The 72,089-nt window shown below is 39.1% G+C and overlaps 1 protein-coding gene across 9 annotated transcripts; it reads right to left on the bottom strand.

Annotated features, from left to right (window-relative positions):
* Nucleotides 1-29,307: 29,307 nt before the first annotated feature.
* Nucleotides 29,308-64,486, bottom strand: ZMAT3 (zinc finger matrin-type 3). Of its 9 annotated transcripts, none has more exons than XM_065942330.1 (8): nt 62,762-62,826; nt 61,928-62,009; nt 61,305-61,390; nt 59,943-60,269; nt 40,368-40,487; nt 37,186-37,352; nt 36,966-37,066; nt 29,308-34,924 (listed from the first exon to the last, which is right to left on the bottom strand). In XM_065942330.1, the coding sequence occupies exons 4-8, from the start codon at nt 60,210-60,212 to the stop codon at nt 34,713-34,715; spliced, it is 870 nt and encodes a 289-aa protein (XP_065798402.1). In that variant the 5' UTR covers nt 60,213-60,269; nt 61,305-61,390; nt 61,928-62,009; nt 62,762-62,826; the 3' UTR covers nt 29,308-34,712. The 9 variants fall into 9 exon arrangements, with proteins under 9 accessions (XP_065798402.1, XP_065798401.1, XP_065798409.1 ...); XM_065942329.1 differs by lacking the exon at nt 62,762-62,826 and adding an exon at nt 62,737-62,751 and having other exon boundaries at nt 61,928-62,198; XM_065942337.1 differs by having other exon boundaries at nt 29,308-34,921; nt 61,928-62,833.
* Between the last annotated feature and the right edge of the window lie 7,603 nt (nt 64,487-72,089).

Here is a 72,089-nt window from a genome sequence, read left to right as displayed (position 1 = left end):
CCACACTGCCTGTGTAACACTGCACAGAACTCTGCTCCTCTCTGGCATCAGTAAGTAAAGTGACCAGATTAGACTGAAAAGTTCTCTTACAGCTCTGACTAGAACTTAATACAAAGAATACCAAAACTTTCAAAACGCTTGTTGCCTTGTATTCTATAATGGTATGGTTTAAATTATTAGGAATTTCCTGCACTTTTCAGTTCAGTGGAGTTTGTTGGAGACAGGCTTTGTCCAGGGTATCATAAACTGAGTCTTTTAATATACACAGAATGTTCAATAAAAAATCTGTTAGTATAAAGTAAAATTAAACATGGAAACTTCCTGGGTTGTAATCTGAGAAAGAAAGTAGACGGTATGTTTAAAACTACAAATCTCCCCCAGAAAATAATACACAAATCTGCATTTTGCACACAATTTTAGAAGACTCACTGACCCTTAGAAAGTTCTGGGGAAAACTGGAACCTGAACATGAGAAGTTTGGGGGGTGTGGAGGAAGGTGACCTACCTGCAATGCAGGAGACCTGGGTTCCATCCCTGGGTTGGAAAGATGCCCTGAAGAAGGGAAAGGCTACCCACGACAGTATTCTGGCCTGGAGAATTCCATGGACTGTATAGTCCTTGGGGTTGCAAAGAGTCAGGCATAACTGAGGGACTTTCACTTTCACAAACCAATGTGGGAGAAGGGTATTTATGTGATACTTTGCTTATAATCTAAATGCATTGTAATTGCAGTTACTTCAGCGGCTCAGGCAGTAAAGAATTTGCCTGCAATGAGGGAGAGCCTGGTTCAATCCAGTTGCAATCCTGGGTCAGGAAGATCCCTCAAGAAGGGAATGGCTACCCCCTCCAATATTCTTGCCTGGAGAACTTCATGGACAGAGGAGCTTAGCGGGCTATAGTCCAGGGGGTCACAAAGAGTTAGATATGATTGAGCGACTAACACTTTCACATTTTCACTATAATATAAAAAGCTTATCATTACTAGTCTTCAGCTAGAAGGCAAATGCAGCATTTTTAGTCACATTAAAGCTTTTGAATACATTAACAGAATATTTTCATTCATCCATTCTGAAGAGGAAATGCTGTTCATTTTCATTCAAAGACAGGTTTTCTTTTCATTCTGAAGAAAAAATAAATTCGACAAAAGGCATGATGAGATGCCCTCTTCTGTTTCTAAGCAGTTAGTGCAGGGTTACTGAATCCTAGCAACGTGGAGGATTTCATATTAAACGGTGAACACAGCAGGATTTTACAATCCTAAAGTACTCTATTGACCTCCAGCCACAGGAATATCTCCTTATGCAGCAGAAGTTCCTCTTTGCCAATTAAAAAGTCCTCATTCCTCTCTGCGTGTCATAGCACACAATGCTCCTGGCTGAGAAGAAAATAAAATTAACCTTGGGCAGGCAGTCATGCGCCTGATTTCCCTGGGTGAGTGAATGAGCTCACCAAATGTATAAATAATGTGCCCAGGTCCCCTAGTTGCTCGGTTTTTTTGATATTTATTGCCTAGAGCCTTGAGCACAATGCTAAACTGTTAATGTGTTAAACATTTTCACCAGGGCTTGATTCCGGAAAAACCAATAAGATAACAGTAAACCCAGGGGGACAGCCCAAACTTCCTGTTCTCTCTTGGCAGAGCTTTACTGTGCAACTTGCAAAGTTTGACAAATCATGCAAAGAACCAAATGTAAAAAGGACAGTTCCGAGATCCACAGCGAGGTGCTTGGAGCACAGTTGTTTTAGCAACTACTTCTGGGCCGCTGCCAGTAGCATCTGGGCAGGAAGGAAATGCAAATTAAAAGGAAAAATTAGGCCATTTTAGAGCAAAGCCATTTTTCAGCAAAAGCTCAGTGCTAACACTAAAGAATAAAGAAGGTATTATGTAGTTTTAAATTGAAGTGATTGATTCTTTTCCTGGGTTCTTCTTAACTGCTTCTTTCCCTCTTCACTGGAGGCCCTGAGGGGTTTTGATAAGGGTGGTGGCTGTTCTCATCCTTGGTACTTCATACAACTTCTTTTCATCTCCTTCAACTACAGAATGGGAGTTTGTCCTTATAAAAGATGTTTAACCTTCGCTGAAATCAAAGTTATCTGCCTTTTTTGTTGTTTTTTAATCATTTTCAAAACTGAACAAATAACTGTAATCTAGAAAATTAGACTTTGGAATCAGAAGTGAATTTTAGACCTGTCTTTACTACTTACCGGCCCTTTGAGCTTGAGATTCCTCTACCGTAAGAATTTAAAAATAGATCTGTTTCCTGTTACACTATCAAGTGTCTGTTAAGAGGAAATGAGATTATATCTGGAAATGCACTCATCACTATTCTTTGCCCTTTATATTTATTACCTCATTTAACCTTCATAGCAGCTTTACAAAGTAAAGACTATTTTATCCCTATATTACAGATAAGAAAACTAACAAAGAGAAATTAAATGATTTGTCTAAGCCCTCCCAGCTACTAATATCAGAATTTCAGACCCTCAGACCCCTGATTCCAGAGCTCAGACTTCTTACAACCACGCATACTACCCTCCAGGATAGATGTCAAATGTTGTCATTCATTCATTTATTCATCAGGTATTTACTGATTGTCTACTATGTGCCGCATACTCTTTGATTATAAGTGAAAAAAAAAAAGATCAAATCAATGAGGTTTTTGTTTGTTTGTTTGTTTGTTTGTTTGTTTGCTTTAGGGCTTCCCTGATGGATCAGATGGTAAAGAGTCTGCAGGAGACCCAAGTTCAATCCCTGAGTCAGGAAGATTCCTGGAGAAGGAAATGGCAACCCATTCCAGTATTGTGGCCTGGAGAATCCCGTGGACAGAGGAGCCTTGTGGGCTATGTCCATGGGGTCGCAAAGATTTGGACACAACTGAGCAACTAACACACATTCACACACACTTGCACACACAATGAGATTTTTATTACTTTTCACCTTTCTTCACCCTACAGGAAATGAATAAAACACAGTGTAAGAAGAAAGGACCTCCTCACTGAGACCTTTATTCAAAATAACCTCATAGAACTTTAAGATGCTACAGTGCAGAGGCCAGGACCCCTCTGTGATGCAGACTCAGTGACTGCGATAAGAGGAGCTGGGGTCAGGGAGGCGCCAATGCATGGCAGACGTTGTCCCACCCACAGCAGGTGCGGGGGGGAAAAGGCCACAAAAGAACAAGCAAGCTAAATCAGAATCAGGATTTTCTGCTCACTGAACAGCAGAATCACTAAACAGCAAACCCCAAAGCTTGAAACATCTGATCTTGAGCCTACTTCACCTGGGTGCTGTAAGATCCGGGGAGAGAATTCAGGCTGTGACCACACTAGCTGGACGCAAAGGACTCTAGTGTTAGATGTAACGACCAGGCAACTTGTAATGAGTGACCTCCACCTCAGCAAGAACTCCAAAGTTTGTAGCTCTATACAGGAGACATATAGTATTTAATTTTTAAAATTAGGGAAAGGAGATTCAAATCCCAGAATTCACTGATACTTACAATCATCTAGGAAAAAAAAATTATCGTTAGGAAAAGCATAACTAATAGTTTCAACACCCATAACTCTTTCTCTTCCAACATAATTAAGAACTTCAAATAAGTTTAACTTCATTAGTCAATCACCTGCCCCTGTAGTGAGTTATTCCTATTATTTACTCTGCTTGTAATAGAGTGAAAATTTTAATGGAACAAGATTAAATAGGACTTTGATATTCTGTGCGTGCTAAGTAGCATCAGTCGTGTCAGTCTCTTTGCAACCCTATGGACGGTAGCAGCCGACCAGGCTCCTCTGTCCAAGGGATTCTCCAGGCAAGAATACTGGAGTGGGTTGCCATTTTCTTCTCCAGAGGATCTTCATGACGCAGGGATCGAACCCACATCTCTTTATGCCTCCTGCATTGGCAGGCAATAAGAAATACACGTATTTGGATTTTGTCTCTGATACTAGACTAGCACAGAGCTCCTAAAACCCTTGTATTATAATTTCCTAAATGGTTGGGATGAGAGGAGTGTCTTTTGCTATACATCATAAGTCACTTTCAGACTATTAGATAGTTTCAGGATGGGGTGGTTGCCAGAGTAACCAGTCTGGTTACTGGTTAGAAGGTTGGAACTTTCAGCTCTACCCTGACCTCCAAGACAAAGAGAGGGGCTGGAAATTGAGTTAATCACCAAATGGCCAATGATTTAATCAATCATTCCCACACAATTGAACCTCCATAGAAGCCCTAAATGACAGCATTTAGAGAGCTTTTGGTTTGGTGCATGCATTCCTGTGCCAGAAAGGTGGCATACCCTAATTCCTTGGGGACAGAAGCTCCTGCATCCTTTCCAGACTCATGCAAGGTACCTCTTCATCCAGCTGTTCATGTGCATCCTTTATAATATCCTTTTCAAAAAACCAATAATGGTAGTAAAGTAGTTTTCTTAGTCCGGTGAGCTATTATAGCAACGGATCAAACCTGAGGAGGGGTTCAGGGGAGCCTCAGATTTTTAGCCAAGTCATAGAGAAGAGTGGTTTACCTGGGGACCCACTACCCTCTTTTGAAGTGAAGGGCTGTTTTATGGGACTGAGTCCTTAACCTCAGGGGTCTCTAACTCTGGGTAGTTACCATCAAATTGAAATAAACTGTAGGACAGTCCCACTGGAGTCCACAGAGAATTGGAGAATTGCTTGATGTGGAAAACCTAGATATTTGGTATCAGAACCATTGGCAGTAAAAACATAATAGCCAAGGCATTTAGGCATTTATATAGGAAGCCACAAGTCACCTGCCAGGAAAAAGATTTCTCTACCAAGGTACATGTACACTTTCTTCACTTAGAAATGCCAATTCTTTTTTGAAAACGCTGGCTAAGTACCGGCTCTGTTCTCTCCCATAATCTGCCCTCCCAATAAATATTAAAAGTATTCACTTGGAAAGTGCAACTTCCCTCTCTCACTACACTCTTTGCCCCATCTTCTAGGACACCTGGAAAGAGGAGGATCCTCTGATGAGGAGCCCATTGTTTTCAGTCAGTTCTCTATCACACACATACACACACACACACACACACACACACACACACACACACACAGTGCGGGTGCACATACACCATCCTGAAAGAGTTGGTAATCTTCAAAGACACAAGTGGAATGGATAAGTGGAATGTGAAGTGAAGTGAAAGTACCCCGTGGATTATACAGTTCATGGAGTTCTCCAGGCCAGAATACTGGAGTAGGTAACCTTTCCCTTCTCCAGGGGATCTTCCCAAGCCAGGGATCGAACCCAGGTCTCCTGCATTGCGGGCGGATTCTTTATCATCTGAGCCACAAGGGAAGCCCATAGAATGGATAAGAGGTTCACTAAATTCACAGAAGCCAGTCAAGTAGCATAAGGGTAATCCTGAGCCCCAGAGTTCAGACATTTACTCAAAACAACACATTCAAAATCACCTCAGAAAAGTGAAAGAGTAGGCAGAAATAACTACAGCTATTTTTCAAAAGTATGATGAGAAGTGAAAGGTGTGGGTAATTATAAAATGGAGAAGAGGGAGGCTTCATGTCAGTGGTGCTCTTCTGCTGAGCGGGGCTGTCATTTAAGAAGCAGGAGAATTACCAAAAAACATCCATGACACTGTGATGCCTGGAAACTTTTCAAATTCAGCTTTGGATATCTCTTAGGGGTCCAGGAGGATCAGCATATCAAGAGGGATTTAGGTCTCATCGGAAAAAGCACCTCAAAAGAGAAAGCAGAGACTCCCCTGGTGGTCCCATGGTTGAGACTCCATGCTTCCAATGAAGGGAGTGCGAGTTCCATCCCCGGTCAGGGAACTAGGATCACACATGCCATACAGCATGGCCAACAAGTTTTTTTTAAAAAAAGAGAGCGAGAAAGCAGTTACCACACTGGTGACCAAGGGCTAACAAGGGAAGATGTGAATTCTGTAGATTTTTGGAACATACATTCTTCTGAAGGCAGAAGAACCAATTAAATAACATAGGATCACAGATTCTTGGGAAATGTTTTAGAGATGTAGACCCTGGGTCCATTCCCCATGATTCTGTAGCCTTTGACTGAAATTTTTTCTTTGTCCACTGGGATGAAAAGTGAAAGTCACTTAGTTGTACCTGACCCTTTGCAACCCCATGGACTGTGCAGTCCATAGAATTCTCCAGGCCAGAATACTGGAGTTGGTAACCTTTCCCTTCTCCAGGGGATCTTCCCAAGCTAGGGATCGAACCCAGGTCTCCCACATTGCAGGTGGATTCTTTACCAGCTGAACCACAAGGGAAGCCCTTTGAAATGAAACTTGTCTCCATATAACTCACATTTACTGGGCTTTCCAGGTGGCGCTAGTGGTAAAAAAAACAAAACAAAACAAAACAAAAAAAAAACACCTGCCTGCCAATGCAGGAGACATAAGGGAAGCAAGTTCAACTCCTGGGTTGAGAGGATCCCTTAAAACAGGGCATGGCAACTCACTCCAGTATTCTTGCCTGGAGAATCCCATGGACAGTCCATACCATCGCAAGGAGTCAGAAACGACTGAAGCAACTTAGCATGCATGCAACTCACATTTACTGGTCTTAGGAATGGTGAGACTGTCTCTGTGACAGTTCTTGAAAAATGAAGGCAGTTACCAATCCCTCCCCAAGCCTACTCTTGTCCAAACTAAATAACTACAGTTCCCTTTGAAATTCAGATTACATGGTTTCTAGGGTATCTTAAAATCCTAGGAGCTGTGCTTTGACATCAAACTTCAGCTATGACTCAGAATCACCTGGAATGCTTGTTAAGATGAGAAGAAGCCTGCAAGGCCCACCCTGATCCTATGTTCTGATGTATTCAGAATATCTAGGATGGGACCTGAATCAGAATGTTTATGTCTCCCATCCTGATGCAGGTGGCCTGAGACCCAAACTAGAGAAACTAAGGTATTATATTCTTGCCACATTAAAGTGTGATGTCACAAACTGGATGTGGCAATCCAAATTCCCACCTACTAATTCAAAGTCCTATGAAACCATTACCTTCTCTGATCTGTTAACACAAGCCTATTGCTAAAGCCCGGTCACTTTTGGATAAAATATTTTGTCAATTCTGTCCTTTGGGAATATAACTACAAGGCACATTAACTTTGATGTCTAAGTGAGTATGTTTTATATGACCCAAATCATAACTGTGAAAGTTGTATTTGGACTTTTATTATGATGGTAGCAGATATAATTCAAAAACAATCTTTTAAGTCCTGACCCTGGTCCCGCCTAACAGGGAAAATCCTGACAGGCTAGGAATACTCTTACACACTGATCTCTTTTTAGTAGAAACTCTTTTTACCATTATTGTAGTCTTTGGAGAATTATTTACTATTTTAAAACATTCATCTTATGTACCTATTCTTACTTTTGATTGGAGACCACCCTGTTAATATTCTTCATAAGTCCCCAAAGTCATAGGGTCTGTGGATAATTACAAGAACCCCTTCTGGGAAAAACAAAGGACAGAACAGACTTGATTTTCAGCTAGAGTTTAGTGACTGGAGACACAGTGTCCTACCCAGTAGAAGAGTGAAGTGGAAACTAGCAAGTCCTGGTTTCAGGTATGAGTCAAGAACAAGTCATGAAGCAATGCCCTGGCCAGACCTCTGATATGCCCAATAGGAATGAGGCCTCCTCCTGACCAAGGACAGGTCTCCAAATCAGATTCAGGTGTGACAACAAGAATAGAGACTTCTTTTGTCCCTGATCTAAACAGAGAAACTTTGAAAGAAACTAGTTTAAGAGCCAGACTGATTCAGACACTCCAAAAGAACGTTTATGAAAATAAAACACAAGATACTGATTATCAATACTTACAAATAGTTCAGAGAGGTCCCAAGTACCCATCAACCAGTTTTCACCAGTTTCAGTTCAGTAGCTCAGTCGTGTCTGACTCTTTGTGACCCCATGAACCGCAGCACACCAGGCCTCCCTGTCCATCACCAACTCCCAGAGTTCACCCAAACTCATGTCCATTGAGTCAGTGATGCTATCCAACCATCTCATCCTCTGCTGTCCCCTTCTCCTCCTACCCTCAATCTTTCCCAGCATCAGAGTCTTTTCAAATGAGTCAGCTGTTCGCATCAGGTGGCCAAAGTATTGGAGTTTTATCTTCAACATCAGTCCTTCCAATGAATATTCAGGACTGATTTCCTTTAGGATGGACTGGTTAGATCTCCCTGCAGTCCAAGGGACTCTCAGGAGTCTTCTCCAACACCACAGTTCAAAAGCATCAATTCTTCGGCACTCAGCTTTCTTTATAGTCCAACTCTCACATCCATACATGACCACTGGAAAAACCATAGTCTTGACTAGATGGACCTTTGTTGACAAAGTAATGTCTCTACTTTTTAATATGCTGTCTAGGTTGGTCATAACTTTCCTTCCAAGGAGCAAGCATCTTTTAATTTCATGGCTGCAATCACCATCTGCAGTGATTTTGGAGCCCCGAAAAATAAAGTCAGCCACGGTTTCCACTGTTCCCCCATCTATTTGCCATGAAGTGATGGGACTGGATGCCATGATCTTAGTTTTCTGAATGCTGAGCTTTAAGTCAAGTTTTTCACTCTCCTCTTTCACTTTCATCAAGAGGCTCTTTATTTCTTCTCCACTTTCTGCCATAAGGGTGGTGTCATCTGCAGATCTGAGGTTATTAATATTTCTCCTGGCAATCTTGATTCCAGCTTGTGCTTTCTCCAGCCCAGCATTTCTCATGATGAACTCTGCATATAATTTAAATAAGCAGGGTGACAATATACAGCCTTGACATACTCCTTTTCCAATTTGGAACCAGTCTGTTGTCCCATGTCCAGTTCTAACTATTGCTTCCTGACCTGCATACAGGTTTCTCAGGAGGCAGGTGAAGTGGTCTGGTATTCCCATCTCTTGAAGAATTTTCCACAGTTTATTGTGACCCACACAGTCAAAGGCTTTGGCATAGTCAATAAAGCAGAAATAGATATTTTTCTGGAACTCTCTTGCTTTTTCTATGATCCATAGGATGTTGGCAATTTGGCCTCTGGTTCCTCTGCCTTTTCTAAAACCAACTTGAACACCTGAAAATTCACAGTTCACGTATTGCTGAAGCCTGGTTTGGAGAATTTTGAGCATTACTTTGCTAGCATGTGAGGTGAGTGCAATTGTGTGATAGTTTGAGCATTCTTTGGCACTGCCTTTCTTAGGGATTGGAATGAAAATTGAACTTTTCCAGTCCTGTGGCCACTGAGGAGTTTTCCAAATTTGCTGGCATACTGACTCCAGCACTTTCACAGCATCATCTTTCAGGATTTGAAATAGCTCAACTGAAATTCCATCACCTCCACTAGCTTTGTTCATAGTGATGCTTCCTAAGGCCCATTGACTTCACATTCCAGGATGTCTGGCTCTAGGTGAGTGATCACACTATCGTGGTTATCTGTGTCATGAAGACCTTTTTTGTACAGTTCTTCTGTGTATTCTTGCCACCTCTTCTTAATATCTTCTGCTTCTGTTAGGTCCATACCATTTCTGTCCTTTATTGTGCCCTTCTGCATGAAATGTTCCCTTGGTTATCTCTAATTTTCTTGAAGAGATCTCTAGTCTTTCATATTCTATTGTTTTCCTCTATTTATTTGCACTGATCACTGAGGAAGGCTTTCTTATCTCTCCTTGCTATTCTTTGGAACTCTGCATTCATACGGGTATATCTTTCCTTTTCGCCTTTGCTTTTCCCTTCCCTTTTTTTCACAGCTATTTGTAAGGCCTCCTCAGACAGCCGTTTTGCTTTTTTGCTTTCTTCTTCTTGGGGATGATCCTGATTCCTATCTCCTGTACAACGTCATGAACCTCCATCCATAGTTCATCAGGCACTCTATCAGATCTAGTCCCTTAAATCTATTTCTCACTTCCACTGTATAGACATAAGGGATTTGATTTTGGTCATATCTGAATGGTCTAGTGATTTTCTCTACTTTCTTCAATTAAATCTGAATTTGGCAATAAGGAGTTCATGATCTGAGCCACAGTCAGCTCCCAGTCTTGTTTTTGCTGACTGTATAGAACTTCTCCATCTTTGGCTGCAAAGAATATGATCAATCTGATTTCGGTGTCGACCATCTGGTGATGTCCATGTGTAGAGTCTTCTCTTGTTTTATTGGAATAGGGTGTTTGCTATGACCAGTGCGTTCTCTTGGGAGAACTCTATTAGACTTTGCCCTGCTTCATTCTGTACTCCAAGGCCAAATTTGCCTGTTACTCCAGGTGTTTCTTGACTTCCTACTTTTGCATTCCAGTCCCCTATCATGAAAAGAACATCTGTTTCGGGCGTTAGTTCTAGAAGGTCTTGTAGGTCTTCATAGAACTGTTCAACTTCAGCTTCTTCAGTGTTACTAGCTGGGGCATAGTCTTGGATTACCGTGATATTGAATGGTTTGTCTTGAAAATGAACAGAGATCATTCTGTTGTTTTTGAGATTGCATCCAAGTACTGCATTTCAGACTCTTTTGTTCACTATGATGGCTACTCCATTTCTTCTAAGGGATTCCTGCCCACAGTAGTAGATATAATGGTCATCTGAGTTAAATTCACCTATTCCAGTCCATCTTAGTTCACTGATTCCTAGAATGTCAACATTCACTCTTGTCATCTCCTGTTTGACCACTTCCTATTTGCCTTGATTCATGGACCTAACATTCCAGGTTCCTATGCGATGTTGCTCTTTACAGCATTGAACCTTGCTTCTATCACCAGTCCCATCCACAACTGGATGTTGTTTTTGCTTTGGCTCCATCTCTCCATTCTTTCTGGAGTTATTTCTCCATTGATCTCCAGTAGCATATTGGGCACCTACCGACCTGGGGAGTTCATCTTTCAGTGTCCTATCTTTTTGCCTTTTCATACTGTTCACGGGGTTCTCAAGGCAAGAATACTGAAGTGGTTCGCCATTCCCTTCTCCCGTGGACCACATTCTGTCAGACCTCTCCACCATGACCTGTCCGTCTTGGAGCTACCCCACGTCCAAGGTCAGGGCAGTGGCCGAGAGGAGCTACCCTATGTTCAAGGTAAGGAGCAGGGGCTGCACTTTGCTGGAGCAGCCGTGAAGAGATACCCCACGTCCAAGGTCAGAGAAACCCAAGAAAGACGGTAGGTACTGAGAGGGGGCATCAGAGGGCAGACAGACTGAAACCACCCTAGCCAATCTGATCACAGGACCACAGCCTTGACTAACTCAATGAAACTAAGCCAGTTTTCTCCATTGGTAACAATTTATAGAACCACAGTATAGTATCAAAATCAAGAAATTAACATTGGTACAAACCACAGACCTTATTCAGATTTTACCTATTTTACATGTGCTCATTTGTATAAGTTTCTATGTGAGTATACAGCTCTATGTAATTTTATCACATATGTAGATTCATGTAACATCTTATTATGATACATTAGCATGATATTGTGATACTACATCATACCATAATATATTATCAAACTGTAAATCTTCTGAATATGGTGATTTTTTTAATTTGTACTTATTTTAGGAAACACTGTATCTTCATTGCTGCATGCAGAACAGCAGCTGTTGAGGCGAGCAGGGGCTACTCTCTAATTGCAGAGCACGGGTTTCTCATTTCAGTAGCTTCTCTTGTTGCAAAGCACAGGCTCTTGGGCACTCGGGTTTCAGTAGCTGCAGCGCATGAGCTCAGTAGCCATGTTGCACGGGCTTTGTTGCCCTGTGGCATGTGGGGTCTTCCAGCAAGTCCATTGGCAGGTGGACTCTTAACCACTGAGCCAGCAGGGAAGTCCCCATGATGATTTATTTTTTAAGCTTCCTTGTTGGAGGTGAAGTTATCGAATTAGTATTGTAATCAAATGCAACCTCATAATTAATCAAAGAAATCTTGTTTAAAATTTCTAAATACTCTTTTTTCCTTTTAAATCAGCACATTTTCTAACCAATAAAATTCAACCTTAAAGTACAGTACGTCTAGCATTCTCATACTCTGCTTCTAGGAGTTAAAATCAGTACAACTGTTCTGGCAACAAATGCATATCAAGGGTCTTTTAATGTTTTGTTTTGTTTTGTTTTCCTTCTGATCTAGCAAATTCCTTTCTAGAAATAATATACTAAGAAAATAATCAAAGAATTAGACAATTATCATGAAAAAGTATGTTTAGTGTTATCTACACTGATTAAAATTGAAAAGAGTCCAAATGTCCAAAAAAGGGATTAGTTGAACAAATTAAAGCCCACTGAACCAATGCTATATTATATATATGACAGTTAAAAGTGGTGCTTTTCAGGGGTTTATAGCCTAAAGAGAATCCTTATAATAAAATATGAAAGAAAGTGAAAGTGAAGTCGCTCAGTTGTGTCCGACTCTTTGCGACCCCATGGACTGTAGCCTACCAGGCTCCTCCGTCCATGGGATTTTCCAGGCAAGAGTACTGGAGTGGGTTGCCATTTCCTTCTCCAGGGGATTTTCCCAACCCAGGGATCAAACCTGGGTCTCCCTCATTGTAGGCAGATGCTTTTACTGTCTGAACCACCAGGGAAGCCCATAATAAAATATAAATAGAAGGAGTATCTATAGTTCACATTAGTTCTGTGGAGATGTATTTTTAAAGTCTTGGACTTCTGCTCCTAGGAAGAGGAGGGAGATATACTTTTCTCTATTCCTCTTGCTGAGTAATACGTTATATGTAAAACAAACATACGAATAACCAGAAAGGTGAAGAAAAGAAGGTAGAACAGCTAGGGACCTTCAGATCTAAGGAATGACATGGTCAAGAGTACCCTGGAGTTTCTGTTTGCCCCATATATCCCAGACTTACAGCTAAGGAAGCCAGCTATTCAGTAAACAAGTGAAGATTTTTTTAAAGGCTCTAACAAAAGTCTGCTGCATCTAGCCAAAGGACTAGAAGAGGGGGAGCCAAGCAAGATAGACAACTTTTAGACAAAAACAGCTAGACCCTAGCCAAACACCACAGAAAAACCTGTGGTTCCCAACTCCACCCATGCTAGCAAAGGCTGAGTGGGGAGCTAGACTTCCACCCTCACCAGGTGTCCCAACACCCCTGCCAGGGCTGTATCTGAGAAGGCTGAGTAGAGAGCCTGGACCTGAATCCCCAGCAGCCAGTAATGCGGACCCCACTCCAGAAGTGTCCGTGGAGATCACGCGGGAGCCTAGGCTTCCATCTCCACCTAGTGCACCCTGACATTCCCCTGGTGTGAGTCAGAGGAAACCTACTGATGAGTCAGGATTCCCACCACTGCCCAGCCATGATGGGGCCACTGTTCCCTCAGGGAGTCAGTTGCGGCTAACTGGAAAACTCAGCAAGGCGCTCCAAACCCTCCCAGCCAGGTGTCACTAGAGGCCAAATGGGAGTCAGAACCCCCATCCCTGAAGAGCAGTAATAAAGAGCCCCCTCTTGAATGTCAGTTGGTGCCAAGTGAGAAACCTGAACTTCCAGCGTCACTTAGCAGTCACAAGGCTCTGCCCCTCCTTTTCCTTCAGGAAGTCAGTTAATACAGGAGGTTTAATTCAGATCCAAGGTCTCATCACAGAATACAATCTAAATAATCAGATTTTGATAGAATATCATCTGTCATACTAACAGAAAAATCTCAAATGAAATAAAGACAATTAATAGATGCCATCATTGAGATGACAGAATTATCTGACAAACATTTTAAATTATCTATCACAAAATGGCTCAACACGCAATAATTTGTTGTTGTTGTCAGCTGCTTAGTCATGTCCAACTCTTTGCAACCCCATGGACTGCAGCACATCAGGTTTCCCTGTCCTTCAGCATCTCCCAGAGTTTCCTCAAACTCATGTCCAGTGAGTCAGTAATGCCATCCAACCATCTCGTCCTCTGTGGTCCCCTTCTTCTCCTGTCTTCAATCTTTCCCAGCATCAGGGTCTTTTCCAATGAGTCAACTCTTTGCATCAGGTGGCCAAAGTATTAGAGTTTCAGCTTCAGCATCAGTCCTTCCAATGAATATTTAGGACTAATTTCCTTTAGGATTGACTGGGTGGTTTGATCTTCTTGAACTCCAAGGGACCCTCAAGAGTCTTCTCCAACACCACAGTTCAAAAACATCAATTTCTTTGTCATTCAGACTTCTTTATGGTCCAACTCTCACATCCACACATGACTACTAGAAAAACCATAGATTTAACTATACAGATCTTTGTCGGCCAAGTAATATCTCTGCTTTTTAATATGCAGTCTAGGTTTGTCATAACTTTCTTCCAAGGAGTAAGCATCTTTTAATTTCATGGCTGCAGGAACCATGTGCAGTGGCTTTGGAGCCCAAGACAATAAATTCTGTCACTGTTTCCATTGTTTCCCCATCTATTTGCCATGAATTGACGGGACCAGATGCCATGATCTTAGCTTTTTGAATGTTGATTTTTAAGCCAGATTTTTCACTCTCTTCTTTCACTTTCATCAAGAGGCTGTTTAGTTCCTCTTCACTTTCTGCCACAAGGGTGGTGTCATCTGCATATCTGAGGTTATTGATATTTCTCCCTGCAATCTTGATGCCAGCTTGTGATTCATCCAGCCTGGCATTTCACATGATGTACTCTGCATAGAAGTTAAATAAGCAAGGTGACAATATACAGCCTTGATGTACTCCTTTCCCAACTTGGAACCAGTCCACTGTTCCATGTTCTGGTTTTAACTGTTGCTTCATTACCTGCATACAGATTTCTCAGGAGGCAGGTAAGGTGGTCTGGTATTCCTATCTCTTGATGAATTTTCCACGGTTTGTTGTGATCCACACAGTCAAAAACTTTATCATAGTCAGTGAAGCAGAAGTAGATGCTTTCCTGGAATTCTCTTGCTTTTTCTATGAATCAACAGATGTTGGCAATAATAACAAACTTGAAACAAATGAAAAAAATTGAGAGCCTCAACAAAGAAATAGAAGATATAAAGAGGATTGAAATGAAAATTTTAGAAATGAAAACTACAGTAACAAAAATAAAAAACTCAGTGAATGGGCTCAAGAGCAGAAAGAAACAGGGAAAAGAATCAGTGAAATAGAAGACAGAACAATAGAAACTACGCAACCTGAATAACCAGAAGGAAATAAATATGTTTAAGAAATGAACATAGCCTCAAGGATATTGTGGGATGATAACAATATAAAACAATAGATTGAACATTTATGTCATCAGAATTCTGAAAAGGGAGCAGAGACAGGGAGGGACTGAAAAATGACTTAAAGAATTAATGGTGAAAACTTCCCAAATTTGGCAGAAAACCTAAACCCACAGATTCAATTTGGGAGAAAATTCCAAATAAGATTATCCAAAGGAATTCATGTCAAAACACATTATAGCTAAACTTCCAAAAATGAAACACAAACTCCTAAAATCAGTAAGAGAGAAATTACATCATACCTATAGGAACAAACTATTCAAATGAAAGTGCATTGCTCATTAGAAACCACAGATGCCAGAAGGAAGTGGCACTTAATTTTTCAAGTGCTGAAAGAAAGAACTGTCAACTCAGAATCCTACATCTAGCAAAAATAACCTTTAGGAAGGAAGAGAAAACCAATATATTCCCAGATGAAAAAAAACTATGAGAATCTGTCACCAACATACCTACTCTAAAAGAATAACTAAAGAAACTTCTCTAAACGAAAAGGAAATGATAAAAGTAAGAACCTTGGAAATACAAGAACCAAAATATGCACAAATACAATAGACTTTCCTTTTGCTCTTCAGTATTCTAAATTATGTTAGTGAGTTGAAGCAAAAACTATTAGACTGTCTGACATGATTCTAAATGTATGTGAAGGAAACAGTTAAGACAGAGTTCATGCTAAGATACCTCAGTTATATCCAACTCTTTGCCTCTCCATGGACTGTAGCCCACCAGGCTCCTCTGTCCATGGGATTCTCCAGCAAGAATACTGGAGTGGGCTACCATGCTTTCCTCCAGGTGATCTTCCTGACTCAGGAACTGAACTCAAGTCTCCTGTGTCTCCTGCATTGCAGGTGGATCCTTTACCACGGAGCCACTGGAGTAGTAAAAACAACATTAGTGAACTGTGGTTAGACATGCATAACATTTAAAATGTTAACAAAGAGATACCACCAAAACTATAGATATATCAAAATGAAGTCTAAACAATGTTCAAGTAACCGACAGGAGGGCAGGAGAAAGAAAACAGAAACAAAAAGCAGAGAGAAAATAAAATAAAAGATAAAATGGCAGATCTAAATCCTAACATTTCAATAACTAAATGGGAATGGTTTAAATACAATCATTAAAAGGCACAGGCTGGTAGAGTGAATTAAAAATCATAACCTAACGTGCTGTCTACAAGAAACTCATATAGCAAAATGTAAACATGTTGAAAGTAAAAGGTCAGAAAGAAACATGCTATGAAAACATTAAAAACAATAGTGCCTATATGAGTATCAGATAAAGAAGTTTTTAGAGCAAAGAAAATAACTAGACAGAAAGACACATTATATAATAAGAAAAGGGTCAGTCCACCAATAGATATAGCAGTCCTAAATACAGATACTCAAAATATGTGCTGCAAAAACTGATGAAAGTGGAAGGAGAAATAGACAAATTCACAATTACAGTTGGAGACTTCAACACTCTTTTCTCAACAATTACTAGAAGAGCTAGATAGAAAATCAGCCAGGATGTAGAACTCAAAAACTCATCAACTGAACTTCCCTGGCAGTCCAGTCATTGAGAGCCCACGTGCCATAGCAGGGGACACTGGTTTGATCCCTGGTCTAGGAAGATTCCACATGCCACTGGGCAACTAAGCCTGTGTGCCTCAACTATTAAGACCTTGCTGCACAACAAGAGAAGCCAAAGCAATGAGAAGCCCACAAACCCTGCAATGAAGAGTAACCACGGCTTGCTACAACTAAAGAAAACCCTGCACATAGCAACAAGGATTCAGCACAGCCAAAAATAAAATAAACAAACAAACAAAAAACTCTGCCTAACAAAAAATAAAACTTATTGATCAACATAATCTACTCATTCATAGAATTTTCCGTGCAAGAGTAGAATACATATTTTTTTTCAAGTTTCCCCAAAATATATTCCAAAATAGACCATTTTCTGGACTATACAACAAACCTCACCAAGTTTAAAAGAATTTAAATCAGGCAGCATTCCTTGACCACAGTGGAATCAACTAGAAATAAAAAAATAGAAGTGTAGGAACATTTCCAAATACTTGGAAGCTAAGCAACACACTCCTCTTAAACAATCCATGAGTCAAAAAGGAAGTCTCAGGTGAAATTTTTTAAAATATATTAAGCTGAACAAAAGTGGAAACACAACATATTAGCACTAGAGCTGTACTGAGAGTGAAATTTATAGCACTAAATGCATACATTAGATACAAGGAAAAAATCTCAAATTGATAATCCAAGCTCCAGCCTCAGCCACCTAGGAAAAGAAAAATAAACCCAAAGTTTACTTTGGGTTCAGGAAGGAAAAAATAAAGAGAAGAGAAGAAATCAATGAAGCTGAAAACAGAAAAACGATAGAGAAAAATCAAACACAGAACTTGTTCTCTGAAAAGATCAATAAGATCATTGAGCCTCTAGCAAGATTGACAAAGATTAAAAAGAGAGAAGACACAATTACAGGTAAAATGGACCTAGAACTACAGATTCTGCAGCCAACAAAAGGATAATAAAGGGATATTATCTATTAGGAAAGATGTTGGGAAAGATTGAAGGCAAAAGGAGAAGAGGGAGACAGAGAATGAGATGGTTGGATGGCATCACCGATTCAATGGAACTTAACTTGGACAAATTCCAGGAGAGAGTGAGGGACAGGGAGGTCTGATGTGCTTGCAGTCCATGGGGTCACAGAGTCAGACACGACTTAGCGACTGAACAACAGGAAGAGTACACATAAGAAACATTGATAATTTAGACAAACTCATCCAAAGTATCGAGATTTTGCCAGGCTACTCATCTTAATAATCCCAGCAATAAGTTAATGGAAGCTTTAAAATTATATCTTCTGTTCATTTTCTTATATTTTACAACAAAAACCTTCCCTCTAAAACACTGTGGGCATCACGAACATCCCCATCAGCTTCATCTTAGGTACATGTTTAAAAATTCAGATTTCTGGACTCAAGCCCAGGTTAACCTACCCCAGACTCCTGAAGGGAGTTCACTGGACACTGACGCTTGAGAATTCCAGCCTCATCTCAAGAAGCTTTAAGGCTAAAAGAGCCTGACTGTTTTCAGAATGTTACTTTTTATTCTTCATTCTTGTTCTAACTTCCATTGCCATCCCATGAGTGAAAGGTAATTGCCACAACTAAAGAGATTTTAGCCTTGGTCCATAAGGCAAAGAGGATGAGGTAAACATGATTTTCACAAAACTAAACATGGGAAAAACCAGCCTCAGTGGAAAAAATGCAAATTCCCTTTCTGACATTTTTTCCCATTATCTTCCCCATTTGTGCATCCACACTTTTGGTTGTTTTATTTGTTTACTTCGATTTAGGCTCCTGACTAAATTTGTTAATGTAGTAAGTTGAGTGCTACATTCCTGAATCAGGCACACTCCATCACTCCATTCAGCTATATTCCTTCTCACGTTGTGATGAATTGGTTGTGTATGTCCCCACGGGGTGGTTTATGAGATAAAAGACTCCCATAGACATCAAGCATATAATATTTCCTTAATGTCAAGGACGTGAAAACTTTGAAGATGGCTATAAAAAGCAGACAATAGCACAAATAGAAGTAAAACTTTCCAGGTTCCCCCACATTCCACAAAGATGCACAGCTGTAGATAAACCCTCTTGGGCATGAGAATTTGCTGAGCTGGAGACAGCTTTTCCAATTCTCGTGGAAACTGGTGCCCCTCTGTTCTGGAAACCACCCAGACTATGCCGAACTACAAAGTACTCCCAAATCCTTCGTAGGTGTTTATAGCAATGCTGTGGAAAACAAAGATCCTTTTTCCAGAAGCATAATCCCCATGTTCTGCAGAGTCTGAGATCCATTCCTATTTCACTTTCAAAATAACTCAGCGTCTCAAGTGCTGTGTTTTTTGGAAGTGCCACAAGGAAAACCAACCATTTGGCAAAAGTAGAAGCTTAGTTGCCAAGTCTAGACAATGTGCTAACAGGCAGGCATAGTGTTATTGATATTTTAGGAGCTTTTGAAAAACAAGACCAAGACCAATTTGCTCTTCATTCTTTTTCTCACTTTCTAGTCAAAATCAAACAGGGTCACCACCTGACAATCACACTGGCTGTCTTTGTGTCCTGCTCCATCAAGAAGATTAAGGTCAACTAATATCACCCATTTCAGCTTTCTTTTCCCTAAGTATGCTTTTCCTACATTACCTTCCCTTAAGAAGCAATAGAGCTTCTATTGGTGCTAGTGGTAAGAGACCTGAGTTCGATCCCTGAGTTGGGATCCCCTGGAGAAGGGCATGGCAATCCACTCTAGTATTCTTGCCTGGTGAATCCCATGGACAAAGGAGCCTGGTGGGCTACAGTCCATAGGGTCACAAAGAGTTGGACACAACTGAAGCAACTTAGCAAGGCAAACAGCAATAAGACAGAATGGTCAAGGGCATGAACTCTGAAACCAGACTACCTGAAAACCTGACTACATACCAGCTGAGTGATCTTGGGCAGTTACTTAACCTTTCTGTGCCTCAATTTTCTAATCTGTAAAATGGGTGTCATAACAACACATACTTCACAGGATACAAGGATCCTTGCTAGGAAGAGAGGCTTATGCTTGTTAAATATTTTGGAAACAGAATGTGCCTGGAACATATTTAGTAGCATGACTCCTATCTCCAAGAATGAAGAATCAATCTTCCTTTGGCAGTAACCACCTGCATCTGCACCCCCAATGACCTTCCCATCATCTCCAACAAGAGTGGGCTCCATCAGTATCTTCTTCCTCTGTCTGCAATTTCTCCCCCTCTCCTAGCTCTCTCTCCTCAGGCTTTAAAGATGCTCGAGTATGGAGGAGTTAAGGAGGGGTCCACAGAGGCATCTAAACTGAAGTTGGCCTTGCAGGCCAAGTAGGAATTTGCTGATGGAAGGGGAAGGGCAGGGAATCGACATAGGGCTGCAGGAGTGAGGTTTCAAGCAAAGGAAACAGCGCTACAGAGGGCGTTACTGCTGCATGGGGTATCTGAGGGCTTGCTCAGGGTGGTCACGATGTAGAATACCTGGAAAGTGTTAGTCACTCAATTGAGCCCGCCCCTTATGCGACTTCATGGACTGTGACCCACCAGGTGCCTCTGTCCATGGGATTTCCCAGGCAAGAATATTGGAGCAGGTTACCATTTCCCTCTCCAACAGATCTTCCCAACCCAGGGATCAAACCCAGGTCTCCTGCATTGCAGGAAGATTCTTTACCATCTGAGGCACCAGGCAAGCCCAGAATACATGGAATGAGTCCCTAAAGTTGAGTCTCTAAGGCAGCATCACAGTTGCAAAGGCCTGAAGAACCAGGAAGGGAAGCTGAATGAATCAAGAGGGCTGGCTGGTTAAAAAAATCAGGAATGGAGGAGGTCTTAGCCTTGGTACCCACCTAAAAAGCAGAGCCTGCGACAGGGGTTTAAGCACAAGCTGGTTATCTTAAGATGTTCCCAAGGAACGAGAGTGAGCAACTGGAAAAAAGTAAAAACAAAAGTGGGAAAAGCCAATCCAAGGTGCAGGAGGATCTGATTCCTGTGGTGGAAAACTGCAGTTCTATTCCACTGGGACCTCTCCAGGAGCTGTAGAGAATTACTATATAGAATTCAAGTTGGAATTATCCCCTCCAAGACATAAAAACAGGGAGTATTTATCAACTGACTCTTGATCCTCATTACTAATGAACTGCCACATAGAGTATTAACACCTTGACACTCACAGGTTTACACCTGTAACAGAAAGGTTAGAGAATTCCTTCCTGCAGCAGCAGAGGAGTAGGGAGTCAGAAAGCAGACTTATAGAACCAGAACCCCAGAGGAGTCCAATACAGTGGGGTTGGGGGTGGGGATAGGTGGTTGTTGCAAAGTGGAGAACTCATGTACCATCCAGTGGCTCATCTGGTAAAGAATCTGCCTGCAATGTGGGAGATCTGGATTCGATCCCTGGGTTGGGAAGATCCCCTGGAGACAGGAAAGGCTACCCGCTCCAGTATTCTGGCATGGAGAATTCATGGACTATACAGTCCATGGGTCGCAAAGAGTCAGACACGACTGAGTGACTTTCACATCACATGCTCCATCCAAAAAGGATAGCCACAATTCACAAAACATCATCTGATTTCTTCAGAAATGCTGATCAATATAGCCAGAAATCCAGCTTCACGGTGGCTCAGACAGTAAAGAATCCCCTGCAATGTAGGAGACGTGGGTTCAATCCCTGCGTCAGAAAGATCCCCTGAAGAAGGTAATGGCAACCCACTCCAGTACTCTTGCCTGGAGAATTAGATGGACAGAAGAGCTTGGTGGGCTACAGTCCACGGGGTCGCAAAAGAGTTGGACATGACTAAGAGACTAAACAACAACAACAAAATGGCCAGAAATCCAAATTTTTATGTTAAATTTCTTGATCTTGGTCTCTCGAGAACTAATTCTAATTTTTCTAAAATACTGGGGGGCCAGACAAAACATATCTGCAAGACAAATTCAGTCATAGGCTGCTGGTTTGTGAGCTCTGCTTTAAGGCTTTGATTTAATTCTATGATAGTAGAACTTAAATTTTAGGCATTGGGGAACCAGTGAAAGTTTTAAAGGAAAAGAATATCATGGCCAGGTTTTACTTAGGCCCCATCCTCAGATGTTTTGCTTTTACTCTTCAGCGCATCAATCCATGATTTCCAAAAGTGGCAACCACTTGTGATAGGGCAATTATAAAGTAACATATAAATCTCTCTTGAAATCCAGCACATACCACAGTTTTTCCTAACTAGCAGTGACTTTGCAGAATCCTTGAGCCCAAAGATGAATTCCTGTCTTCCTCACCAACTACCAAGTGATAAAATGATGATCACATGTGAAGAAACATGAAGCTGCTCGTTCTCTTTCCTCGGTCCACTAAGATGAACTTGGCAGAGGCACATGTAGATGAAATATGAAACGGCATCAGGCAACAGCCATTCTGAGAGCTCCCACCTTCAGGACACAATGAGCATTTCGTAAGGCCCCTGACGATGAACCCACTGGCTAGATACTGTCCTGCTAGCAATCAAAGAGAATTCCTATGAAACAAAATTCATCCTCCTCCTGCACAAGTGGAGCAAGGGAACAGAGAAGAAAGGCATCACAATCAGCAAATGAAAATCCCCCAAGCTACTGATTGCGACCCACTGCACTAGACGAAGGAGACACCTCATGAGAAAGCTGAGGCACATTTCTCATCCCCAGGAAAGGCTTTGCCTCACAGTTTTATCATCCTAAACAAGACACATATAACTGAAGTATCACTGCTTGCCTTTTAAAATACAGTTCTGCTACAGCAGTGACCTCTTCAACTTTGGCCCTTTGTTTTCATTCTCGAAAGTATATTTTTAAGCTGGAGTGAATGAATTCATATCTAGTGAAACATCTGAGAGAATTTAGCAAATCTAGCTAGAGATGAGAATACACAGTTAAATAAGAGGCACTGTAATAGATACTGAAAGTAAAGGACTTGAAAAATTTCTCCAGCAACACATAAAAGCTACATATTTAGAGACACAGAGAAATCGGTTTGGAAGAATGCACAGTTTGCTAATAGTACCAGTTACCTCTGGCAAGGAAAAAGTGGGGTGCGGAAATGGAGATTTTAAGGAGCATTTTCCCTTTCCAAAAGTGTTGGAATATTTGACAGTGAAAATGTATGTTATGTCTACTTGTGTGATAAGTCAGGTGAAAAACCACCTAACCATCCATCGACAGAAGGATGAATTCAGACAGTGTGACACTATATACTATTTAAAATGAATAAATTATAGCTACATGTATTATCATTCCCTGGGACCTCAGCTGGTAAAGAATCCACCTGCAATGCGGGGAGACCTGGGTTCGATCCCTGGGTTGAGAAGATCCCATGGAGAAGGGAACAGCTACCCACTCCAGTATTCTGGCCTGGAGAATTCCATCGACTGTATAGTCCATGGGGTCACAAAGAATTGGACATGACTGAGCGAGTTTCTCATGTATCATCATAGATAAATCTCAAAAACAATGATTAGAAAAAAAGAAAATGAGAGAGATATCTGCCTATTAAGATGCCATTTATATTGATCTTGAAAGCATAAACAATACTATATATTATTTATGAATAGATATGGTATTAATATAATTATGTACATGAAATAATAAATTCAAGATGTGGATTTATCTGGGGAGGCATGAAATTAAAATTGGGAAAAGGTACAGTGGGTTTCAGCTGAATCTGTACTTTAAAATATCAGAATAAAATGTGGCAAAATGCTAGGATTTGATAGTGCTGGTGAACTGATTGATGAGCATATGTATGTCTGTTTGGTTATCTGCTATACTTTGTATATGTGAAATAATTTTTAAAGTTTTTAATTTTTGTACACTCATGTTCGTAGCAGCATTATTCACAATAGCCAAGAGTCCAATGTCCATCGATAGATAAATGACAAACAAAATGTAGTATATACATACAATGAAATACTATTCAGTCCATAAAGGAAAGAAGTTCTAACATACACTACAACATGAATAAACATTGAGGACATTATGCTAAATGAAATAAGACAGTCACTAGAAGACAAATACTGCATGACTTCGCTTACATGTGGAACCTAGTTAAATTCATAAAGACAAAGTAGAATGGTGGTTGTCATGCTCAGAGAGAAGAGCATATTTTTAATGAGCTAAGGAGTTTCAGTTTGGGAAGATGAAAACAGTTCTGGAGTTGGGGGGTGATGATAATTGCACAACAATATGAATGTACTTAATGAAGCTACTGAACTGTAGACTTTGAAATGGTTAAAATGATGCACTTTGTTATGTATATTTTACTACAATTTTTAAAGTTCTTTTAATTTAAACAAATCATAACTATATACATATATATCCATCAAGAAGTGAAAAGTGAACATGTTAGTCACTCAGTCATGTCCAACTCTTTGCAACCCCATGGACTATAGCCCCCAGGCTCCTCTGTCCATGGGATTCTCCAGGCAAGAATACTTGAGTGAGTTGCCATTCCCTTCTCCAGGGGATCTTCCCCAATCCAGGAATCGAACCCAGGTCTTCTGCATTGTAGAAGTTTTCTTTACCATCTGAGCTACCAGGAATGGAAGACCAAAAAAAAAAAAAAGAAAGAAAGAAACTTTGGAAATTATACAAGGGAACATCACATAGTCAAAAGAATGAGATCCACACGTGCTGGTCTAGAGTGACTGCCAAGGCAAATGGGTCACTGGAAAAAGTGTATGGAATGCCACCATTCATACTACATAGCATATCTCTAGAAAAAATATCTAAGAAATTGGTAACTGTGATCACCTCTGGGGAACAAACAGGGGAGCATGAGTTTAGGGGTGAGATTAGGACTTGCCTATTCAAAAAACTCAACTGATTTTTCTTTTTTCAAAACCGGTTTTTCAATGATCAATTCTCTAAATTATCCATATGACCAAGAGGGATGAAATTAAATAACTGGAATTCACACCTAATACCCCAACTCTGAGTAGCGGAATATTAGAGAGGTTAGGTAGCATGCCCAAGAGCATGCAGGTGACAGAACTGGCTAGCTATCTTAGCATGCACTTATTCTAAGGATGCGAAATATTTAATAAAAGACTTTAAAGTATATCTCTGTACTGCTAGTTTATTGAGGCAGAAAACAAAATGTTCTCCAAAACAAATTATGTTTGGGAAAGCTTTAGTACCATGTAGTTTAGTTTGTATATTGTCAGCATGATTTACACATTGGTAACACTTGCCCCATACCTAATTTTTTAAATTCTTCAACAATCTTCTTTAATGAGAGGTTTTTCTAGTCCTTTCCTTCCAGACTTTTGTTGACCATCATTTTAACAGTTTCCATGCTTGTTTTTCACAACCCCCAAAACGTGTGAATGATGGATTCTTTAAAGCAAAAGACATTTTTAAGAACATCATAAATTCATACACATATATGTAAACAAGGGCTTCCCTGGTGGCTCAGACGGTAAGGAATGTGCCTGCAATGCAGGAGACCCAGCTTCAGTCCCTGGGTTGGGAAGATCCCCTGGAGGAGGATATGGCAACTCACTCCAGCATTCTTGCCTGGAGAATCCCATGGACAGAGGAGCCTGGCAGGCTCCATGGGGTCAGAGTCGGACACAACTAAGTGACTAACACTTTCACTTTTCACATATGCAAATACATACAAAGCATATATCCTGAATGCAGATCTGCCACCTTCCTCACTCTGCACACTTTGGCAGCAAAAGCTGTGAAAGAATACACTCAGGATCTCCCAAAGACCTACCTGCCTTTGCTTTATTTACAGATAAAAACTCCTTCCCACCACTGCTGCTGCTGCTAAGTCACTTCAGTCGTGACCGACCCTGTGTGACCCCATAGACGACAGTCCACCAGGCTCCCAGGTCCCTGGGATTCTCCATGCAAGAACACTGGAGTGGGGTGCCGTTTCCTTCTCCACCACTAGGTGGTTTTTAAGCCAGAGCTCCTTCTTCAAAGGTAGTGTACCAACCACATTCACACGGCTAACTGTTAAGATTTAGAGAGGCCACAGGATGGCAGTAGATACCTTTGGTCAAAGTCCATAACCTAGTAAGCTATTTCTAGAAAACAGATAGAAAAGAGTCTCTGGCATCAGCAAAGATTAAAAACTGAAGCTAATATGAAAGACATCTTGTTCCTGTCTGGAGGGATGGCTGCCAGCCAAAACACATTTGAAACTCTAATTATGTACTTAAAGACTTATCCAAAAGGCCAGGCAGAAGTTATAGACTGCCCGTGGAGGAGCATATATCTTCCGGTGGCAAATTTCCATCTGTTCCTTTGGACATACTTCATTACAACTATTTGATCATCTTAAAACATATTTCCATCTACTCCTCCCTAATACACATCTCTCTGTCTCTCTCACACAAAGTAGAGTATAATTTTAGGTAAATTTTTTCCTCGTAGAGGGTAAGAACTCATAATCATATCTCAATTCAATAATATTTACACTTCAAAATAGTTACTTACCTTTATTTTTTTGCAGTTCCCAATTTTCAATAGTTTATGAATATCTCACAAAAGGAACAAAACTCAGTGGGTTAATCCTCACCTCAGACGACAAAAATCTTAAAACGTCACAAAAAGATCTATTTCTGATCTTAACACTCTTATATCAATTCATAACAGACTGGGCAAGTTTAGTGTCAGTCTTTTCCATACAAGCAATTTGAAAAGATAACACCCAGTGCTTGACCTTGAATAGATTTTCAGCAGAAAAATAAGCCTTAGAAATGCCTGAAGAAAGAAAATCTGACAAGTTCAAGTGGCTTAAAACTATTTTTATGTTCATTATCATGACTTTAAGCTAAAAATCTGTTGGAGATGATTTAATAAAGTGTGCTGATGCCTTGAGTATTTTACAACACAGATAGATTCAATGAGATCTGTTCTTTTCATTCAGAAACATTTTTTTGTGCAGACACAAGGATTTTTTCCCACGACAGTAAGTGTATGTGTCTGGCATTCCGATTAAACAAGGCACAACAGGATCTTCCAGGGCTCTACCCTTTTTAAAATGAGCATTTAAACTGAAAAGCACACTGCATCCTGTCAACCAGAGTGCTTCAAAAACATACCCCAATAATATGTTGTTTATATACGCTGATAATATTTGCAAAAGTATTTTATATATGAACACCCAAAAGATTATTGGGCATATTTGCCTCTTAATATGTGTTTACTTCCAGAAGCAACAGTTATGATCCGGCTAAGCAACTTTTCTCAGAATTTGAAGGAAAGATTAAAGTTAAATCTAACAATTAAACCTATCAATAAAATTAAGAACTTGCTCCAATTGAGCAAAGTGAACTCCAGCAATGGGAGAATGGGTTAGTGTGGGCAGCAGGGTCAACTCTACTGCACGCCCAAGGAGGTGGCAATATACTCTGTGTGAGTTCAAGAAAAAAGCTGTGGACTGTGGTTCAGTCATGTCTGCTGACTCTTTGCGACCCCATAGACTGTAGCCTGCCAGACTCCTCTGTCCATGGGATTTCCCAGGCAAGAATACTGGAGTGGATTGACACTTCCTTCTCCAGCCAATCTTCCCAACCCAGGGATCAAACCAGCGTCTCCTGCAAGTCTCTTGCATTGGGGGCATACCCTTTACCACAGAGCCACTGCGGAAGCCCCATGAGTTCTAGAAGCAGGTGGCAAATGACATGCAGATGGATAAAAGGTGAATCCTCAGCCATCAACCATCTGCATCAAAAATAACACCTTAGCACCTCAGTGCTGACAATGTGCCTTCTTTCTATGATCCCCAACTCACAACCAAACGATTTGCAGACAAGACTCAGAAACTCTTTTATTAAATTGAACACAAAATGACTGTTATAATAACGCCAAGCCTTTATCAGAAATCAGTACATAAATGAGGATACACAGCCAAAATGAGCCATCAACAGAAGCAGTGTAAATTTTAAATAACTTTCAGGATTCTCTATTCAATATGCTTAAGAAAATAAAACCAAAAGAGCAATTTCAATTTCACAGTTCACAGTTGATTGGCTTCAATTCCAAGACATTTGCCATTTATGTGGCCTCAGAACACAGATTTCCAAAGTGGTGACTGGCACAAAGCCCCAGCAGCATACACAGATGTTAAATCCCTGTATGACATTTAGGGGAAATTGTAGGAAACAAACCCAATTTCATACAGTTCTGGCCGGCATTTTTTAGCTATATCCTTTACCAGAAACATCGTTCTAGGGAAACAGTAAAAGCAATTTTAAAAGTTTGCCATGCCATTAAATGAAGGGTTGTAAAGTTTCCCTTGGCTCCACGATTTTATTCTCTAATTTAAAACAATGAGCTAAAATGCAACATTAACAGTGAAAGCAAAATCAGTTTTGCTTCTGGATCTAGAGCATACATCCAAGAGAGGCAACTTATTGTCTTAGCAGACACACGGAATGCTTTAGAGCAGAGTCTGCCACACTCTGGTAAGGCATTTCAAAGCAGACACCCCATACCCAGGCTAAATTATTATGGTCAGCTGAGGAAACCACAAGGTGGACACCAATTAACACAGAATCAACATGAAATTCTTACAAAATGACACACATTTACAAAACCACAGGAAGATGCTCAAGTACCAAAAGAAGGTAAAGCAATGACCAGCCACTCTAAAAGTTTTGTTCCTGTAAATGCCAGATTTTCAGAATAGAAACAAACCACTTCATATGTGCTTTGCACTAGGATAATATTGTTCATCCGGACACATGGGGTTACTTTTCCTTAAAAAAATATATCATGTAGAGAATATACATATAATCAGTGATATAGAACATTTATTTTCACTAGTGAGGGGGTCACTTAAGCACTTACACAGAAAGAGTTATGAGTGAATCATGAAGGTTATGTAAATGTGAAAGGAAATCCGATAAAACCTGTATTTTTAGTATTCAACAGCAAAGTGAGATTTTTAGCAGTTGCACTGACTTAATGAGAATCTATGACCATGGAAAAATCTTTTAAGTTCAAAGAATTGTAAAATATCCAAAAAACAAAAGTCTAATTAGTAAAAATAGATAGTTTCATTTCAAGCGCCCTAAAGGGAGAGTTTATTTTGAAAGCCATGAATTTTATCAAAGAGCACAAGAATATGAATCCAGGATATCAAAATTTCAGTTCGGACTTACCCACTGAATCTTCATAATCTGCAACAAGTCACTTAAATTCTTCTGATTTTGTCCACAAAATAATTGGCATAAAAATAAAGGCATATGCCAATACTTTTTTCCTAAACAGTACTAGAGTAAAGCTAAATATGGTTACTAAGGCTTACAATTTCAACAACTCATTATACAGTACAATCATTTTTAATCCTGCTAATTATGGCTAAGAGAAAGCATGGGCAGTTACAATTCTCAGGGAATTCAAAGGCTTTAGGTAAACTAATGGTTTCAACTTTCTAAACTACTCCATCTGTTCTTCTAGAGTTGTTTTCAACGGCTAATCATCTGTGGGGCTGACCCTTTATGCCTCTCTATTCTCTGGTAGAGCAGGTGAAAATAGTAAAGGGAGAAATGATACCATGGAGAAAAAAGCAGCAGTAGATTGAAATGAGGTATAAGCTGATTTAATAAACCCCAATCAGTAATTTACAGTTTTCTCAAGAAGCTGCATAGTTGAGCAAACATACATCATAAAAACAGGGATAAAGAAAAAATTCTTATCATGAAGCTTTAAAATGTATGACAATTAAGCAATAAAATGACCAACACCAAAAAATTTCAGTTTGAAAAGGAGTTGTCTTCCCTCACTCTAAGCATATACAAAAACAGAAACAAGAAGGCTGAAGTCCACAGGAGAAAAAGACATATGTTAACTGGCTCAGGTTATCAACTTCATACACTGCTTGTTAAAAGATGTAAATATGTAAACATATTAAACTATAGTTAATCATGCCTATGCTGAATTGTTTAGGGAAGTACCTGAAATTTACACTAAAATGTATATTTTTTTAAAACTCCATTGTTCAATGGATAAACAGAGGGACAGACAAATATATGGTAATATAAGTACTGGAAACTGTTAACAGTAGAATCTACTGCTAATATACTGTAAAATTCGTTAACTTTAAGGTACTTTTAAAATTTCTCATAATAAACTGTCAAGAAAAATGTTAGTATTTCTGCAGTAAAATTAATTAGCAGTGCGTTTTAGAGACTCAAAGAGTACAGGCAATTTAGAATTTTTAATTCATTGAAGTAAGAAAAATTTTACTTTAAAACATCTTGAACCTGATTTGTCAAGGTACCTGTTTTAAATGTAGAGATGAATTATAACAGCACAATGAATAACAGCATGACAGTCTTCACACACTTCATGTGCAAATACATAATTCTGTCCTCTCTACAGTATTAGATAAGACAGTATTTGAAAACAACACTGGAATAAAGTTTTTCCAAACATCAATATCAAGCTCTTCCCAATGCATCACACTATCGATCACTAAATATAAATGCAATGCAGATCAAAGTGGGAAAAAAAAAAATCAATGACTGTTGCCAGCTTTGGACAACTGGATTCATTGTCAGGATATATGGTTCCTGATCAGTTATCATACAGTTTTACTCAATATCAAATTGAGATTGTACAAATTAAAAAAAAAGATGCAGAACACAGAATTCACACAAAGCTTTGTTACTCTAATTTCCTATTTTATGCATTGTGACTAATGGCAATAATTCTATCATCTCTTCTTTCTGTGAAATGCTAAAACTTGCTAAAGGCACTCATAATCTGGGCTTAACAAAGACAGGGTCACATGAGACCATAAGCCAGTATTTTTTTGGTAGCTACCCAGAAGGGGAGTTGATAAATGATCCTCCCATTCGTAGCGGGAAGACAAAGTCAAACAGCTATCAGTAGAAATGTCGTATGAGAAGCTATTTACACAGCTATTTGTCCATTCAGTAAGAATGATAGTAATAGCGCACAATGACAGGGGTCCACCACCAAAAAACCTAAAGCAACAAGACATTCTTTATGATGCATGAAACTTCTAAATGGTGATTTGGCTGTTGAAAAAAGAAAAGCCAGCAAGATGGTATCTTTTTAAAGTATCTGTCCAAAAGCCTGCATTAAACTTTTACCTATACTGACAAAACATTTCTCTACTTCTAAAGCAGTTCTGCTGTCTTTCATATATGCCACACCAAGTGTTTTGGAAGGTCCTTCCAGCCTGTGTTCTGACAGTGAGGAAACAAAACAGATTAGGTTCCAAATCCATCACTCCTAGGCCTCTCTGTAGAGGACATTATGCAGAACAGTTACATGTCTGCCCTGACGCAAGGGAGACTCGTTTTATATGGGTCACTGAACAGTCCTCCAACTGTCATTGTTCATTGTCCCCACTGATTCAGGAGTGAGGGAATCATTAAAACCACCATTAATCCTTCAACTCTATCTACAGAGGAAGACTTAATCAGATATATAATATATATGTATATACACATACATGTATATGTATATATCTTTAATCCTAGTTCAAAGTATAGATACAAGCAAGCACACCAGTATTGTAGAACAGTTCTATAAAATAAGGTGGATGATCTCATGCTTTCCTTTCAGCTGTTTAAGTTAGAGGGGCATGGAGATGATCTCAGAGAGCCATGATTTTTCATTCAGGGTTTCAAAAAATTCTAAATGGTTTTCTAAGTTTATCAACTAAAGAAAAGGGGCAACAGTGAGGAAGAGTTGGAGGAAGTTTTTGCAAATGGTATAGGGCAATTATTCACCTTGCAGATTTCAGTGCAATAAGAGACAAATAGACACACGTCATAAACAACATGCACATATTTACAAGTTGTGATACATGACATACAAATACAAAACCAACAAAACATTTTCTCTTCAATGTGGAGTTGAAAGGATCACATGGCACACTCAGCTCTGTAGCTGAATATTTTTGAAAAAACACTTCGAAGACATAAGCAATCTAATCTTTTAATTGGAACACCAAAATTTTTCCTTTACATCTTCTTGCCCTCAATATTTTAGAAGAGTTTCTAATTCTTATCTTCAACATTGATTTCTGAATGACAACTTACATGGAGATATTCACAGAGAAGAGGATTTGATGCTCTGAGTTCTTGCAGATCTAGAACTAGAATCTACTTATTTGACTAGAGGTTTCCCATTGGTTAGGCCTCTGTCCATCCTTGTATACAGTACATAAAAAGATATTAATGTGATTCCTGGGGAGCACAGGGTGCAAATTCTAAAGGATATTACAGAGCAGGACCTGATTTTACTAAATGAAACTGACAGAGATAACATATCACTGAGTGCAGTACTAACAACAGCTTTCTTTGACAGGAAAAAAAAAAAAAACACTGTCCATAAGGAATGCATGAGTATGAGAAACTGTACCATGCAGAGGTGTATTTACCTAGGCATTTCCTGTCTGACACCTCTGTCACTGTCTGTTTCGCCTATGGAACACAGGAGAATATTGCAAGGTAACAAGCCCAAAACACAACCCACTGTCATAGAGATTTGCGATTCTTTTTTTTGGATGTGTATGTAACCTTTATAATCATGGAAGTTATTTATCAACTGCCTAGAGTTTGGAAAGTAAGGAGCAAACCCAGCTATTGTAGGCAATATGGTTTCTAAGGTGTCATATAAAGCAAACATCAGTCTTTTTTAGTGCAAAGAAATAGAACAAGTAAGAAACAACACTATAAATCTAACTTTTTTCTTTAAAAGAAGATGCATTTATGCATTCATAACATCCATTAAGGGCACTGAGAGACTAGAAACCTGAATATGCAAGGCCAGGAAAAACACCAAGGCCTTAAGTCCACTGCTATTACATATATAACATGAAATTGTTAAGTGGGAAGAGTAGAGAAGATCCTTTCAATAATTTTATCTGCAAAGAAAAAACTGAAAGTGGATGAATGCCACTTGTATAAAGTGTAAATTCTTATCCACAATCTTTTACTATTATCTAAGGATTCAATGAAATTTTCTCTATGGTATCACATAAAACTATACATACATAGGTTTATATATGTGTGTGTATGTATATAACTACATATATATACACACACACATATACATGTGTATACATACATGTAGTCACACACAGAGGGGGAAAATGAATTTTTAAATAATCGTAGAACCATGTGGCCAGCACTTTCATATTAAAATCTACCAAAAAATTACACTTAGCAGCAAAATGAATAACCTACTAACCAATAAGAGAAGCTCTAAATTGCCCTAAAATAATCAATTATACTTTATAGCTTACTGCAAAAAAGTGTTATTATACTGATTCACAGGTCTAGACAGCACTTCAACAGAAGATTATTTCATTCTTCTGTTTCTGGGAGAAAATAAAATTACTAAGTAATTCTACTTTTCAAAAAACCATGACTTCTATAGAAGGGTAATTTGATAGTGTACCAAAGAGTGTACCAGTATCACAAAACTTAATTTTAAATATGGGTCTAGATAATTCAAAAATTGTTCAGAAATACTAAAGGAATGGAATGATGATTATAATTTTCCTTCTCCTTATCTCTTTGCCTACAGAATTTTTAAGGAAAAATAGGAGTTTTATTTTTAATTAGTAATATAAGCAATCAAAAGTGAATTTACCATAGTGCAAAGATATTGCTCAATATAAACTTCTATGAACATGGCCTTTCAAAAGGAGTATGGATGAGCACCCATCTTATCCATGTAAATATAGTAAATAAGTAAAATACAGTTAGTGAAAGTTCATAGAATCCTCCCTTGGTTAATCTAGACAAAACACTAGAGCTTCTCATTTTAAAAACAAAAAGCAAAAATAATAATACTGTTCTAATTATCAGATTTGAAAGTAATCTATATTTTTATTAATCTATATCTTCAAGGAAGCTGAATTCAGGTATTTTTCTATTGGAAATGATACTAAAATTTGATTAACTGTTTTAAAAAAATTCTTTTCTTTCTTGGAAATAGTAAAGTAGTGATATTCTTCAGGACAGTCTACAAATTAGCAAGACAAAAAAGAACATAAGTAAAATGTAAGGATCCATTTATCTAAAAAGTCTATCAAAACAAATATCAAGAGATCTGAACTTACAGTTGAGACCATCACATAAGTGCATGTTATTATCATGAAGTAACTCTAAGTTGAAAAATCAAACACATTTCATTTCCCAACACCAGCTGAGAAAAATATATTTTTAAAAAATCATATCTATCCTAAACTCATTGGATATTCAAATATGGGGCTTGGAAAACCTACAACACCATTCTGGGGCATGAAAATGAGCTAATTGGATAAGCTAAATCAACTGAAGGAGAAAAAAAAAAGGAGAAAAGAAGGTGAATTTAAAAGTGCGAAATTCACAACTGAAAATCAAGTTTCACTATCTGGAAGTACACAAACACATTAGAAGTGTCTGAATCTAAGAAAACCTGCATTTCAATAAGGAAGGGACATGATAAACAGAAAACACTATTCTGGGCAAGATTCTAATGCAGTTTACACAGGACATCCTACTGACGGTTCATTGAGTTGAGATGGTAAATCCAAAGAAACCTTGGGAAACAAAATCTTTGCTTACCTGCTTTTACTGTGATCTGAAGCAAAAACTCGATAAAATTATTTAACAATACATAACACTAACACTGTAAAAGAACATGAAGTTTTTAAATAGTTAAAGCTCTAAGTGGTCAGGCTACTAGTTGACCAGAACTTGGTCAAGAGAAAAAGGTCTGTCTCATGGGGTAGGTCGGTCACAGGCTTTAAGCAGCTCAACATAACTGACCTGAAAAAGCATCATGACTTAAGCACATTCTCTTCCTTCCCCAATTCTGACACCTTATGGTACCACTGCAGTTTATGTGTGTTAACATCAAGCAGAGGAATGTACTCATATCGAAAGAATCACAAAGCAGGGCGTGTTGACAGAAGGCGAGCAACAGGCAGGACAAGCTGCTCTATCTGAATATGACAATCACTATACGTAGCCCAGATTCTCCATCTCATTCCTGTACCGCTGTTCAGACACCTTGCTTTTATGTTGCTTGCTCTCTAAATGCTGCCGGAATTCCACCTCTTCGCCAGCCCCGACATTACACATGGAGCAGTAAAACTGGCCACTTGGAGTAACACACATGGCCAGATCACGTGGAATTCTCTGCCGAGAACGGGGATTGAAGTAAGGACCTGCTGAAGCAAAGAGACAAAAGTAATATACTCACTCCAGAATACTCACTAAGCAAATGATGGTCTGACCAATTATCACTGTAATTTGTAATTCTAAGCTCAAAGTATAAAATTCATAGATTCCTAGTTTGAAAAAAATGGGAAGTTAATGGGTTTTTTAAAATTACAATTTTATACAGGTTCAGTCTAAAAAGCTAAAATGATTCCTCCAACTACTGTCAGAAATGTTACTGCAGAGCCAAATCCACACTCTAAATAGCAATGTCTCTAAAAAGTGAATATAATTTTAGAAATACTTTCATTTCTAAGCATTATATCAAAAGTTATGTCATTATGCTACTACTTTAATCCAAAAAGTCTACTTCTAAGAATTTCACTAAGAAAATGTTGAGAATTTTTGTATAGAGATTTATGAGGACATTTATTTAATTAGAGTTTATAAAAGTTTTTTGGGGAGGGTAAGGATAAAGGAAAGATCCAAACATACAACTCAAAAAAATCTTAGTAATGAATGTAATGAAAAACCAAACAGTCACTAAAAACAATGCTATAGAAAACTCTATAATTACAATATTTGATTAAAACATGCTATTACATTAAATAAGAATATCACAAAATATGATCACATTTCCATTTTACAGAAGTAATACACACAAAAATGTTGGTAGAATTATTGACAATTTTATTTTTTTATATAACTGACTTAAGTTGGACCATTAGCTCAATACTTCACTGCTTTCCTACTATAATAATAAACATTTAAGGCTTTTCTCAAAATGTTACTTTGACTACATGCTACAAATGTTGATACATTTTTATTACAATTTGATTCTAAGAATGTTCAATCACCAGTATGATTTTTTCTTTGGCGAGAGTTATTTAGAAATGTTTAAAAACTTCCAAACACATAAAAATTTTGTGTTTTTCTATTATTGACATCTCATTTACTTATACTCTGATCCAAGAACATAGGTCTAAATGGCCTTCTGTCCTAAAGGTTTTTGTTTTTGTTTTTAATCTAATGCTAAGACAGCTACTTTAGCTTCCTTCATTTCAACTGAATATTTTCTATCTAATCTTACAATTTTCTTTTTCACTGGGACTTTAAGTTTACATTTACTGCAACAATGATATATGTTTCAGACTTTCGTGAGACTTATTACATTGTGTTCTATATGTCCCTTTTTTCTATGCTTCTTTTGCCTTTCTAATCAATTTGTTGCTGTTTGTTTTACTGTTCACAAGAGTGACCTCTGCTCATATATGTGTGCACTGGAGGCTGGGGTAGGGAAAGGATGAAGGACTACTCTCCCTACTGAAGATGATCAGAAAATGCAGAAAATATTCCTATCAACTAGTAATTCTGAACTAAAAGTATGTATCAATCACCAAGGAAGCATTTGCAAAACACACACATGTCTGAGTCCCACTCTAAATTTACTGACTGAAAATCTCTAAGTCATGGTTCAACTATGTGTATTTTATAAAAACTCCCCAGATAATCTGAGTCACTCCCCTGGTTAAACACCAGTGCTATCATTTTTATTTTCCCTAATAACTGGGGATTTAATGTGGTGCAGCTTGAAACCAAATATTTCATTTTTATGCTACATTTAAATGTATCAGCTGGCAAATACCAGAAGTAACATAAAGGCACTAAGATAAGACACTTTAAAACAAAGACTTGGTTATGTGAAATTCTTGTAAAGCAAGTATACTTCAACATTTTAAAAAGTTGCATTTTGGGTCTTAGAACCCAAGGATGTATCACCTTTCCATTTAACTCATTTCTGATTCTTGGTTCTTTGAAATAAAGTCATATTCTTGATGTAAAAAAAATTAAATAAAATCAAAATAAATAATACAATAAATAGGAAATAAATAAATAAGACTTGAAATAAACACCAACTTGAAAAGCCACTAGACCAATTCCACAAAACAAAAGCTAATCCCAAATTCTCAGGACTATTACCATTAAAGGAAATAAAAATAGAGGACACCATTTGCAAAACAGAGCCAAAGTATGTGAAAAGTCACAGAATACCTGAATTATTCTGTACTGCATACATATTTCTCCTATTAGGCATCATCTTATACTCATTCCCGTCTTTCCGGGTCCGCCGTTGACCGACCTCTGAGGAGTCTCTGGAGAAGAGACGTTTTAAAAGAGTGAGACTTCTAAACAAGCCTCTCTTTCAACTCTTTTTCTCTAGACAGTGAGTCTCACATAACACCCTGGCCTAAGAGAAAACGGCAATACCTACGAGAATGAGTTACTCTGAGCTTCCGCCAGCCGCAGCCTCTTGGCATGATTCTTCCCTTGATAGTGAGCCTGGGCCACAGCCGGAGAGCTGAAGGAGGCATCACAGAGCTTACAGTAATCATTTTCTGTGGCCAGGATCACTCTGCCTCCTGGCTTAAAGGACCCCATCTGACAGCAAAGACACAACAAACAAGGTTTTAAAGTGTGGACTCTGTTCTCTTCTCCTCTAAGTTCCTTCCTTCCAAGAGCTGAAAAATAACCCGTTATGGCATGACCATGAGCACGCAGCTTTATAAGGACAGGAAACTATTCGTTTCAGAAAGAAAGAGGAAAAAAAGGCTGCGAGACACTTAATCGTGGTTTTGCATTACGATCACCTGTATACCAAGCTGGATGAATGCCTCATTGCTATTTTCAATGAAGTAATTTCAGAAAAGAAGTTTAAAAACCCAGCGAGGAAGATTCAGGGCAGCACAGGTTAAGGTATAAACTCACATTACCAGAGAGAAAAAGTCTTCCCAGAATCCAGTAACAAGCATGTACTAAATGCCTACTATTCATAGGGCTTGCAACCTAATGCAAAAGTGACACACAGACATCTATTAAAAACTAAACCTCTATCCTCAGAGTCTATAAATTAGCTACAGATATAGTGTGTGTGTGTGTATGTGTGTGTGTGTGTGTGTGCACGCACGCACACATGTGTGTTAGTTGCTCAGTCGTGTCCAATTCTTTGGGACACCATAGACTGTAGTTGGTCAGGCTCCTCTGTTGATGGAATTCTCCAGGCAAGAATACTGGACTCGGTACCGTTCCCTTCTCCAGGGGAGCTTCTTGACCCAGGGATCAAACCCTGGTCTCCTGCATTGCAGGCAGATTCTTTACCATCTGAGTCATCAGGGAAACTCACAGATACAGTATAATTAGGAGGAAATAACCGGCAGGTCCAGACAGCTGTATTCAGATTGGGAAACAATGAGCTACGGGAAACCTAACAAGTCCCTGGAAAACAGTATACCTCAGTTAACTACTGCTGGGTTAACAAAACATGCCAAACTAGATTTTGGCTAAAGAAGAATTAAATATACAATAAAGACTCTGGAAAGTGTATCACATCAGGACCAGTTGAAGCAGACAGCATTGTTTCACCTGAAAGAGAAGATTTTCTGGGGACAGGATAACTGTTTTCAAAAATCATAAAGATTTGTGCTATGAAAGAAGCCCACGGCTGTTTGCCCAGGAGGGTGGAACCAGCTGTAAACAGTCCCTAACAGGAAGGAGTCATCCAATTCTAGAGCAGCCTTCAAGAACTAGCACTGGGAAAACTCCTCAGCCTGGAGATCTCTCTGGGTATCCTGCTGTCCTCTGATTCTGTTTTTAACATGTGTCATTTACCCCACAAATTTGGGAGGATAGAAGAAGAGCGGATACTGCTATCCACATCGGAAAGACTGACAACCAGAAAAGTTATACCATGGTGTTTAGGAGTAGAGGTCTAAGGTCAAGAAAAATCAATGCCCCACTTGACAAAATCTGTAACACCATGGACAAGTTATTTGGCTTACCTGGGCTTATTATAGTAAACTTCCAAGTGAGACCGATGCTGCTGGCCCATGGATCACACCTTGAGAAATAAGTCAATACCTCTGAGTTGTTGCAAGCATTGAATGAAGTTAGGACCCAGGCCAAGAAGGAGGCAAGGAAGGAACCATGGGCCCCCAATATAAGGGAGCATCAGAAAACTTAGCTATTGGGATGAAAAAATACTTCGTGTAATATTTTCACAAATGAAACCCACTACCAAAAAAATCAATGAGGAACAAAATATGAAAATTTTAAATAAAGACAGGATCAGGAACAGTGTCATGCGAAACCATAATGCAGCCTAAGGCAAAAGGGAAATTAATAACAGTTATCCTATCTTTAAGTTTTTGCCATTTTGTTCACCAGTGACTTTTTCACATTAATTTTGCATTTTAAAAATATCACATTATTTATCTTGATTACTGAGCATTTTAGCTCCCTCTTAAATTCTGTGCCTAAGTCAAGTACATCCCTCATCTCACCCTCATCCCAGGGCTGAATGAAGTAATGTCTGAAAAGTGCTTAGCAGAGTACCTCGCATAGTAAGAGATCAAAGTGATTATTAGTTATTATTATTTATGACCTAAGGGGCTTCCCTGATGGCTCAGTGGTAAAGAACCTGCCTGCCAATGCAGGAGATATGGGCTCAATCCCTGGGTTGGGAAGATCCCCTGGAGAAGGAAATGGCAAACCATTCCAGTACTCTTGCCTGGAAAATGCCATGGACAGAGGGGCCTGGCGGGCCATAATCCATGAGGTCTCAAAGAGTCAGACACAGCTTAGAGACTGAGCACTGAGCACACACATTTATGACCTATAAAAAAATAATACTTCAAAGATTAGAATCTATATTTCAGAAAGTACTAAAGTACAGGAATATCTTGCCTCAAACACCAATCTCCCAAAGAGTAAATGGAACTTGGCTCTCAAGTGTGGGTCATAATACCAAAGTCCAGGAAGAGTGTATACAGGCTCTCTGCACAGAAGAAAGAAAGGGGCAGCTTCAAGAAACTAATCTTGCTGGAAGGCAATATGTAAAGTCAATGGGGGAACTTTTCTGGTGGTCCAGTGGTTAAGACTCTGCCTTCCAATATAGGAAGCACAGGCTTGATCCCTGGTTGGGAAGCTAAGATTCCCACATGCCTCATAGCCAAAAAAATTCATAAAACAGAAGCAATATTGCAACAAGTTCAATAAAGACTTTAAAAAATGGCCCGCATCAAAAAAAAAAAAAAAAATCTTAAAAAAAATAAAGTTAGTAGGATTGATCACAATCGAGATAAATGTTTAAAAATCTTTCTTTTCATTCAGGGCTTCATGTAGACATTCAGGGCCATTTAACCCAGAATTTTCAAATATGCATACAGAAAGCCTCATGAAATCATTTTGTTTCATTTCATGAACCATAACAAAGTCTAATGAGAAGTCTTGGGATTCATGAATTTTTGCATTAAATCCAGTTATCAATGAGCTGAAAGCAACAAGAAGGGCGTTTTAGGAGTACTGGCTCAGCTGTACCTTGATGGACACACAGATGACAAACTTCATCCATGCCTACCTGTGCATGGGGCAGCTCCCACCCTGACCCTCGAGTCTCACCTGCGGAGGGGCTGAAACAGCTGGAGCAGCCACAGGTTCCACTGCATTGCTCATTCTGGCAGGAGGAGGACAGCTATTTGCTGCATAGTAATTTCGGAGTTTCTTACCATGATTTTTACCCTAGAAGTAAAATGAAATGAGTCATTACTGTGAGGAAGATGTATCAAATTGAGTTAACATATTTACTAAAAAAGAAAAAAACACATGTTATTCTTTCGGAGATATGCAACAGTGGGGCAAATAGCAGGTAGATTTGATTATTACATCTTAAAGTAGAAGGCTCTACTCTTTGATTCTAACAGAATGATTAAATTTATCTGGGAGAGATAAGCGAACGAAGTCAAAAGACAGTAATTTCCTATATATTTCTGGAAAACAACCATTTTCTAGTGATCTGTGTCCTCTGCCAACTTGTTGCTATTCAACTGCTGCTGCCTAAATATGAATTTTATGACACTCTGATCTAATCTACTTTATAAGTCAGTAATGAAATGGATAATCCAATTACTTTTACAAAAATAGCACTTCCAGAGTATCTTTTTCCTTACAAAGAACTCTCCTAGGCATTGGCTCATTTGCCACTCACAAAAATCCTGAAAGAGGAATGTGTTAATGTTACCCATATATGACAGCTGAAACACTGCAATCCAGACAGCACAGAGAACTTGCCTCCGACACCTTCAGGAGGCCTAGCAGCGGGGTCGCAGCTTGAAGCAAGCCTTCTGAATCCAAAGCAAGGCCCTTTTTCATATAGCATGATGGCTTCAGGATACACTGTGAACCTCTATTAAAATGGATTTGCCTCTCTCATCATGTTTCCTTTATCATTCTCAAGTTTATGGCTGAGCTGATAAAAACTGTTGGGAAGAGGCAGTCCAAAAGCATCCTAAAATGAGGGTTAAACTGTATATTATTCTTTAAACTGCACTGAAAAACCAAACATGTAGGCAAATATTTATATACCATCTACTATATGCTAAACCCTAGAAATAAAAAGGAGTAGCTAGCATATGGTCTAGAGGAGGAGACAAATATATAAAGCAGTTGAAGGAATGAGTGAAATTCCACCTAATGGCCCCTGAAATGCCATAAAGGTGCTCTCACCATTACCACAGTGACCTCCAGGGAGTCAAATCCAGGGGTCACATCTGTGCCTTTATTATACTCTAAGAAACACGATACTGTTGATACTCCCTCCTTCTATCATCTTCTATGACTCCCTCTTACCTCCCAGCCTCTCATTCTCTAAAAGCCACAGTGTCCAATGCACGACCCTCAGCCCTCTTTCCTCTCCATCCATACACAAACCCTGGTTATTTTACTCAGTCTCATAGCTTTAAAACACAATCAATAAGTTGGTGATTCCCGAAATTACCTATCACGATTCCTGTTATGGACTGATAGCTTATGTCCCTCCAAAATTCCTATTTTGAAGTCAGATCCCCAGTGGGCTGGTAGTTGGAGGTGAGACCTTTGGAAGGTGATGAGGTCACAAGGGTAGAGCAATCAGGGCCTTTTAAAGAAGATACCAGAGAGCGCCCTTGCCCACTTTCCACCATGTAAGGATTTAGGAGAAATCAGCTGTCTGCAGTCTGAAAGAGGGCCTCAGAACCCACCCATGCTAGATCCCTGATCTCAGACTTCCAGCCTCTGCAACTGTGAGAAATTGATGCTTGTTGTTTGAGTTACCCAGCCTACGACAGACTAAGACAATCCCTGACCTTCAGAGCCACACAGTCAACTGCCTCCTTGCTGTCCACACATTGCGGCCTTAAGAGGCAGGGGTGTGTGTGTGTGTGTGTGTGTGTGTGTGTGTGTGTGTGTGTGTGTACCTGTGTCCGACTCGGCAACCCCACGGACTATAGCCCGCCAGGCTCTTCTGTCCATGGCGGGGGGGTGTGGGTGTGGGTGTGGGTGTGTACCTGTGTCCGACTCGGCAACCCCACGGACTGCCAGGCTCTTCTGTCCATGGGATTTTCCAGGCAATAATACTGGAATGGGTTGCCATTTCCTCTTCCAGGGGATCTTCCTGACCCAGGGATTGAACCCACATCTCTTGTATCTCCTGCACTGGCAGGCAGATTCTTTACCACTGTACCACATGGGAACGCCCCTTAAGAGGCATATCCAACTTAAAACATCTAAGACATAAATTTTAATTCCCTCCCTACCACAAAACAATCTCATCACTGCCACCACCACCATTCATCCACATGTCAGTAAATGACATTACTCTCCACCTAGTTACTCAAGAAAAACCAAGGAGTCCATTCCTTGATTTCATCCCTCCTTAAAGCCAACACATTCAACTGATAAGTCACTGTCTCACTTAAAATTTTCCAATGGCCTCCTACTACACTTCATCAGTGAATCTTTCCTGTAAGCCCTTTTTGATCTGGCCCTGTCTACTTCTCAGATTTGATTTCACCCAGCCCCCCGCCCCCCTCCTCATTATGTTCCTGCCTGACAACCAAACACATACACTTAAAATGTGCCAAACACATTAACTCTAAGGCCACTGCACTTGCTATTCTTTCTGCTTAAAATGTTCTTCTTTCCAGTCTCCACATGGCTGGCTCCTTCTTACCTTTCAAGTTTCAATTCAAACAACATCAAACAACATCTCACTCAATCTGAGGTGTCACCCCCATTGACCAACACTTCCCCCACCCAACACACACACACTGAATCACCTTACCACACTTTCCTGTTCTATTTCATCACAGTACCACTTATAACTAACTGAAATAATGTTTTTTTGCTTTTTTTTTTCCTCTTTTTCTACCCTCCGGAATGTAGACTCCTTGAAAATAAGGGCTTTGTCCATCTTATGTACTGTTCTAGTCCCAAGCTCTAGAACAATTTCTAACACATGGCAGACAATCACTATATATTTGTTGGCTAAGTGAATCACTATTAGAGTGGAAATAAGGAACAAACTGCTAAGAGAACAAAAAGAAGGGAAGGCTTACTTCTGCCTGAGAGTACCAGGGAAAGCTTCCCTGAAAGGGGGACATATGAGTTATCTTCTAAAATGAGCAAGTTTACCAGGCAGGTAAGGAATGAGAGGAAAGATAACTGTTAACAGAGGAACAGTGTAAGGAAATGGCAGTCTGCTTGAGACGGTCTCCAGGATCCTTTGGAAAAGAGGTAGGAGCTGATACACACAGGGAGCTAATTGTGTATAGTTTTGTCGATGATATAGACCTTGGACTTTAGAGGCAGCAGGGGGCTCTGAAGGGCTTTAAGCACAGCAGTTACATGACTGAATTGCATTTGATAAAGGTCATTAGAAATGGGAAGATAGAAAAAAGAGTCTAGGGAGTTAGGGTCCAGAAAAAGAGATTGAGAATGTCTGGTTAATGAAGTATAATGGAAACTAGACAACTGTAGCATTATGGAAGTCTAGAATAAGGTGTTTCAAAAAAAGAGTCTAATTAGATACAGTATAACCCAGGATATTTATATTCAGGTATTCCAAACAAAAGCATACATATCAGGAGCTACCTATAAGAACAAAAGAATGGGAAAGATGAGAGATCTCTTCAAGAAAACATACATATAAAGATCTACCTATAACAACAATAGAATGGGAAAGAGTAGAGATCTCTTCAAGAAAATAAGAGACACCAAGCAAACATTTCATGCAAAGATGGGCACAATAAAGGACAAAAATGGTAGGGACCTAACAGAAGCAGAAGATATTAAGAAGAGGTGGCAAGAATACACGGAAGAACTGTACAAAAAAAGATCTGAATGACCCATATAACCACGATGGTGTGATCACTCACCTAGAACCAGACATTCTGGAGTGAGAAGTCAAGTGGGCGTTAGGAAGCTGTTCTGCCCGTAGTCTGAGTCCCCGGTCAGGAAAGAAGACTCCTCGAAACAATGCAACTTGCAATAGGGGAATTTATTACTGACTCGAGCCAGGGCCTCCCACCCTCACCACGTGTGTGAGGACGAAAGGCCCGGAGCCCCAGTTTTCTCAGGTATTTATTAGGTCAAAATAAGCAGCAGGTAGTTTGCGCAATCGGATTGGTTACACAGTGGGTAGTTGGCGCAAGCGGATTGGTTACACAGTTGCAAGGTTATTTTTGTTGGCCCAACGTGGGGCTTTCAGCTTTCCCCTGATAGGTTCCCTTTTTTCTGGCTAGGCATATGTTGATTGGCTGGCTCCAGGTAGCCTGATAATTATGTTACCCCGGGAAACCAGGCCTACTCCTAATCTAGGCTGTCTGTCATGGCGTTAGCCGTGACAGCCTCACAGAAGCATCACTACAAAGTTAGTGGAGGTGATGGAATTCCAGTGGAGCTATTTCAAATCCTAAAAGATGATGCTGTGAAAGTGCTGCCCTCAATATGCCAGCAAATTTGGAAAATTCAGCAGTGATCACAAGACTGGAAACAGTCAGTTTTCATTCCAATCACAAAGAAAGACAATGCCAAAGAATGTTCAAACTACCACACAGTTGTACGCATCTCACACGCTAGCAAAGCAGTGCTCAAAATTCTCCAAGCGAGGCTTCAACAGTATGTGACTCGAGAACTTCCAGATGTTCTAGCCGGATTTAGAAAAGGCAGAGGAACCAGAGATCAAATTGCCAACATTTTCTGGATCACAGAAAAAAACAAGAGAATTCCAGAAAAACATCTACTTCTGCTTCATTGACTACACTAAAGCCTTTGACTGTGCGGATCACAACAAACTGTGGAAAATTTTTCAAGTGATGGGAATATCAGACTACCTTACCTGCCTCCTGGGAAATCTGTATGCAGGTCAAGAAGCAACAGTTGGAACTGGACATGGAACAATGGACTGGTTCCAAATTGAGAAAGGAGTAGAGTCAAGGCTTGCTTATTATGGTCACCTTGCTTATTTAACTTATATGAGGAGTACATCATGCAAAAGTCTGGGCTAGATGAATCACAAGCTGGAATCAAGACTGCAAGGAGAAATATCAATAACCTGTCACCAGTGGTGCCATATGACACCAGTCATACGGCAGAAAGCAAAGAGGAACTAAAGAGCCTCTTGAAAGTGAAAGAGGAGAGTGAAAAAGTTGGCTTAAAACTCAACATTCAAAAAACAAAGATCATGGCAACCAATCCCATCACTTCATGGCAAATAGATGGGGAAACAATGGAAACAGTGACAGACTTTCTTTTCTTGGACTCCAAAATCACTGCAGATGGTAACTACAGCCATGAAATTAAAAGATACTTGCTCCTTGGAAGAAAACATATGACCAACCTGGACAGCATATTAAAAAGTAGAGACATTACTTTACCAACAAAGGTCTGTCTAGTCAAGCTATGGTTTTTCCAGTAGTCATGTATGGATGTGAAAGTTGGACCATAAAGAAAGCTGAGTGCCGAAGAATTGATGCTTTGGAACTGTGGTGTTGGAGAAGACTCTTGAGAGTCCATTGGACTGCAAGGAGATCAAATCAGTCAATCCTAAAGAAAATCAGTCCTGAAAATTCATTGAAAGGACTGATGCTGAAGCTGAAGCTCCAATACTTTGGCCACCTGATGGGAAGACCGACTCACTGGAAAAGACCCTGATATTGGGCAAGACTGATGGCAGGAGGGGAAAGGAACAACAGAGGATGAGATGATTCAATGGCATCACAGACTCGATGGACATGAGTTTCAGCGAGCTTCTGGAGTTGGTGATGAACAGGGAAGCCTGGCGTGCTGCAGTCCATGGGGTCACCAAAAGTCAGGCAGGACACTTCGACATGACTGACTGACCAAACTGACTAAAGGACCCAAAAGAACTGTTAGCAGAAGGACTGTTTGTAACCACTGAAAAGTGGAAACAACTTAGGCGTCCAACTACAGGATAATGGATAACATGTAATCTATTTATACAATGTAACACTATACTGTGGTGAAAATACAAATCCTAGGCCCTGGGTGACAACAAAAAACATTCTTATAACAAAATGTTGAATAAAAAGAACATATTGGAAAAGAATATATGTAAGCATAATCACTTTAATATGAGTGTTAAAATATGAAACCACTACATTTTATGTAGGAAGATATATATGTAGCAAAAATACAAAAAAGTGGCGGGTGCGGAGGTGGGGGACAAAAATACCAATTTAGTATAGTGGCTACACCTGGGAGCATAGGAGCTCGGTTCAGTTCAGTTCAGTCAGTCAGTCGTGTCCAACTCTGCAACCCTATGGACTGCAGTACACCTGACTTCTCTCTCCATCACCAACTTTCAGAGCTTGCTCAAACTCATGCCCATCGAGCCGGTGATGCCATCCAACCAAGAGTCAGTAATGCCATCCAACCTCTGTCATACCCTTCTCCTCCTGCCTTCAATCTTTCCTAGTATCAGGGTCTTTTTCAATGAATCAGTTCTTCCCATCAGGTGGCCAAAGTACTGGAGTTTCAGCTTCAGCATCAGTCCTTCCAGTGAATATTCAGGACTGATTTTATTTAGGATGGACTGGTTTGATCTCCTTACTATCCTCAAGGGACTCTCAAGAGTCTTCTCCAGCACCATAGTTCAAAAGCATTCATTCTTTGGCACTCAGCTTTCTCTATGGTCCAACCTTCACATCCATACATGACTACTAGAAAAACCATATCTTTGAGTATTCAGACCTTTGTCAGCAAAGTCATGCCTCTGCTTTTTAATATGCTATCTAGGCTTGCCACAGCTTTTCTTCCAAGGAGCAAGTGTCTTTTAATTTCATGGCTGCAGTTACCAACTGCAGTGATTTTGGAGCCCCAAAAAATAAAGTTTGTCACTGTTTCCATTGTTTCCCTATCTATTTGCCATTAAGTAATGTGACTGGATGCCATGATCTTTGCTTTTTGAATATTGAGTTTTAAGCCAGCTTTTTCACTCTCTTCTTTCACTTTCATCAAGAGGTTCTTTAGTTCCTCTTCGCTTTCTGTCATTAGAGTGGTATCATCTGTATATCTGAAATTGTTGATATTTCTCCCTGCAATCTTGATTCCAGCTTGTGATGATCATCCAGTCCAGCATTTCACATGATGTACTCCTCATATAAGTTAAACAAGCAGGGTAACAATATACAGCCTTGACGTACTTCTTTCTCAATTTGGAACCAGTCCATTGTTCCATGTCCAGCTCCAACTGTTGCTTCTTGACCTGCATACAGATTTCTCAGGAGGTAGGTAAGGTGGTCTGGTACTCTCATCTTTGAAGAATTTTCCACAGTTTGTTGTGATCCACACTGTCAAAGAGTAGTCAATGAAGCAGACGTAGATGTTTTTCTGGAATCCTCTTATTTTTTCTGTGATTCAGCAAATGTTGGCAATTTGATCTCTGGTGCCTCTGCCTTTTCTAAATCCAGCTAGAACATCTGGACGCTCTCGATTCACATCCTGTTGAAGCTTAGCTTGGAGAATTTTGAGCATTGCTTTGCTAGCGTGTGAGATGAGTGCAACTGTGTGATAGTTTGAACATTCTTTGGCATTGTCTTTCTTCGTGATTGGAATGAAAACTGACCTTTCAGAAAGGAGCAGCTTAGTTGGGAAAAGACACAACTTCAATTGAACTGAAGCTAGGTGACTCTAGCTTTTCTTTTCTTTTTTTTTTTTTTTTTAGCTTTTCATTTTAGAAGCTACATGACAAATATACAAGTCCATTATATTATTTCAAATATTTTTTATATCTGAGGGGCTTCAAAAAGATTTTAAAACACCAATAACAAAAAAAAAGAAAAAAGGAGTGGTTCTACCAGGTCAGGACAGGGAAGTAATATTGCACTTGAAAAGATACAGATATAACAGATATATAGATATAACAGATATAAAGAATAACCTTGGTAAGAACCACTTCAGTAGAGTAGTGGGGGATAAAAACCACATGAAGGGAAAGAATGAGAGAGGCGAAAATGGAGACAACCAATATAGGCAGCTATAGGGACAAATTCTACTGCAACATGGAGCAGAGAAACAGACTTCGGAGTCAGAACGGGAAATGAATCAGTAGGAAAAAAATTTTAAGATGGCTTAGGCTTGTTTGCATGGCAACAGGAAGAAGTCAGTAAAACAAAAGAAAAGGTATGCAGGAACTACAGCATAGTTACAGAAACATAGTCCATAAAAAAGCAGAAGAAAATGAGGTTCATTGGATTATAGGAGGGATCAACCTTAGATAGTGTCAGGCATTTTAATTCCAAAGCAGTATCTACAGCAGTATTTGAGCAGTTGTTGCATCCATACATTAATGATAATAATGGTAACTAATCATTTTGAGCACTTATGTGACAGTTAGTGTTCTAGACACTTTATAAATATTATCTCATTTAACCATCATGAAATCTCTATCAAGTAGGTAAAATTATTGTCCCCATTTTACATATTAGGAAACTAAGTTCAATGAGTTAATCATTTACCCAAGAGTTTTCAGAGAGCTCCCTAGAGGCTGCCTAGATTTGCATTTCTCCATATATCCTCCATAAACAACACAGAATAAGAAAAACAAAACTGCACAAAACCCATGCCCTCCATACAACTAGAAGTCACAGAATGCCCAGACTCTAAAATAACAGTAAGTAAAAAAGAAAAGACATCAAATCCCAATGAGTAATCACTCCTGCTCCTGCCACAAGCCTTCACAGTAAGCAAAAGCAGTCCAACAAAAACCGAAGGACACAGAGAAGGAGCTTGCAGCTAGATTATAAAGCTAAGATTGCTTTATAACCACCACCAGAAAAAGTAAATTCCCCAATTTTATAAATACTAAAGCATGATCCAGTCACTGACTACTGGACAGGGACTTAAATGTACACATGATCTGAAGTGGCTATCTTCAAAGTGGCTTAGAGGAGAAACAGGCAAAAAGGAAGGGAGAGGCACCCTTTGGCAACAAGCAAGTGAAGAGAAAGAGAAGCAAAATGGGAAAAGTTAGCATCCTCAGGACAAGAAAGAAGAAAGCAAAATTCAGAAGACAGGACTTCCCAGGTGGTCCAGTGGTAAAGTATCTGCCTACCCATGTCGGAGACACAGGTTCAATCCTTGGTCCAGGAAGATTCCACATGCCTCAGAGCAGCTAAGCCCATGTGCAACAACTCCTGAGCCTGTACTCTGGAGCCCACAAGCCACAACTACTGAAGCCCGCACATTCTAAGTCCTATGTGCCAGAACCAGAGAGAAACCCCTGCGCACCACAACTCGAGAAACCCCTTGCACAGCAACAATGACCCAGTGCGGTCAAAAATGAATCTTTCTAAAAAATCAGAGGACATACACACACTCTCCTGACCACCATAAAAAAAAAAAAAAAAATCAGTAAAGAACTGGACTTTGCTACAGTGATAGAAGAGGTTGCCACTGAAATATGAATCTCATAAACTACCCAAAACCCACATAATGAATACACAAAAAGAAATCGATTCTACACAAAGTTACCACCAAAAAATAAAAATAAAAAAATACATCTCAGCAAATGAATCACACCTCCAAAACAAACAGAAACAAAAGAAAACAACACTCCAAACAGAATTAAATATATAGTATTCAAACAAAACTTTGAGAATATTAAAAAAAAAATCAGCTTGAAACAGGAATTCAAAATATACAAAGAAAAATTAGGCAAAACATAATGAGAAATGAAAAGAAGGATAATTAAATTCTAGAAAGTAAAAGGTAATTGTATCCAAAATTAGGAGCAAATCCAAGTATCAAAGAAGAATAGAGTCAAATGAAAATGTAGTAAGAGGCATTGAAGAAAGACAGAAAAGCAGTCAAAAAAATAAAAATAATAAAAATTTAAAAATTTAAAGGATCAAGAGAGGAAGCAATAGAAGTGGAAGACAAGTAAAGAAAGAATGACTTATAGAAAACTGGAGTCCCCAAAGAAGAAAAGCAAAATCAAAACAATCAAACAGAACTAACATTTGAAACTATAATTGTTCAAAAGTGCCTAAAATTGTCCAAAAGTAAATGAAGATCTGAATCTACATATTGAAAAGGCATGCCAGGTATCTGGGAAAATTAACCCGGAACAATCAAATCTGCAGTAGATCTTTTAAACTGTAGGAGACTTCAAAGAAAAAAAAAAAAGTCCTCTTAAACTCTCCAGGCAAAAAGGTCAAAGGCAAAGGAATTAGAATGGCGTCCACAATACACAAAGCAAGGCAATAATGGAACAGCCTTTTTTAAAAAATAAAGGTGTGAACCAAGGATTTTATGCTCAGCCAACTATTCTTGTTTCAAATGTAAAGACTATAGAAAATACTTCTAAATACACAAGACCTTAGGAATTCAGTACTTAAAAGTCACTCTTGAAAAATCTATTCACCCAAGAAATGACTGGGGAAACCAGCAAAAAGACTAATGTTAAGTATTTTCAGGTGTCTAAATTATCAATGCTGGGAAACGTTGAAGGCAGGAAGAGAAGGGGACGACAGAGGATGAGACGGTTGGATGGCATCACCAACTCAATGGACATGCATTTGAGCAAGCTCTGTGAGTTGGTGATGGACAGGGAAGCCTGGCATGTTGCAGTCCATGGGGTCATAAAGAGTTGGACACGACTGAGCGACTGAACTGAACTGAACTGTATCAAACACTAAAAAGGTGAAGATGACAGTGAAAGATTAATGTTCAAATATTATACATTATGACACAATGGAAATAATGCAACAAAAGTGGGAAAAGGAAAGTAGAATAAGCTCATTGATTCTGCAACAGGCAACAGTTGGGATACCATTAAAAACTGACAAATCAGGTAGTAAAACAGTAAATAACTGAGCAGGTTGGTAAAATCATATAAAACAGTGTAAATAAGAAGAAAATGAAAAAGGAGTACAAGGGATGATATGGTGTGACACCTTTCTAAATACACCTTTTTGCACAGGTGTAGAGAACAAACACATGGACACCAGGTGGGGAGTGGGGGTGTGGGATGAACTGAGAGATTAGGATTGATATACATACACTATTGATACTAAGTATAAAAGAGATAACTAATGAGAACCTATTGTATAGCTCAGGAAACTCTGTTAGTGCTCGGTGGTGACCTAAAAGAGAAGGAAAACCAAAAAAGAGGTGACATATGTATACATATAGTTGATTAACTTTGCTGTACAGTGGAAACTAACAAAACATTGTTAAGGCAACCATACTCCAATAAAAATGAATTAAAACTCTAAATAAATATACCTTTTTGTATGATTCTGACTTTTAGGACTATATTAACATTCTACAGGCTTAGAAAAAGAATCAAAGTCAACAAGAATTGGCGAAGACCCAAAGTGAAATAAGTACAAACAGAAATAAGCCTAACTGTATGAAAAAATAACATAACCACACTGAAGGAGGAGGGAAGGAAAAAACTGTTCACATAGTCAGTCTGAAAGTATCTCTCCCATAAAACTAACTAAGCACAAAAAGAAAAACAATAACTTTACAAAGGACAACACTAGCGGACAGCATCTTTGTAACCTAAGTAACTTCGGAAAACAGTATTTTGACTACACACTATAATGCTAGACACCAAAAGAACAAGACAAAAATATTATCCTCTCATTAGTATGCTGATTTTTCAAAAGGATATAGATTATCAACCCCAGAACTATTTCACATGTACTGTGGGCATGTATGTGTTTGTGTGTGTAAATGTGTGTACTGTGAATAACGATACATATGTAACTAGCTCTGTCATGAGACGATCTAGAAGCAATGACACTCCAGTACCAAAAGGCACACCAACACTCAGATTTTGGTCTCTAAATACCATTCTCCAATTAAAAATTTAAAAAAACAGAAAAACAAAACCTGGCTCCTTGAAGAAATGGTTGACATGGGGAAGGTACCAAAAAACCTCGGAATACTTTGTATTGTCAGAAAGTAAGGAACTATACAAAAAATTATGGGGACATGTCAAATGAACATAAGCACCAGCCTGAAGGGGAACACACTGGTCAAATGTGAAACAGTTAAAACATCAAAATAAATGATAGCAAGTGTTTATATCCCTGAATTAATATAAGAATCTACAATCCATAGTGATACTAACCATTTGGGGAAGTTCTTCATTAAAGTAAAATTCTAACTATAAATATACAAAGAATGATTGAAGCAGAAAAATCACCATTTGGCAAATACCACAGTAATAATTACAGCAGGGAAAAATATTAATAGATGCTATTATCTCTATTATGTACATCACTATGTAAAAATATAATTAGAAACATTCACATAGTCTCAAGGTCATCTCCCCATATGATACATATTAAACATAAGAAAAAAACAGTAATTTTACAAAGGAGAGCCCCGGCAGGCACCACCTTAATCAGCGATCAAAAGTTAACAGCAGCAGTGACGGAAATATTCACATCAAGTCCTTTCCAATATGAAAAAATGGGAAAGACACATCAGTTCTGTGGTATTCCTGTCCAAAAAAACCACATAACCTGAATTCAATCATGACAAATCCAAACTGGGTCATTCTACAAAACAACTTCTCAAAAATTGCAAGATAGTAAAAAGTACAGAAAAATTTAACCCATCCACATTACAGAACACATAATACTACATGCAAAAATTTATCTAGGATTGGATCCCTGAACCAGAGAAAGGACATTAGTAAACAACTGATGAAATGTAAAAGGTCTGTATAGCCAAAACTATGGTTTTTCCAGTAGTCATGTACGGATGTGAGTCGGACCATAAGGAAGGCTGAGCACCGAAGAATTGATGCTTTTGAATTATGGTGCTGGCAAAGATTCTTGATACTCCCTGGAATGGAAGGAGATAAAACCAGTCAATCCTAAAGGAAATCAACCCTGAATATTTATTGGAAGGACCAACGCTGAAGCTGAAGCTCTAATGCTCTGGCCCCCTAATGTGAAGAGCCAACTCATTGGAAAAGACCCTGATGCTGGAAAAGATTGAAGGCAGGAGGAGAAGGGGATGACAGAGGACAAGATGATTGGATGGCATTATCGACTCAATGGACATGAGTTTGTGCAAATTCCGAGATGGTGAAGGACAGGGAAGCCTGGTATGCTACAGTCCATGGGGTTGCAGAGGCTCAGACATGACTTAGCAACTGAACAACAAAACAGTCTGTAGAGTAGATAATATTGTTGTTATCAGTATTGAGTTCCTGATTTTGATAACTATACTATAGTTATATAAAATATTAATATTGGAGAATCTGATGAGGTGCATGCAGAAATTTTAAGGAAGCATTTTATATGATAAAATTACTCACATTTAAAAGTTAATAAAATAAAATAAAAGTTGCCCAAAGCCACAAGTAAATGCCAGAACTGAGAACACTCTTGTTCCAGAGTCCATGCCACCCTGCTCCACTGCACCTTAAGACAACTAAACACAGTGAAGGAATCACTCAAGTACTAGGAGCTGTCCTAAATGTTTTACACCTACTAACTTGCAAGCATGATAAGCATCATCATTATCATCACCATCTTCATGAGACATAGAGAAATTAGAATATATTTCCAATACCATACATCTAGTAACTATTTCGTACTAGAACTTGAACACTAGTCTGACCCCATGATATGTTAACTAATATCGTATAAAACAGATGCTAGAAAAGAAAATAATAAGAAATCAATATACCCCTAAAAATTAAAGATATGATTATCAAAATTAAAAAAATTCAACACAGCATTAGAATTCAAGAATACCTCTCAGAAATTCAATAAAGGGGACAAATAAGAAATATGAAGAATCAATCCAGCTAATCAAAGATAGTGCTAATAGAATTACCAGGGAAAAGAAAGAGAAATATAGAGAAGAATATTATCAAGGAAATCATATCAAAGAAAATTCCCCAGAGCTCAAGAGAAACGAGAGTATGCAAACTGAAGGGATCCACTAGTGCTGACAGGGACAAATGAATGAAGACCCAGACCGAGACACACCCATCATTGTGAAATTTCAGATACCAAGGATAAAAAAGAAAGCCTAAAAACTTCCAGGAAAAAAAGCCCAAAATTAAAGTGGGTCACCCACAAGAGAATAAGAATCTGAATAAGATTTGTCTTCAGCAACACTAGGAAGACAAAAACAAAACAAAACACACAGGTATACATGCACACACAATGCAGTATAACTTTTAACCTTCTTAGGAAAATAATAGTCAACCTGGAACTGAACTGCCAAGTACAAAGTTATAATACAGACATTTTTAGACACATAAAGGTATTTCAGAAAAATATTATTTCCCATTCATTACTACTTCACTTTAAAGAGAGAGAAATGTGCTGTAATATACATTTTTATTTATCCTTTCTTCCTTCAAGTAACATGAAGATGGACTCCAACAAAACAGGATTAAAAAAAAAAGAAAACATGCATATTTAGAAAATGGCAACCTAAGCCATAGAGCAATGAAGAGAAATTCAAAACTAACAGCTGTGCAGCGAACTCAGGGGGCACCCGGCTGAGAATGGAAAAAGACGACAGAAGGATCTGGGGGCAAAAGGGGATTTCACACAATACATACAGTGATCGAGATGTGGAGGGGAAAATGAGAATATGATAAAGATATATCATGTAAGAAAAAGAAGGGGGAAAATGAAAGCCATGAAAAACTCCTGCAAACAAAAAAAGATACCCAATGAAGTTATGATCCAAATGTAAAGTATCTGGTTCAAATCAGAACAAGAAATCAGTGGGTTTCATGAAGATAAGTGAAATGGATTATAAACAATAAAAAAAAAGATTAAGAAGCTAGTAGATTTTTTTAAGGCATAAGATTCTTCTATTTTTTTTTTTTTTAGAAAGTGTGAGAAACTCAAGGAAAAACAAAAAGCTATTTCAAAGTTATAATACACATCTGAAGGAAACTAAAAGGGAACGATTTTGAGGAACTGGTGACTTTCAAGAGCTATCCATTTGAACAGCTCTTTTAAGTAGCATGGAACCATGACATTGGAAACAGAAAGAAAGAAAAAGCTTTGCACTGAACAACATTTCCCTACTAATAATACAAAAGCTAAACATCAATTTTTAACAATTCGAGTCAACTTGCAAATATCAAGCATAGAAAACTTAATCTGATTATAGATTGAACAAAAATGTTATAAAACTTGATGTTGTCAAAATAAAACTAGAGTCAACCCAAGGTGGGAGGCAGAAAGAATAGAGAAGAAAAGGTAGAGCATAGCTGTGGAAGTGAGAACAGGTGATTACTGCTTCTCATTATAAATCTTTTATTCTATAGGCATTATTTTGAGAAAAATATCTTTGAATGTTTAAAGGAGTAAGCTGTTACCAGTGCAAATGCTACAAAGAGGCTAAGTGAGAAGGAGCTAGATTTGACCTCTAATGTCACAGATAGCCTTGAAAAGGACCATTTCACTAGAGTACCGGAATGGAAACCAGAGTATGATGGGTCGGGGAATGAAAACTTGAAGAGGACAAGTATATCCAGCAGAACTCTAAGGACAGAAGAAAAGAAAGATTGCTAACAAGAGGAATTAAAAGGAAAGGGAAGGTTGTTGTTGCTATTTTTATTAACATGGGGGAAAAAACCTGAGCATGTTTTTAATTTGATTGAGGTGAAGAAGGGATGACAGGTGATGAAATCTAGAGTACAGAGTGAGGAATCAGTCTTGTAGAGAAGAAAGGATATCTATTGTGAAATGCAAAGAAACCAGGTACGGAGGGAGCTTCCCTGGCGGCTCAGCAGTCAAGAATCTGCCTGCCCCGTGTCATAAAGAGTCAGACGTGACCGAGTGACTAAGCGTGCAAGAGGTAGGCAGGATGAGACGGGGAAGCAGAAAAGTGGTGAGATCCAGCTAACAGGGTCACAGAGAGCTTCTATCCACCAACAAAGTTTATTTTGACCACTCTCAGTACACTGCAAGTTCAACTGGAAAACAATCAAATGGGAAATATGGGGGGGGGGACATAAAAATTAGCTGACATTAGAGATTATGCCATCCAAAGATGGGTGATCAATGTAAAAATGTATGCGCCAAAATCAGTACTTTAAATTTGGGGATAACATCAGCTGTATCCTCTGAATTATGAATTAAGGTCACTACCTTCTGTATTTCAATTCTAGAACTACTTTTTTCCCCTGTGTTCTGTGTTTTTCAAATTAATCTGCTTACTATGGTAGGTTGTTGTTTGGCTACTAAATACCACAAATAGAAATCTATGTTGATGACAGATTTTTAAAATGTACCTTGAATAACTAGTTCTTTTTCAAATGAATTAACATGAATTAACAGGAAAAAATGGCTGACATTATTTCAAAATGTAGAGACCTTAGCAAAATTTATCCAATGCTTTTTGCTTTTTAAATTTTTGTTAATGACCTTCTATCCTAAAGTGATTCTTCCTCTGGGCAATTATGCTGCTGAAACAGTATTATGTTACTCCATGTCTGGCTTACCCTAAATAACCTGAAGCCTACAGACAGATTTTAATAAAATGAATGCATATTTTTCCTCCAAAAGTTTTACTTTAAATTATAACTAAAGTCATTATTTTGAGACCACAAAAATATATACCGTCATTTAAAATGAAACAATAGCAAAGGGTATTTTGAAGCAAGCTGACTGGGTTAAAAAGTCCTGGGAACAGAACTAAACCTGTGATGACCACTGATATGCATGGGTCATCACTAAGGCAGCCCCAGCTTAGGAACACGAGGATGGCAGGGAAAAATCTCACTGAGCTTAAAGGGAAGTATTTGTTGAGCAGTTTCCATTGTGTGTCCTGGATTAGTGGAACATGATATGGTCAGTCTCTACCCTAATACCACTCAAACCAGACTGAAGGTTGTTTACAATGCCCTGGGCAATTTGAAACTTTGAGATTTCAACAATGGCATCAACTGACTAAAACGCTTTGAGTAATGTAATCAACTGTGATTTATTAGCTCACTTGTATGTGTTTCTAGCTTATAAATAGACTACCACTGATCCCTTTTATCTCACACATAATTAAAGTAATGAATCTGTGGTCTTGGTATCAGTCAGTACTAAAAAATTACAAAGCATGTTTTAGAGTTGAAATAAAACTTTATTTCTATCATCTCATCAGCCACCTTGCTGTATCAGTCTACAATCATTGCCATTCTGCCTATTTCTGGTCCTCAGTAAGTCTTACTCATTAGTCTTACCCTTGTCTCTAGAAGCCTTCCTAAATCCCAGCCTACTTGTGTACCCTCGGTATAGTCTTCCATGTATCTTTCAGGATGACATTTCTATGCTTTCTTTCTATGTTGGTGCACCCACATATGTTGTGTTCACACTCTGATTATTTATTATTCTGATCTACTTTTTGATCCACACTCTCGCATGCTGACATTTCTCTCAGGTTGAAATCCAGATTTCACTTCTGGATTAGCTTTCTTCTATGCTATCCTAATGAAACTGCTCTGTACTTTATACATGAACTGCTTGCTTTGTTTCTTAGAGGCAGAAAACTTCTTCCCCTAAGAATTACCAGTAACACTGGTTTCATTCAAATCTTTGCTTCTGAGCTCTTAAGAACTGGCTTTTATTACACTCAAACTGTTTGTTTTCTATTAGGTTCCACTCTCTAGATACCAGGTTGCTGCTTCTCTACTCTACTTTTCCTCAGTTCTTGGCTGTTTAAATTGCTTCTAGAACAGGCTGTCCTCCTTCAACTTTTCCACTTAAAAATTCTGATTATCTAAAATTTAATTCCATTTTCTTATATTTTCTAATTCATATATTCACTGTATCACTGAGGAAGCTGAAATTAAGTATATATTACTCATCAGCTAAAAAGTTCAGAGCACACATACACACAAGTGTAGAAGAAAAGAAAAAACCTAAGTAAATTCTGTTCTCTTTCTTATCTAGTTTAAGCCTTATAATCCATGACTCTGCTCAAATTGAACTCTCTCTGTGCATAACCAAAAGCATCCATCACTGTCTACAAAATCACAAAGAGATATTAGGAAGAAAAAGGCAGGAGGTGTATGTACAATCCATGCACATATATTTAAATCACATATTGCCCAAGAGTTTTCCCTTATAAAAGTAAACAACTTTTCTGTAAATGGTACTTACATGTGTATACGACACACAATTAACTTGCTCCCAAGTTAATTTAAACAGGTAAAAATCAAAACTTTAGAAACCAGGCTTGATTTTCATGAGTCGTAGGCCATAAAACCAAACATTCCACAGAAACAAATGAAGACAAAAGCTATTAATAGCACTGTGTGTTGAATTTGACATGGATCATCCTAAGAGACCACAGCTGAAAAGTAAAACCGGCAAAAGAAGAACCCATGTCAAACCATTGTCATGGGAAGTGATACACAGAGGGAATGAGAGTAGGAGATGGGAAAAAAGAAAGAAATGTAACATAAATCCAGAAGAGGCCTTTATGAACCAATAATGACCAGAGTCGGACAGGACAGAGCAATTAACACACTGGTCAATGACCAACAGCGACACTTGCCAAGATCTGGATGATATAATTAACTCAACTCTTTGCATTGGAGGGCAAAACAAACCCAAACAACAGGAACTCCATAAAAGTGACACGTCTTCCCCTAAATCCCAAAGAAAACAATTCACCATTAAAACGTTTCTGATCACAAAGTGACACAATTAGCCACCTTGAAGATCAACCCTGAACAAAACAGCAAAGACTTACACCCAGAGTAAACAAAAACTTGAAGGAAGTAACAGAGGCACAACAGGAGAAACATCTTCCTAACAGTCATCCTTCTACCATATTGTCCTATTATTTCAGACATTCATGCAGAGAATAGTCAAATCAATGACTGCCCAGAAAACATATTTTCACTCAATGGCATTTGGCCTCAATTGCTTCTTGGATCTCTTTTCTCAAAAAAAAAAAAAAGAGGATATAATTTTATATACAGAAAATAATCAAGAAACATACCTGTGTTTTCCTTAGCAGGGACAGAGGTCAAAAGGAAAAGCTTAAGATTCATAGACAAAGAATATTCTGAACTGATACAAACAGCATTAGCTGGAAGAGAATATTTATAAAACGAATTCTTTCAGACAATTTTGATGCTGAATTGAGTATAGTACACCATACTTCAAACACCTGTTCTCCTTAGGACCACAGGTTCAAACATGCATAGGTGATTTTATTTGCCTAAAACAACAGATGGCTTCCCAGGTGGCACCAGTGGTAAAGAATCTGTCTGCCAATGCAGGAAATGTCAAAGGAGTGGGTTCCATCCCTGGGTTAGGAAGATCCCCTGGAGAAAGGAATGGCTGCTCACTCTGGTATTCTTGCCTGGAAAATCCCCTGGACAGAGGAGCCCGGAGGGCTACAGTCCATAAGGTCACAAAGAGTCAGACGTGACTGAAGCCGGTTAGCCCACACGCACACAAAACCCCAGGCAAACTGATGCCACACAGCTAAGTGGAGGAAGTTGAAAGAAATCCCATTCCACGAAAAGTGATGTTTTCTTGTAAAGTAGCAACACTGTGCTTTTAGCCAAACAAATACTTAGCCATCTTATTGTTCCAGGCACAAATGGTCAATTCAGAGACACCTGTGAATTGAGCAGAGCCCTGAAATGTTCTCCCACTCGACGCTTGATTTTTCCGTTTCTTCCCTTACCTGATAATGAGCCTGGGCTTGCTGCGCTGAGTTCAAGGTGACATTGCAGAGCTTGCAGTATAGCGGCTTACACAACTCCTCCAGGGCAGAGTCTTGCTCCCCTCCCTTAGGTGGCTCTTCTTCCCCAGCCAAAGGCAAGGAAGCCTCCTGCCCAAAAGGCTTCTGCGGTGGAAGCTGCAAGGCCCCTGTAGACCTGGCGGCCACTGACATAGGAGGAGAGGATGAGGGCCGCTTAGGCGGAGGAAGCCCGGCGTGTTGCAAGAGGATCATTGGGTAGGAAAGCCTTGGGCATCATCCAAAGGATGAGGAGAAGTTGGGTCTTCAAATCTGAATCAACAGCAAAAATTGAAAAAAAAAAAAAAAAAAACTTAAAAACATGTTATCAGCAATATGACATGTAAATGACCACATCATGGGTTCCTTCCTCTGCTTCTCCAAATCATGTTTGGGACTCCCTTTCTTTTCCCTCATCCGGCACACTTCCCCCGTCTGTTAATCCACATTGACACCACGCTCTTCCACGGAGAAGAGCTTTATGGATTTGGCTTGATTTTGCCTGGCACAGCTCCAACTGCAGTCCCTCTGGCCCATGAACATTAATAGCATTGCATCCATGGCTAATTAAATCTAAAAGTCACATGACTGAAATGAACATCAAAGGTCACCCAGTCCAGACCCTTTCCCTCAGGCACACTTAAAACACTTTTGATGATAATCATGCATAGACCAAAAAAAAAAAAAAAAAAAGCCCACCAGCAAAGAACCTCAGCAAATATCCCCTTTTCATGCAAACTAGTCTTTCCATCCAAATAATATCAAAAACAGTGAAATCAAAAGTGTCACTGCTCAAACTACTGCAAACACTTCTAGAACTAGCTTAACTATCCAAGAACTCTATATATGTAATAGCTAACATTAGACATATACTCTAGTATCTTGGAAAAACTCTTGAGTGACTATGTGACAAAAATAAATAAACATGTACCTTCTGATCAACTAGTAATACCGAAATAATTGATCTAATGAATCTTCAAAGTGGAAGTTGCAAACAAACAACCGGAAGGCCACAGGCAGCCACAGACGTGCTGTTTGGAATATACAGTGTTTCATTTTGCTTTCATTTTTAAATTGAATTGGTTGTCAACATTTTAAAATCAAAAGATCTGTGGCTGCTCTTGACAAAGAGGGATCTGACAACACTTGGACGGTGGTCCTACATGGGCAACAACCGCTAGTTAGTACTGAGAGGCACTGTCCTGGGTACCCAAGCTTGTCTTCCTAGGCCACCGCAAGTGCCCGCTCAGCCTGCTGCTTTATTCACATTACATGCCTGTACCCCACGGCTCGAGCTGAAGACCCCACCTCATGGAGCCTTAGATTGTATTCATTCAGTTCAGTCAGTGCAGTCGCTCAGTCGTGTCTGACTCCTTGCGACCCCATGATGAAAGCTGAACGCCGAAAAAAAAAAAAAATGATACTTTCTTGTATTCATTAGTCTCCTATAAAATCAGAGTATTTTCTTTCTCTCTCTAGAGGTAAATTTTGAGATAAGGATTTTAATTTGGGTTAATTGGAATCGTGGGAACTCAAAGCACATAGTGTGGTTCATTTTGAGATACTCAGGACTCGAAGTTGCCAGCTGGGTCGGAGGCAGGAGAAACGGGTAAAACTGAAGTGGGATTGGAACATATTGGACCTTTTCTGAGGGAAATGATAGAGACTATAAGGGAAAGCAAAGAGTTAAAAGACCGAGGAACTAAAGTTATACTGGGGCCCTGGCAGTATGATCCCGTACCCCGCTGGACGCTTACTTCATGCACTATTTGATGGAGGCAATTCTCCAGGCCAGAATACTGGAGTGGGTAGCCCTTCCCTTCTCCAGAGGGTCTTCCCAACCCAGGGATCAAACCCAGGTCTCCTGCACTGCGGGTGGATTCTTTACCAGCTGAGCCACAAGGGAAGCCCAAGAATACTGGAGTGCGTACCTATCCCTTCTCCAGTAGATCTTCCCGACCAGGAATCGAAATGGGGTCTCCAGCACTGCAGGTGATTTCATGACCAACTGAGCTATGAGGGAAGCCCCTAACCCTGAATATCTCAAAATGAACCAAACTATGTGCTTTGAGTTCCCACGATTCTAATTAACCCAAATTAAAATTCTTATCTCAAAATCCTCTCTTCCTTCCACTTTCAATACTACTAAAACCTCTTTCTGGTCAATAGAATATAGCTATTTTAAGGACTGAAATTTTCCACCTGCAATAGAAAAGTGTAAGTTTTATGAAAATAATAGATTTACTAAAATCAACCAAGAACAATTTTGAAAAGTTAAGTCTCTTTTACCACATTTAATAAGTATCTACAACTGTTAATTGCAACCAAATAACAGTTTTTGTACTAAATTCAGGCTCTTAAAGCAGGAGAAGTTATCAGTGCAATGGGAAAATAATATACTAAATGGCAAAGTACATACATCATCAGTCATAGTATTCAACAATATTTCTAATTAAGCATAATATTTAGAAAAACAATAATGTTATTTTATTCTCAAGCAGAAGTATGCTGTCCACACCTCTGAGAATATTTTTTAAAAAGCAATACAGATTTAGAACATTTAAAAAGTCAGGTTCTCTATAATCACATTATTCCTCTGAATTAAATCAAGTGAAGACATTCAGAAAGCAAAGGCAAATATGGATATTTTTAAAAAGGCAACTATGGGGACAAAGACCCCTTTTTAAAAAGTTTAACTACCTAATCATGACAATTAGTAATATTAAAAGACTACATATACCCCCTGTACAGAGACAAAAGGATACCAAAGTGCAAATGACAAGCTTCCAACTCAGAGAGAAATGGTGGAGGAAGATGTTAAAACATCTGGATAAAGGAAATAAGCAATATAAAGAGAAAATCAAATGTTACCAATGGCCTAGACATGTCTGGACTTGTTTTATAAAAGTTCACTCCCACTTGAGGAAATACCAGCATGTGTCTCCCCCCAGCGCTGTCTGCAGGCTTCCATCAAAATAAAGCCCTGATAAAAATCTCCCGAATTGAAGAAAAAATTCTCATACAGTACAGACTTACCCATTATCATTTTACCTTTTAATGTTTAAAGAATAGCTAGATAGTCCAAAATTCTTTCTTGTAATATTTGACAATCAAAATGATGTCAACTCCCCCAAAAGTATCTTTGCAAGACAGTTACATCAGGTATTACTATACTTGCAAAAAAAAAAAAAAACTAGCATAAAATAAAAATCTAAAAATGAAGCCTTCAGTGAAAGCAGATATGGTGGAATATAAAGAGATTCAAAGCATATAGGACTCACGTCTGTTCAACTACTGCATTAGATTAAAAGAAACTAACTTGATGCCTGATGTAAATACAATATTCCTCAGATCATAAAAGCCACTCAATTTGATTCTTGAAGTAACATAAATGAAGGATTTATGGTGGTTAATGTCCTGGTATGGAAGAGGTTGAGGGGACAAAAAAGAAAATCAAAGCTTCTCAGTCGGCCCTGTTTAAAGAAAAGGAATGATCATATAGCATAGTTTTCATGATCGAATTGGGGCCTACTCTTCACATACTGCATTAAAGACAACCACTTTCTCATTTGGAGAAATCTTCGGAGGAAAGGAAACACAATAAGGGAACAGGTGACTGGCACATCAGCAAACTAGGGAAGTCTGTAACTGGGGATTCCGAAAATGAGGGAAAGACGGTGAGCATTATTCAGAGGTCATCAGAACGCAGCGAGAAGGAATGAGAGAGGAAAACAGAAAAATAATCAGTTATAAGGTATATCACAGAAGGAAGACCCAAAAGAACGCAAGAACCTGGGGAAGAAGAGGCCTTGGTGAATTGGCGAATGTTCTCCAATCTCAGTTATGACGGGTCCGAATCCTAGGAAACCTTTCACGTATTTGAATCAGAGCTACATATACTTCAGCATTGCCCACATATATCTTACATTCTAAAGCGTGCGTGCATACACAAGAGAGCGCACTCACATATACATACACACACACATACACATGCACGCACGCACCTCAGTCCCGTGAGGATGCCATCACGAAAGATGGAATCCCGGGTCTCCCACGGGGCGGGGACAAGCGCTAGGGCCAAGGCAGCCGCGCGCCTAGAGGATCCAAACAGTACACGTGAAATGCTTCAGAAACAAACAGATAAATAAAAGCACCGCAAGCCGGTCACGTGGAGGGCAGGTGGAAAGACCGCACCGGAAAGGAACTGCAAGCCTGGTCGCTCCGGTGCCCGTCCTAAACGCCCCGAGGCTCGCGATCGCCCGCACTCACCGGAACCCCCGGACGCGCCGGGAGTCTAGGTGCCGCGCCTGCCCCGGACGTCCGCCGCCGTCCGCCCTCCGCGCCGGGTTCGGCCCGATTCTCCTTCGCCTCCCTCCGCGCAACTTTCTCGGCTGGCCCGGCAGAGCCCCCTCCACAGCTGAAGGCTGACTGTCAAAAGTCAGTCCGACCGGACCCACAGGGAAACAGCTGCAGGAAGTGACTGCGGAATCGGGAGGCGGCGGAGGAGGAGACTGAAGGCGCCGGCCCGGCGTCGCCAGTGCGCATGTGCCTGTGGAGCGGGGCCCGCGGCGGCGGAGGAGGCTCCAGCACGCGGGAGGGTGGGGTGCGCGCGGGAGGGTGGGGTGCGCGCGGGAGGGTGGGGTGCGCGCCCGGCAGGTGCGGGGCCTGTGAGCGCAGCGGCTCTGGGCCGGCGTGGGGAACAAAGGCACGAGTCACAGGGAGGACGCACCACCGCCAGTCCCAAGAGTTTGTTCATCCTATAACCTGGAAAGTTGATCCAGATCAGAAACCTGGGCAGAGTTTTCGCAACTTTCATCTCCTGTCCCTGAGATCCGAACCCTTTTTCATTCCAGCCCTGCCCTCCGTCCGCTGATTGCCTGCTAAGAGTGGCAGAGGGGAGCTGCCAGAATATCCAGGATCGTCCCACCTGCTGCGACAGGACCTTTAAACTGCTCCTTTCTCCAGGATGAAGGAAGAATAGCGCGCGGCTGCCAACTCAGAGGTTTCCAATCACAAGAAAACGTACACGCAGACTTGCCCTCTAAGCAACATCAGAATTGGCAAGAGATAGAGACCTTCTCTGGCACACCGCCACTCCCCACCCCACCCTCAAGCTCACCTGCATGACAGGAAAGACTAGGAAGAGATTGGCTAAGGCTATAATGTCACATCCTCCCATAGTCAACCTCAGCACATTCAGGGTTGACACTGAGAGTTGAGCTGAGCCAAGTATTAACATTGAAATTCTGTTAACTTGTAAATTTTTCCATAAGAATATTTGGGGGTAAAATATTCGTAACATAGATTTTGACCATTTTTAAGTGTTTAGTTCAGTGCCATTAAGTACATTTACAACATTATGTGCTTATTTTTTAAGCATTACAGTAAGTCCTCTATATATGAACCTTCAAGTTGAGAGCTTTCAAAGATGCCAGCATGGGTTCCCTCAGCCTCAGGTTTGGGTGAAATTGTAGCTTGTGCTTCATCTCCTATTGCTGAAGATCTTCCAGCTCTTCCTTCTCCCACCTCCTCTCCCTCCTGTAGTCGGTAACTCTTCTTGTGTGTTCACTGGATGCCAGGCCCTGTATGGCTGCTATCATAGTGCACTACCTTACTTTTCAAGGTACTGTACTGTAAGATTTTAAATGTTATCTTTATTCTTTGTGTTTGTTTTTATGTATTATTAGAAAAGTATTATAAACCTATTACAGTACAGTACTATATAGCTGATCGTGTTCTTTGGGTTAACTTTGGGTTAACTCTAGGCTTTGGGTTAACTCTAACTTTGTTGGACTTACAAACCTGCTGTCTGAATGGAACTTGTTCATATGTAGGGGACTTACTGTAATGAAAATGTCAAGGAGACCTATTTATAGCAAGATGTACCCTAGTAGTAGGCAAATACTGCAGGAAATTAAGGCAGTTTCTTTGGCTGAAACACACCATCCAATACTACGAAGGACAAACCAAATTGACTATTTTCTAGAAATGACTTAATACAATGGTTGCTTAGCAATCACCCAAAGCTAGTGTATGCGGGCCCTTTGAGGAGAATAACTCATCATGCCTAGGTAGACAACTAACAGTTTTTCTGAATTAATTTTCTGTTTACGCATACATACTTTGAGCTTCTCCAGTGGCTGACCAGTGAAGAATCTGCCTGCAATGCAGGAGACGTGGGTTTGATCCCTGAGTGGGGAAGATCCCCTGGGCATGGCAACCCACTCCAGTATTCTCGCCTGGTGAATCCCATGATAAAGATTGCATTAAATCTGTAGATTGCATAGGGTAGTGTTGTCATTTTAACAATATTGGTTCTTCCAATCCATGGACACAGTATATCTTTCCATCTGTTTGTGTTGTCTTCAATTTCTTCCATCAGCATCATAGTTTTCTGAGTACAAAAAAGCCTTTTACTTCATTAGGTAGGTTTTTGCCTAAGCATTTTATAGTATTTTTTTCAGTAAAAACGTTCACAAGTGATCATTTTTATCATCCTATTAAACATACTAAGCAAAAAGGCAATTTTTTTTCAGGTGAAATGCTCTCAATAAATGCTGCAGTATTAACTAATAAATTCAGAAAATAAGCACCTTCCAACTTTATATGTGATTGATTTCACATTTATTAATTTTTTCAGTTGCTATTCTGTTCACTAAAAACTCATCATGTTGAAAATATTTTTTTGTTTGTACTTTGCAGATAAACATGAATTCACAAACATTGTAAACAAAAATCATTGAGAGGTCAGATCAATGTTTGTCTTCAATATGTTTGAGTACAAGTTTTGAGCATATAAAAAGGTGTCCTTCAACAGTTTATTTTTATTTTTTTTTTATTTTATTTTATTAGTTGGAGGCCAATTACTTCACAACATTTCAGGGGGTTTTGTCATACATTGACACGAATCAGCCATAGAGTTACACGTATTCCCCATCCCGATCCCCCCTCCCACCTCCCTCTCCACCCGACTCCTCTGGGTCCTCCCAGTGCACCAGGCCTGAGCACTCGTCTCATGCACCTTGTTTCAACTTGGATACCAATTTTTGAGGCAAAACATATTTTAGCAGAATCTACAATACCAAATCATCACCAAACTTTCTCCTATTCCATAGCATCACTGTCCACAAGAATTCTGAAATTAATTCCAAGGCAGCTTTAATTATTTCATTTTTGTTTAAAATTTTTAGTGATTTTTCTTTACAATTTGTGTGGTTGTTTTCTAAAACCCACTAAAAGATGGATTATTTTATGTAGTTACTCTGACTTTATCCCCCTAAGTCACACTAAGTTTCAAACTATTTTGCACCTTCCTAAAAATAAGACTTATGCTTGAAGAAGCATCAGTGCAAAGTCCTATACTGCTCACCAAATAAGCATGTGCTACTCCACATTACTTTAGACACTTGCAGTTAGATGAGCCCTTGTGACTGACTTTGGACTGGGAAAGAAAATAATGTTTGTCATTTCTAACTCAAAGTTTTTAAGAGCCAGTATGTGATCTTCCAATTTGGAAGCTAGGTTTTGAGAGAATAGTCACAATACAGAAGAAGCAAACTAGATTCTTAAGTCCCTGTTTGGGACAGAGCTACCCTGGAAAGTCAGTGGACCCACAATTGACTGATCAAGTGAAAAACAGCCACAATACTGTTAAGCCGCTAAGATTTTGAGGTTAATTTGCTACCATGCATAACCTAGCATCCGAGTACATTCTACAATTTTTGATTACTGCTGACTCTCACTACTGTGATTGCAGTAATGCTCTTATTTTCTGCCAATGAGGTGGTCTTCAGGGACAATGCCACTTACTCATAACCTTTGATCAGTTCAGTTATTTTCTTTATTTGAGTGAGAATAATTTACATATTCATAAGTTTTAAGCTTATACATCAAATTTTCTTTTGCCAGTTCCAATGGATGACCCTAATTAAAAATACTATTTTGAAGGTATAATATTACATTTTTATGAAGAAAAAGAGAGTCACTAGAGTAATTTTTAAAGCAGGATTTCAGGTATATTTATATTACAAGGGAACTCACTGCCATGAAAAGTAAAACTAAGTAAAGTTTCATATTTATAAACAAAAGATTTAATTATGGGAAATTACATTAGAAAGTTGAGCTGATTTGTGAGAAAATTTTTTCTATAATTAAATGTACATTAATAAATAAGTACACAAACAAATGCATGCCGGGGTTTGAAAAGAGGCCACCTTTTCAAAATAGTAAATGTATGAACATCTGCAGGCTGACTGAGAAATCACATGGTCTAGATCTAGGGGGCAGGGTATGAATGATAGAGAGAACTGGGTTTACAGCAAAAATGTACACAATTAGGTGGGGGCAAATAGACAAGGTTTCCTTAAATGATACAAAAGTCCGAATTTCCCAGTAATTACCAGTATATAAAAATATTAAAACATAAAAAATTAAACCTATGTAAAGCACAAAACTGGTAAAAGACATAAAACACAACACAAAATAACTATTGACTTTTCTCGTGGACTTCTGTGACAAAACATTTCAATAAAAAATATTCACAATTTTCCTCCAAAATCTTCACATAAGTTTAATACTTCAGAAAGATGGGACATGTTACTTCTTTGGTTTTAAGTATCCATAGTTCACTGATATATATATATATATATACACACTGATATATATATATATATACACACACACATATATATATACCCAGAAATAGAATTATCTCAATTTGAGAAGCATCAATCCAATTTCCCTGATATTATCCTTGTATTATGCTGGTACATCTGAACAGTTTCAATTTTGATGGATTGTGTAGGTTTCTCATGTCAATGCTTTCACTTACTGATATTTTGGTTTTTAGCCATCAATATACATTAAGGGGTACCAAACAGTCCAGGTTGCTATGATAAAATATCATAGCCTGGATAGATTAAACAACAGTCCTTTCTCACCTCCCCTCTTAAATCACTCACTCTAAGAAATCCAGCTGCCATGTTATGAGGACATCCAGGCAGCCCTGTGGAGAGACATGATGAAAAGTTAATATCATTTGCCAACATTCAGGAACCAAGACCATCAGCCTTATCCAATAGCCACGTGATAAGGTATGTTGGAAATGGATCTTGCAGCCTCCATCAAGCCCCCCTTCAAACAACTGCAGCCCCAGCTGATACCTTAATTCAGCCTTATGAGAGACCCTGAGCCAAAACTACCCAGCTGCACTCCTCCTAGTTTCCGACCCTCAGCGATAATAGATTCCTGGTATTTTAAGCAACTAAGTTTTGAGGTAATTTTTTAATACAGAATAGATCATTTATTTATCTACTTCCCTCTTTGTTTTGAATTTTGAATTTGAATTCCCTCTTTGTAGGAATCCTAGATTCAAATATGAGGCTCATCTCCAAAATTTATACAGGACTCTCAGCATTTTTGTGTTCTAACATTATTTTCTTATTTTTATTTTTCTCTTCTCTCAATTTCCTCTTCTTTTTATTTAATTTTATTACAACATATGCTAAAGCCTCCTCAAGTAGCTTTTATGAGAATGAGGTAAAGTATTTTTCATGACAAAATGAGGAAAAATAACCAAAAGAAGATAACAAGATATAAGCAAAAAAGTTAACATTCCATGTTATACCTCAGTTTGAAGCTTTCTTCAACATGGAAGAAGCAAAGTTATTATCTAGGCTTTCTTAAAGGATTTGAATATAATTTCTAAGTAGGAAAAAATAAAAATATTGAACAGAAGTATAAGCTATTTCAAATGAACTTAATGTTTTATCCTCTGAGGAGTGATTACAAATCACTAGTCCATAAAGATAATTTCAACAATCTGCAAGAAAATAAGAAAAATGAGAGCAATGCAGTCAATTTTCCATTAAATTAACTTAAATTTGATTGTATTAAGATTATGTTCCTTCTGTGCTGTGCTGGGCTGTCGCTCAGTCTCGTCCAACTCTTTGCAACTCACAGACTGTAGCCTGCCAGGCTCCTCTGACCATGGGATTCTCCAGGCAAGAATACCAGAATGGGCTGCCACTCCCTCAGCCAGGATGTTCCTTCTAACCTTGATGTACTTTCTTTTAGGATACAATAATGATAGTGTATTGTGTTTTTTTAAATGTTCTTAATCACACGATTTCCCCATTTCTCCCAACATGTATGTGTTTTAGTTTGGTTATGTCTTATTAAATGTTCCCTGTGCCTGAAACGACTATATGCAGAAACCGCTGCTCCTAGAGAAGTACCGAGGGATGGCGGGAGAGATGGCAGGGCAGTGTATGAGGGAGAAAAGCATTTTCAATACATCCTTTGTTTTTATAACATGAACTCCAGAAGATAAAGATCAACCAACCTGTATCTCAGGCCCTCTCTCAACCCCAATCTGGTTGAGTTTCAATGTTCCAAAGCAGTAGACATTTTTCTACCTTTGCCCATCTGGCCTGTGAAGAGAGTATAAAAAATTATGCAACCCTTTTCTCCACTTAACTTTATCTTCAGTCTGAAGAATATTTTCAGAAAATATATGTACTGTTTCAATTACATAGAACTGCTAAGCATAATGAAACAAATTCCATCTAAAATGGGGCTTCCTGGTGGCTCAGTGGTAAAGAATCTGCCTGTCAATGCAGGAGACATGGGTTTGTCTCCTGATCCAAGAAGGTCCCACATGCTGTGGAACAAGTAAGCCCATGGCCACAGCTATTGAGCATGTGTACTCTAGAGCCCACGAGCCACAATAAAGCCTGTGAGCCTAGGGCTGGCACTCTGCAACGAGAAGCCACAGCAATGCGAAGACTGCACACCACAACGAGAGAGTAGCCCCTCTCGCTGCAACTAAAGGAAAGCCCATGCAGCAATGAAGGCCCAGCACAGCTAAAGATAGATAAATAAATAAATACTTTAAGAATTCCATTAAGAATGGTCTAAATTCATGGCAGGATTTTATCCATGTGTCCTCTCCTAATTACTAGATACAAAAATATAATTTCTATGAGATGGGCATCATAAATGCTTTTATGTTTTTAACAAGGGTCCCTTGCAATACTGGGGAACCGGTGCTAGATGATTTTGGATAGGTTAGAGTGGCTTGAAAGCAGAAAATAGAAAAGAAAGAATGAAGGGCTTGGATCTTCTTTTCCATAATTCAAGCTTCTGGGGAAGATTCTTCACGGTGATAGACTCTCATTCTGATACATAACATTTTGTTTTCTTCATAAGGTTAAGCGGTTCCTTGCTGCTATCCCCAAATGGAATAAAATTGCCACACTTTTGAAGGTGAAATTCTTTCTTTTTTCAGATTATCTGAAGAATGTGTTTATTAAATCTTATATCTTATTTATGAGATAATGCAAATTTATTGATTTTAAAATTATCAATTTAATTTATTAGATTAATAAATTTATGAGATAATTTCTGACTAATAATAATAAGAGTAATGTCTGTAAACCACTCTAGAAAATTAGCAAGAGCTCCAGTTTGCACAAGTAATATAAGTAGATGTAAGTAGATGCAACTACAGCCTGCAATTTGTCATATAGGAGTCAAGCTATTCTGTATTTCCTGTGTGTTTTGAATATTTAAACATGCCTCCAGTACTTAGTATACTATCCATTTCATTTTTACCTCCCCCAGCTTTAGGTTTTTTTTATGACAAACAGTATATTGGGAACATATATCCTTCCTAATACCAGATACTGAATCCTTTTAATAATAGAAACACGTGTTCGGACTTAATCTAGCAGGTTTTTTTTTTCTTAATTGTAAGAGGATGAAGTTATGTCTGAAACAATTCTGCTACCTTTTAGCAGATAGACTTAAAAGAAGAATGGCAACCAGCTAACTTTATTTCTCCAAAAATTCTTTCACTATAATCTCCCACCCTTCAGGAATTGTTTTCTAGTCAAGGTTTGTATTCCCCTCAAATCTGGAGCCTAAACAAAGCTCAGCAAAGTAAATAGCAAAAAAAAAAAAAAAAAAAAAAACTCTAAACTCAAGGCTTGAATTTATAACAGAAGAAAGTAAAGCCATGTGTCTTGATTAATGCCACACAACCACTTCCAAAAGAAGCCAGAATTCGAATCCAGGTCTCCTGGCACCAGCTTA

Source organism: Muntiacus reevesi, chromosome 8 (genome assembly GCF_963930625.1).
Source record: "Muntiacus reevesi chromosome 8, mMunRee1.1, whole genome shotgun sequence".
NCBI classification, from domain to species: domain Eukaryota; kingdom Metazoa; phylum Chordata; class Mammalia; order Artiodactyla; family Cervidae; genus Muntiacus; species Muntiacus reevesi.
Note: the sequence above shows the minus strand (reverse complement) of the source record. Positions and strands in the feature narration are given on the sequence as shown.

Coding starts and splice junctions, on each gene's coding strand:
- ZMAT3 (XM_065942328.1), bottom strand. CDS start 60,212: ATGATCCTCTTGCAACACGCCGGGCTTCCTCCGCCTAAGCGGCCCTCA. Junction 37,353..40,367: donor CTGTTTCAGCCCCTCCGCAG/GTGAGACTCGAG, acceptor CTTTGCTGTCAG/ATGGGGTCCTTTAAGCCAGG. Junction 34,925..36,965: donor TGCAGTACAGAATAATTCAG/GTATTCTGTGAC, acceptor TCTTTGCTTCAG/CAGGTCCTTACTTCAATCCC.